At 37.5% G+C, this 72,089-nt stretch overlaps 2 protein-coding genes across 2 annotated transcripts; both read right to left on the bottom strand.

Moving 5' to 3' along the window:
* Positions 1-27,254: 27,254 nt before the first annotated feature.
* On the bottom strand, positions 27,255-27,830 carry LOC149186367 (uncharacterized). Its single transcript, XM_089409317.1, has one exon. The coding sequence runs from the start codon at positions 27,828-27,830 to the stop codon at positions 27,255-27,257; it is 576 nt and encodes a 191-aa protein (XP_089265443.1).
* An 8,157-nt stretch (positions 27,831-35,987) lies between these two features.
* LOC149186366 (putative copper-transporting ATPase HMA5) lies at positions 35,988-62,439 on the bottom strand. Its single transcript, XM_089409316.1, is given in 9 exon segments — positions 35,988-36,404; positions 36,899-37,381; positions 38,020-38,142; positions 38,296-38,550; positions 38,975-39,364; positions 39,366-39,894; positions 39,896-40,329; positions 51,902-52,082; positions 62,006-62,439. Coding segments are annotated over 9 exon segments (3,246 nt in total).
* Between the last annotated feature and the right edge of the window lie 9,650 nt (positions 62,440-72,089).

The following is a 72,089-nucleotide window of genomic DNA, read 5'->3' as shown; positions in this document are numbered from 1 at the left end:
TCGACTGATGCATATGGGTAAATGCATATGATGTGCTTGTACCTTGGTAAGAGTTGACAGGCGAAGGATAGGGAGGGGGTAGGTGTAAGCAGAACTTGTCTCACCCTGGGGTTGACCATAAATCATAGGAGATTGAGAATATGGTGATGGATTAGGGTGGGAAAGGGATCCAATGATACCATCACTAGCATGGGATGCCTCTAGTGTAGAAGCAGCACTAGGTCGAGGCAGATTGTGTAGGACAATATAAACATAACTTGATTGGGCGTAGATCAGATCATATTTCAAGGCTATTTGGAGATATTCTTACTCAGTCCAAAGGCAGTGAGAGGTGATGTCTTTACCGATGGGGACCAATAAGGTTCTCAAAAACCAATCTATATACACACAGTCTTCAAACTTAGGGGCTTTACAAATGCTCCTCCTTCTGCGCCATTCTTGTACATGGTCAAAAAGGTGGGTGGTAGGAGTTTGACAAAAAATTTCAATAGTTTGGTATCAGTATCATGTTGAAGAGGTAATTAGAAATGTGAAAGAAAGGTGTTCGAAAGAGTCACAAAAGTGGAATGGGAGGCATGTAGTTGATCAACATACCACTTGGCAACAACTCTAGTTAGGGTGTGTTAGAAAGTATGAAGATGAATGAAGTCCTCGATAATGGAATTTGATGAACACCACATGTGAAAAGAGCGTACATGATTGGTGGGGTCTTCTCTAGGATTTCCTTCAAACTTGGGAATGTCTGAGGGAAGTTTGGTGGGCATGGGAGGCCAAATATGGTTATAGAGAAGAGGATCATTGATGGGTTGGCTTAAATTGGGAAGGCTCAAAGCATCCATATCGGGAAGCAATGGAGGATTAGTGGCCATACATGAATAGGTTCCGTATATGGGGTTACCTTGGTTACTACCTGGTTTTTTGTTACCCACATTAATGCTTGACATGGTGGCGATTTGGGTTGAGAAGATGCAGAATCAAAGGAATAACTAGAAGAATAAAAGGAACTAGAGTTTGTATGCAAACTTAATGGAGAACTGGGTATATGGACCCTTACTCGTCGAGCAAGGGTGATAGGATGTACTAAAGGAAACTGTGGGTGAAGGACACGAAGTCTCTGCGAAAAATGTTTATGGGGTGCAATGGTGTTAAGACAAATATGACTCAAGAGGATAAAGGGAAATGATAGGAGAAAAGAGTAGCAAACAACAAGTAAATACCTAGTGCGTGTAGAAATTGCAAGAAATTTGCTACTGCTAATGAAATCGAACTGAAATCAAGAGATATAAATTTCTTCTACTATTCTATGGAAAGGAAAACACATGATAGAAACACATGTAGTAACATGCAATGATCACAACACAAGGAACACAATGATTTTACAGGGGAACCCAACTGGGAAAAACCCCTTCACTACTTTGCATTAATTCAGATGAGAAAGAGAAACAATTACAGTGACTTTCTTCAACTCTGAAGCACACCCTTCATTGTAAAAAAATTCCTCCTACTTCCTTACCTACTCTAGCCAACAATTAGCCAATTCAAGCCACAACCACCTCCTATTCCTTGCGCAATTGTCGAGGAATTAAGCTCCTAAACAATAGGGAAATTCCGTATTTCCTTACGCAAATCCAAGGGGAATTAACCACCTACTCAGTGCAAAAGCACTGTACACTCAACAATATACAATTATAAATGAAAATGTGCCTTTTCCACCCACTAAACTAGGAAATTCGAATTCTATGCATGACCAGGTCTATTTTTAGTTGATTGACTAGTTAACTGAGAGATCAATGGGTTAACAACAGTCATAACTACTCAACTGATCTTCAACTGACTCAAATAATGACTAGAGCTTATTTAATTGAGTTCAAATAAAAATAACTCAACTAGATTGCTAGATCTTAGAAATCAACTCATTTTAGTCTACAAACTCAAATTTACTAACTTAACTAGTAGACAAGGCCATGTCACTCTAGCTAACTGCAATCCAAGTCATCTTGTTGATGTGGAAAATCGAATTTTCTCCATTTGACTAAGGCATTAGTCAAATTAAGTCTTTTCTTGCTACAATTTCAACACTCCCTCTTAGCAAGAGAAGGATTATGCATAATCCCAATCGTTTTTGAGTGGAATGTAATGTAACACAACTAACAATCCCTCTCACTATTGTCGTTGCTATTGAAACAACTGCAACAAATAAGCATCCAAAATACTAAATCAATTGTCTCTGATCTACAATTTTCCCCTAAGTCTTTGATTACTATTATTATTTGCACTGTCTATTGGGAAAATTGCACTGTTGTTGATTTTTCATTGTGCCTTCTACACTGTTATCAATACTGCTATGTGCTCCTCAGCATCTGATTGCAACTAGTATGTAACTGTCGCTCAATATATGATTGCATTAAATGACATTGATCCTTCTTCTAATAAATATGATGGGCCCTTTTAGCAAGGGTAATGATCCATGACAATATTATACTATAATTTCTATTGTTATCCTATGGACCCTCCCTGAATCTATGCAACTCTGGGACTAAGGCTCTACATCGCCCCACCTCACTCTTGGAGGTATAATTGCATGCATGGCGAAATATACCTATATCTTGTAGATATTTTTCACTCTAACTCCAATTTTTTCACTTGTTCAATAGAAACATGCTTCAAAAAATATTTTCCCTTACTGAACACCACATCATAACCTCTGTCCTCCAATACAACTACAAAAATCAAAATTTTCTTTAGCCCAGGCACATACATTACATTTTTCAAGTGAAGATGGGAGCTTGGCTCCTTCTTAAATGCGATTTTACCAATTCCTTCAATACTATACCTCCCATCATCTCCAAATTCTATGTGCAATTTCAGATCCTTCTTGTCTAGGCTACTGAAGAATTCCTTGTTTCATGTCATATGATATGAGGCACTTGAATCTAGGCACCACTCACTCCCTCTTACCATGCATGACATGAAAGTAAAGAGGGTGAAATATAACTCGAATTGAGATGCCAGAGCATCTCCTCTTGCTCCTACTGTCAGCTCCTTGTTGGATTTCTCGTGCGAACACTTGGTTGCATAGTGTCTGTATTCATGGTAGTGAAAACATTTTATTTTGCTGAGGTCCCTCTTCTTGCCAATTTTCTAGATGGACTCTGCCTCACTTGGGCCTTCTTTCTCTTTATAATTCTTTCCTTTACATCCTAGAGCACAATCTTCTTCTTCATCTACAATGGATGTGACACCATCTCTAGTGTTTCTTTTGATGTCCTCCTACACAAAATTAGATGAAAGTCTCTCCCAATATGGTAGCTTGTCTCTTCCATTAACTAAATCTTGATAGTTGTGTCAAGATTTCAGAAGGCCAAGGAGTGCTAAGCTCACAAGTTCAGATGATGGCACATTTTCTCCTACTCCTCCAAGTTCATCTCGAACCTGAGTGAATCTAGATAGGTATTGAGGAACAATTTCATTTTTCTACATTTGACTGCTCCTGGGTTTATCTCTTAATGCCAATTTCATGGCATCACTGTTTCTCTGGAAGAGATATGTGAGAGTTTTCCACATTGCAAAAGAAGTCTCCTTTCCATGCAAGTTCGAAACCACATGATATCTAACACCCTCCAGAATAATCCTCTTGGTTCTTGTTGTGTATTTCTTCCACTGAGTAAGTGTTTGTGCATCTAATGTTGTTGGTTTTAGAATATTAGTTTGTGTATATTCCCATAATCCATTATTAGTCAAGACAACTTCCATCCTGTCTTTCCAAGCACAAAAATGCAAGGTTCCCTCCAATGCATACTCCAACCTCAATTTGTTGAAATACATTTCTCCTGCATTGAAGAGAATCTGCACCAAAAACTCTACAATTCAAAATTTCTCTAGAGAAGATTTGGAACAAGGTTTCTATGTAGTCTTTTGTGGCTCAGATACCATGAAGAAATTGCAAGAAATTTGCTACTGCTAATGAAATCGAACTGAAATCAGGAGACACAAATTTCTTTTACTATTTTGCAGAAAGGAAAACACATGATAGAAACACGTGCAATAACATGCAACCATCAAAACACAAGGAACACAATTATTTTACAGGGGAACCCAACTAGGAAAAACCCCTCCACTGCTTTGTATTAATTTAGATGAGAAAGAGAAACAATTATAATGTTTTTCTTCAACTCTGAAGCACACCCTGCAGTATAAAACTATTCTCTTGCTTCCTAACCTGCTTTGGCCAACACTTAGCCAATTCAAGCCACATCCAACCTCCTACTTCCTTGTGCAATCCTAGATTAATTAAGCTCCTAAATAATAGAGAAAATCCCTCTTTCCTTGTGCAAATACAAGGGGAATTGATCACCTGTTCAGTGCAAAAGCATTGTTCACTCAATAATATATAATTATAAATATAAATATGCATTTTCCATCCACTCAACTAGGAAATTTAAATTCCATGCATGACTTGGTCTATTTTTAACTTAATGACTAGTTAACTAAGAGATCAGTGAGTTAACAATAGTCATACCTATTCAACTGACCTTCAACTGACTCAACTAATGACTAGAGCTCAATTAATTGAGTTTAACTAACAATAACTCAACTAGATTGTTAGATCTTAGCAATAAACTCATGCACAACTCTAATTTTAGCCTACAAACTCGAATTTACTGACTGAACTAGTAGCTAAATACAATCCAAGTCATCCTGCTGACGTGGAAAATTGAATTTTCTCCATTTGACTAAGGAACTAGTCAAATGAAGCCTTTTCTTTCTATAATTTCAAGTGTAAACTAACTATAATGATATGCTACTTTAATTCAAGCAAACATGTCCTATCAAAGAAAAAAAATGACCTCTAGTGTAAAGGTGATATAAATCCTCAAATAAGTCCTAGTCAAATTGTTTCAGATGGCCTTCCAAGGAACTTTTTACTTGATGGAATGTGATCCCTGCAAGTAGAGATATCTAGAGAAAGGTGGGGTAGAGGACCAGCTTCTTGCCCACAACCAATCATATAGGGTTTTTTCCTAAGATTGGCCACTAAGGTTACCTTCGTCCCACGAGGGCGGTTGAGTCTTGCACTTCTTGGTGATCAACCATGACACAAGATTCCCTACCACGAGTTGGGTAGCCTCGAGGTGAACTGCTCGCATCATGACCTAGCCTATCCCCCTCTAAATCGGATTTCTAAAGCACTTTGGTTTTGGACCGTGGGATGGTGAAGGATTTTAAGCTCTTTAAAATGTCAATTGTCTATGTCTCAATTTAAGCGATCAGTGGGTGTTATTGGAAGCCTATCCCACTGATCCTACACCTAACTACAAAGATTGTTTTGGCCCTGGTGCCCAAGTGGGCTTAATCTATGTGAGTTAAGTTATTATTATGGTGGAGTGTTTCAAGTCTTGGCTTGGCGGTGATAACCAAGATCATGTTCACTTAGGGTGTGTGTGTGTGAAAAATGTGTCAAGTGGATGAGTTAATTAAGCATGTTTTGATGATGTCAATGCTGTTAAAAATAAAGTGCATAAACTATAAATAGTACTAAAAATGAACAATAAAATAAACAACAAACTCAAGCACACAAACCCCCACCCAAGAAGGCAATAAAGCAGCAAAAAAAATAATGGCAAAAAAGAAACTCAAAGACACAAAAATGGCCAAAAGATCTATTGTCTAAGAAACTAGGATCTAAAGGCAAAAGTCTGCTGAAAGTGGTGTTGAAAACCAACAAAAACCAGAGGTGAAAATGTTAGAAAATGATAGGCAATAAGTTGCAAAAACAAGGACACACAAGGGGATCATAAGGAAGGAAGACAACACAAGATTCTAAATGGAATAAAGTGTTGTAAAAACCTGTCTAAAATGACTGCTAAACAATGGGAAAGTACTGAAAAACAGTGGCTGAAAATGTTGCACACTAGACTCCTCAACTCAACAATTCTCTTCCTAAATGATAGAGGTGTACTCTAAACCATAGGGACATTTTTTCTTCCTCAATGAGAAACTACTAAGTGGATCTAGGCCTAGAGATGACTCAGGAAAGAACATAAACCCTTCCCAGGACACACACAACAGTCTCAAAAAAACCAGAAAAACTGCAAAAAAAAAAAAAAAAAACAAAACAAAACAACTGAGAAAATAAATAAATAATAATAATAATAATTATCGAAAAGTGTAGAACACAATTTCTGACCTGGACAGTGCATCCAAGCGCATATTTTGGGTTGAAAAGTGCGTTAGGAGCGTAAAAAATGGGCCAAAAAGTGTGCTTTGTTCCCAGTTATACCGATCAAGAGATCTGACCCAGATTATGTCATCTCCTTCTTGGCTGGTATCTGTGACATGCGAAAAGATGTGAAACCCCAACAGAAATAGAGAAATTTCCAGAAAATAAAAGAGAGATAAAAATAGAATTTGAGAAGAATAAAAATTTAGGAAAAACACTGAAAATAGTTGAAACAATAATCAACAAGGTTCTGAATCACTAAACCACTGGATTTTCCATTTGATAGTGTAAATTTTTTCTGCAAGTGAGCGAAAATCACTTCACTTAAGTTATAGGTGACTTATAACCCTAACAACAAAAGATGATTGTGTCTATGCTTCAGATCCACAACAAAATGTTAGATAAAACCTTGAAACAAAATAAAACATGCAAATAGAAACATATAACAACAAAAAATAGAAGTACAACAACCCAATGGAGGACTCAAATGAATAATTTTATTAATGAATACACCCGGTGAGGAGAAACTAAAGAATTAGGCCTGTAGATCCCCCTCTGTGGGATGGATCCTTCTTGACCTTATGCTTAAGTAATGTGCTTCTCTCTCTCAATATGTGGTATCCAAAAATAAAACAAGAAAGGCTTAAACTCAAGTGGGAGCTTAAATGCTATGAGATGATAATATGACAATGAAAATGGTCATGTTGAAGAATGGAGAGAAAACCCTCTATTTATAACGAAATATTGGAATAGATTGAGAATTAGAAAATAATAAAATATTATTGACTAAATCAAAATCTAGCCGTTGTGGATATTTTATTATATTTTTGGAGAGGGAAAAGATATTCAAAATGGTCAAATATATTTATTTAGAAAGTGGTTAAAGTAATTAACATTTAAACATGATTTGATAACCATTTTGTGAGAATTAATAAAAATATAAATTTGAAATAATTATTAAATAATGATTTAATAGTATCGAGGGTCAGCTCAATTAGTAATCTGAGATATGTGTAATTGTTGAAACATGAGAGACTCAAATTCAAATCCCCCTGTTTGCGACCTAATTTACTGAGAGGAGGACATGTCGTAGACCCCTAGAGGTTTACTAGTAGTTACATGTGTAGAAATTTGTTGTAGATTCAAGCTGCTTATGTAATATGCTAAAACAAAATACTTGAATCTACTCTACTCATTAGCAAAAACAATTAATCGATTGAGAAGTAACAACATAAACATGAGACAAGATTCAATCACATATGCTCAAATATTTATTTAAGGGGAAAGTAGCTGCTAAAAACCCCTTCATATCTCTATTGCATTAGTTAGAAAATAGAGAAGAAATACAATGCTTGTTCAAGATTGAACAATCTCTACACTAGTATAATCTATCTCATTTCCTCATAAGCTGACCCTGGCCAATACTTTGCCAATTTTGCTTCCTGCCAAGCTCTTATTTCCTTGTGTTGTTTCCTTGGGAATTAACCCCCTATTAATTATGTAAATTCTCAATTAGTATTGTGCAATTGCTATAGGTCCTTCTTTGACTATATGCACCACTTGTACAACTCGAAAAATTATACAACTGATAGTACACTTCCCTTGAACTCCAATATCAACTGGGTAACTGGAATTTCATGCATGCATGAGTTAATTATGGCTGATTTATCAGTTAACAAGTTGAACATTGACATTGCACCCCACTGCTAGACCTCCTACTAGTTCCTCTAACAGTTGGAACTAGTTTAACTGACTTTAACTCAGTGTAACTGAATTAAATTATTACAACTCAAATTAAACTCAACCTAAACTCCTAAAATTTAGGAACCATTCTACATGACTCAAGTTAGGCCCTCAACTCGAATTCACTGAGCCAACTAAGTGAAACTAACTTAGTTAACTCATTCTTGTTGCCTTGTGATGTGGAATTGCAATTTTCTCTTAATTGAATTCAAGGGAAAATTAAATTAGGATTTTCTTGTTGCCATTTTTAACACTCCCTATATAAAACAAAGGGATTATCAAATACCCCAATCCTGTCTCTATGGAACTCGAATTTTCCTCTTGACAATGCCTTTGTCAAAATGTTTGCATCCTGTTCCTTTGTAGGAATGTATTGCAACAACATGATTCACCTCTGCACACAATCTCATAGATGGTGATACCGAATGTCGATATGCTTGGATCGATCATGAAAAACTAGATTTTAGGAAAGCTTGACACGACTCTAAAATTCATAGTAAATCATGGTGGGATCCATCATCTGACCAAATAACCCAACAAGAATCTTCCTCATCTAGGTAACTTCACAAGTTGATTGACTAGTAGTTATGTACTCTGCTTTTGCTGAACTAAGTGCAATTGATCTCTACTTCTTGTTGTACCAAGAAACTGATGCTGACCCAATGTTGAAGACTCCTCTTGAATTTCTCTTCCGATATGATGGACTACTTGCCCAATCTACATTTGTGAAGCCTTGAAGCTTTACTCCCTCTGTTCATTTGTTCCTAAGACCATGCTGAGTAGTGCCTCTGAGGTATCTCAACACATGTTTGGTTGCCTTCTAATACAGTTTGGTTGGCTTAACAATTGCTTGACTAAGCTGGTTAACTGCATAACACATGTCTGGTCATGCGTTCACCAAATACATAAGTCTATCCACAAGCTGCCTGTGAATATTGGCCTCCACCTCCTCACTTGAGGTGGTATCCTATTTCCTCCAAATTCCTGCTAGAGGAGTGTCCATGGGTTTGCTACTCTCCATGTGGAACTTCTTTAGTATCTTTTTGGCATACTTTCCCTAAGAGACAAACAGTTCCCCATCTCCTTTTCATACTTCCAAAGCGAGGAAATAATGCATGAGTCCCATGTCCTTCATCTCGGATTCTCTTGCAAGATCCTCTTTGCAATATTTTATCAACTTCTCATCACCGAGTTAAAATATCAACATATAAGACTATAATCAACAATTTACCTTAAAAAACAATATGGTAAAGGTTTGCATTTGCTTCACTTTTGGTGAAGCCCAACTTGGTGAAATAGTTGTTGAACCAATTGTACCAAGCATGGGGTGCTTGTTTCAATCCATATAATGCTCACTTGAGTCTGCACACATGCGACTCTCTATTGAAGGTCTCAAATCCTTCTGGTTGTTCAATGTACACCTCCTCCTCAATCACTCCATTGAGGAATGTTGTACTCACATCCATTTGATGGATCTTCCATCCCATTTGTGCTGCAAGTGTTAGAATTGATATGATAGAATATTACCTTGCTATAGGGGAAAAATGTCTCCTCGTAATCAATACCCTCCACCTGAGAGAATCCCTTGGCCACAAATTTTTCCTTGTGTTTCTTGATGCTCTCGTCCATTGCTTGTTTCACCTTGTAGATCCACCTTCCATCATCTCCCATCTTGATCTGCATCTAGAGGTCCTTCTCCTCCAAGTCATTGAAAAATTATTTGTTTCCCCTCATATGGAATGAGGCTCCATTATCCAGATACCACATACTAACCATCACCGATGTCACCCTACATGCAATGAGTGTGAAATCCAACTCAAATTGTGAACCTAGATCTTCACTTGTTGCTCCTCCCAAGGGCTTCTTGTCGGCCTTCTTGTGCAGAAAATTCGTGGCATAATGTCCCAGCTCATGACAATGAAAATATTTGATCTTTGACAAGTCTTTCTTCTTGCTTGCCTAACCAAAATATCCTTTGGATTGAGATTTATTCCCTTTCCCTTTATTTGCCTTTCCATCCAAGGCATGGTTCTCCTCATCTTCAACCTTGGATGAATTTCCATCTCTGTTGCTCTGTCTGATCTTTTCCTGCATGAGATCATACCATAACAACTCCCAATTTGGTAGTTTGCCTCTACCATTCATAGAATCCTGATAACTGTGCCATCTCTTGGGAAGACCCAACAGAGCTAGAGCTACCATATCTTCTTCTAGAACAGTAATACCAACCCCGCCAAGTTCATCACGACATTGTGTGAAGTTTCTCAGGTATTGCATAATTGATTCAGCCTTTTGCATTTTGGTGCTACGAAGTTTGTTCTTCAGTGCTAGTTTCCTATGGTAGTCGGTCAGTGTTTTCCACATCAGGAATGGAGTTTCTTTCCTGTAGAGATTCAAGATAATATGATCTCGAACTCCCTCCAATATGATCCTCCTCGCTTTAGCTACATCCTTATTCCATTGAGTGAGATCCTGGGCATTAGCTATTGAGGGCTTAACTACATTTGTCTTGATGTAATCTAGTAGCCCGTTATCATCTAATACCACCACCATACAGATCTTCCATGCCACAAAATTTGTGGTTCCTTCCAGAGCATACTCGAGCCTGAGTCCATTGGAATTTATCTTCTCAATGTTGGAGAAAACCTGCAACACTGATCTTGTAATTTAAACCTCTTGGACGAAATCCGAATTCTCTTGTCTTGTGTGATTCTAGCTCTGATACCATGTAGAAATTCCTTGTAGATTCAAACTGCTTATGTAATATGCCAAAAGAAAAGACTTGAATCTACTCTACCCATCAATGGAAAAAATTAATAGATCGAGAAATCACAACATAAAGATGAGACAAGATTCAATCACATATGCTTAGATATTTATCTAAGGGGAAAGAAATTGCTCAAAACCCCTTCCTATCAGTATTGCATTAGTCAAAAAATAAAGAAGAAATACAATGCTTGTTCAAGCCTGAATAATCTTTGCACTAGTATAATCTATCTCACTGCCTCACAAGCTGACTCTGGCCAATACTTAACCAACTATGTTGCCTACCAAGCTCTTATTTTCTTGCATTGTTTCCTTAGGAATTAGCCCACTATTATTTAGGGAAATTCCCAATTAGAATTGGGCAATTCCTGTAGGCCCTTCTCTAACTACATGGACCACATGTACAACTCGAAAAATTATACAACTGATAGTACACTTCCCTTGAAATCCAATCTCAACTGGGTAACTCGAATTTCATGCATGCATAAGTTAATTATGGTTAATTTATTAGTTAACTGGTTAAACACTAAAGTTGCACCCCACTGCTAGACCTCCTACTAATTCTTCCAACATTTGGAACTAGCTTAACTGGTTTTAACTCAATTTAATTGAATTAAATTATTACAACTCAAATTAAACTCAACTTAGGCTCCTAAACTTAGGAACAACTCTACATGGCTCAAGTTAAGTCTTCAGCTCGAATTAACTAAGCCAACTAAGTGAAACTAACTTAGTTAACTCATTATTGTTTTCTTATGATGTGGAATTACAATTTTCTCCTAATTTAATTCATAGGAAAATTAAATTATGATTTTCTTGTTGCCATTTTCAACAACGTGTCAGGTTGGTTGTTGGGTTCCTCTGGGTCACACACACACACAATATATATATATATATATATATATATATATATATATATATAACAATTATATTGAAAAGACCTGGATGCGGGTGTCAATGCTGCTAATTAATGCGATTAGATGGCTGGCCGGCGGACAGGAAAGCCATATGGCTACCAGCTTCGTCCCCCGCGCCAACCTCAAGGGAATTCATAACACATTGCAGAAGGCAATAAATGATCCCGTAAGCCGAGATACATTCATCTCCCTCATACCCATGGCTCCTGCAGATCGACAGGCAATTCCTCCGTTGCTTCAAGGCGTTTGCCCTCTGCAAACTGTTGAACCTTGCATGCGCACCATGACCGGCAGTCGATGTTGGATACTTCCTTGCCTGGATCTTGGCAATGGCTTTCATTTCTCTCACTCCAGACACTGCATCTTAGACCAGGCCCAGACCTCTCCTGCTCACTCTTCGCATCGAAATTCTTCCAATTCCTCTGCTGCCAACATAACTCATAATTCTGCTATGGCTCGCATTAGGCATCGAATGCGTAGTAGGCGCAACGGAACCCGTGGAGGCTTCATTCGCACGCCGGCTTCGACCAGCTCAGCCACCGATTCCCCTGACTCCTCCACAGATACGCTCAATCCTCTCAGCCGCTACCCAAATACCAGAAGTGGCAGGGGTCGTGCTAGAAATCAAGCCGTTGAAGGGAGAGACGTAGCAGTCTGCACTGCGGATTTCCCTCTTCCGCCTTACCCTGCTCCTCACAACACCCAGTTCCGTTTCAGAAGCACCTTAAATCACCCTATAATCACTGCGACTGTAACAATTTCCTTTGCGGAAGAATCTGAGCCGCAAGCTCCTCCGACTGGACTCAAGGGCAAGCAGAGCATGGAGGCTTCAGGTAACCGAGGAATCAGCATTCCTGGCAATAGGCCACAAAACGAAGGCAGAGCGACTCTGCATGGCAAGGATATAGCTGGCGGTCCTTCAACTGAGAGCGGCAAGCATAGTGGCACGAAGGCTTCGGGAAGCAAACCGAACGACACTTCTGAAACGCAGATGGGCACAGGTGGCACTGAGGAGGCTCCACCAACTCAGGGACGTGGCGTGTCTGACGCGGATGATGACTGGTATCAATTTGCGTGTAGAATCGAGGAGGAACCAGCCCTGGAGGATCCTCCGAATTGACGTGTGGCAACCTGTTAGTGTTGTTTTCTGCCAGGTGGATATGTCTAAATCTGGGCAGTGTTTTTAGGACTCCTGTTTTTTGATTCTAGACATGCTTGTTTTCTCTCTCAGTCTTTTTGGAAAAACAATGTTTACCCAGGAGTGGTTTTCTTTCTGGTTCAATGGGCTGGTTTCCCCTATGTTGGGGTAGTCTTTATGGTTCAATGGACTGGTTTCCCCTATGTTGGGGCAGTCCAAAACAAACAGATTTTTGGTGATGATTGATGTTCAACAACTTTGAAGTCAAGCCTCTCTGTAACCTCTTTTTGTACCATATCAATAGAACAATATTACTTAGAAAAAAAACAATTATCTCAAAAGGAAAATATGGAATAAATAAGGAATAATAAATAAATAATGATTTATTTAATTATTCCAAGGTGATTAAGTCAAAAGTGATAAGAAATAATTATCAAATAATGATTTAATAATTATTTCTAGAGAATATTAAATAAATAATGATTTATTTAATTATTCTCATGGGATTTTTTGGATTTTAATGAGAAATAATTTAGAAAAATGGTTTACTAAATTATTTCCTATGGTGAAAGTGGGTTTTACCATGGTAAAATTAATCCTACATGGTGTATTTCGATCCACCTAGTAAGAAATGGCTAGGTGAACATTTTTTGGGTGATAACAACTTTGTCCCACCATAAAGAATCATGTCCTTTCAACTTTGTAACAACGAACTTAACATGTTTGTCTTCTTGTATCTATGTATATTCAAAATGCTTATTCAAAGCATTTGTCTAGTCCACCAATTCGTCTAGATCCAAACTTCCACTATATGTAGGTACTTCTGCCTTTGACCTGAAACTTAGACCAAAAATTGACTTCGAAATCTGAATTCTGAGAGTTCTACAACTATCTCCTATTCCTCCTCTAGAAGTTCTTCGTCACTTATATCACCTGTATGATCAAGATGTCTGATAGCTTCCATGACTTCCAACCTTTGCCGGAGAGTTCTCATTTCTTCCCTCAACTCTACATTCACAATTGGTTGATCTATTCCTCGACCTCTACCTCTTCCAACTCTAAATTCCATATTTGATAAAATAAATCAAATGCAGTGACCCTTACCAATGTTTAAATCCCACCTTTCCAAGAGCTTGTCGCGCTTTGATACCACTTGATGCAGAGTCGACCCTTCACTTTTCCTCTAAAATTTTGAAACTATAAACCAATTCACTCTTCAACCTTCAAATTGCCACTTGCATCACTTTTGCCTTGTTGTAAGTGACTTTTTCCAATACAACACTCAAACTTTTGCTCTCGGCTCTATGCAACAAGGGATTTTTTTCACATCATAATCGAGATGCTTAATGGTTATGGAATTGCATAAATACCCATTAACTTTACATCCATATGCCTCCTCTTTTCATTAGTCGTGTATCGACCTTCCAATGATTTGATCCACTACTTATTTTGATGTCAGGTTGTTTCTCTCTTATTATGGTAAAAGACTTAGGTTCCCACGAAGCCAAGCCCCAGTCACGATTTCCATGAAATTCTTGCGATGGATCAATCAAATACTTTATATCTTCGCAAATTTTCTCACTGTGTCCTTTGTGATGTCATATCGATCTTAACCTTCAAGTTTCCAAAGGCTCATTTCAATTTGAAGACAGGGATTATGATCATTACTTTGGTTCTAGGCAAAAGAAGAAACCCCAAAATCATCAATAATTACGATACCTTGAGGAACTATTAAAATTGCAACTTCCCTTGTAGGATATTCGATCACTACAAAGCCCCATTGAATCACCTCTATTCAACACAATAAAAGATAAACCACTATATTCCTTGTGTTGTTTCTTGGCTTTGAAATGTGAAAGATTTATACTGGAAATTGTGATACCACTACAAAGTTGATCTGTGTATTTCTAGGTCAACATGATCCCTGCAACACTTCTTATACCATTTATGGGAAAAAAAGGAATTACAGTTAAAACAAATGGTTGCAATGGGATGATTCATTATTTCCACACAAGATTTTCCAAATCACACCTCGCTCCCCTCTCCTATGCAGGTGTATTTTATTTATTAAAACATGGCCACAAAATGGTTACAAACAGAGTTTCTTTTAGATCCAAAAATGTAGGATCTAATTGAGGAAAATAGAATATGAATCCTAATTAACATGACACACAATAGGTAGCTCCCGACCTCTGAATAACTACAAGCTACATTTGACCAATAACCATTTATTAAAACACACTTCACCATCCACTCAACAAACTTAGATTTTCTAGAAATTACATGGAAAATAAAAATGTTGCATGATGCTCTTGCATCAATGGATCTATATGTTAGTTCTTAAGAATGTGTGTGTGTAAATCACACTTCTCCCTCATCTTCAACATCTCACTACTCAAATGTTTTAACAACCATCTTAACTCTAATCTATCATGCGCCCAAAGCTTTTCTCTTGCAAATCATTCCTTGGTTTTTTTTTGGGTAAATGTGGTACACATCAATTTATAATAAACATCAAAACCTTTACTTTATGATACATCTCATCTTGATTAAAAAACACACATGCATAAAAACTAACTAAATTATAACTTTATTATTATTATTATTATTATTATTAAAAGAATTAATATATAAGCATCTCTAATTTCTATCCGCAAATGCAGGCTGACCCATCACTGTTATTCAAGAAAAACCACGCCACCTAGAATAATCCGCTCATGGTTCGTAAGGGGGTAGGCTTTCACTCCTGCTAGATGCCTCTGGGTCTTGGGTCGTTAACCTGTTTCTTTACATCTAAGGAAGACAAACTCTTAGCCAAGTAGAAGCAGCTTTAGGGCAGACTCCAAGCCCAACTCACTTCATATATTAGTTGATCATATGATATGTTTTTTAGTTAATCAATTGAATTAAAAGGAATAAAAATGACCTAATTATTTTGAAGATAAATATCAAACATTGCTTGGTGTATACTACTATGAATATTGTAGAATATTCCATGAAAATTAAATCCTTACCATCTACTTAATAATTATTAATAATTAACATAAAAATTTAAAATTTTTATTCTAAAATAGACACCCTATCAACATAATTATGAAAAAACTTTAAAATGCTTGAGAAATAAATTATATTTTTAGGAGTTGTCTTTAGTGGACTTTTTAGACTTTTCTGGTTTTGGAATCCGGAAAAAATTGAGGTGAAATTTTGATTTGTGTTATTTAAACTGGTTTTTTCACTATATATATGGAATTAGCACCGTGAAAAACCTCTAAATTCCTGTTGGATTTTAGAGAAATTAGACGGGAAAAATCCACATGAAAAGCTTTAGGAAAAACCCATTGGAAAAGCTTCCAAAAAGTCTCACTAAAGACAACTCGAAATTTTTATACATATAAAAATTTGGATCAACACAAATGTGGAAGACTTCTATTTCTTTATCGACGAATGACAAGTGTCTTTGCAGGGAACATCATATTTATGGAAGTGTCTACCGAGGTGGAGTAATTGCGGGAACGACCAAAAGTCGCTGGAATCCACGCAAAAAAATTTCAACAAATCTTGCAAAGCATGGTTTGAATGATGTTTTTGATTGTAGAAATAGATTAAGCACCATCAAAAACCTCTGAGGCACCTAAAACTTTGAAGTTTGATTGCTATAACCTGGATTTACAAAAATCCATGCGAGAATTTATGAAAATCTTGACGAAATTTCCATAATTTTCAGGGCAAAAAATAACCGTTTCTTTACGATACGGCCATATTTCTTTGATATCTTCTCAAAAAAGCTAAGTTATAATGAGCTTAACTATTTACGTTTAAATTGTTAACTTATATCCTATAATTATACCGAAAAGCGTTTTCTTAGTGAAATTAGATAGACAAACACTATTTCCCCCAATCCGAGAGCTTTAATTTCACCCATCAAACCAGTGATAATTTGACACGTTTGGCAAAGGTTTAGAGAATTTTAAGCGAGTTTCGATGATTGATTAATAAATCCATCGTCGTGGCCGAGATTTATGAACCCATCATCCCACGGATTCAGACCCCGACCTGGCCGCGGTGCGGTGAAAACCTGCGTAGACCTGCCAATAATTTATTAGATTTTTGGCGAAAGGTATTTGTAGATATGAAAGTGGATAATACATTTTTAAAAAATGGACCATGGAAAATTTGAAGGGCTAATATTTTGAGGTGGGTTAATTTTTCATGTATTTTCTAAAATTAAAAAATGTGTTAATTTCTATTTTTTTAAAATGATTTGCCAAAATTTTATAATACAAAATGATTTTACCTCAAAAATCAATAAAATTTTATTAATTCTATATAAATAAAAATTTGAATATTTTTAAAAATTATCGCCGCACATTAAAAAATAGTAACATTAGGTAATAGTGGCCAATGTCAGTAACTACCACCTATCCTCTCCGCCCTCCTCCGTCACATATCTCACCGGCTCGTGGCCGGAAAGCAGATCCACCAACACCACGCCAAAGGCAAAAACGTCCGTTTATGTGAGAGGCCGCCTCCAGCGACATAGTCCGGCGCCATATATCCGTGCGCACCAGTGATCTTCATGATCCTGGATCGTTTATGCAAGCTCGCCAGTTGGATCTCTGAGTTCAAATCCTGTTCAAGAACGTCGCCGGAATCAGATTCTTCGGCAAGATAACAAGCCCCCAAATGGCAGATCTGGGCTCCGTTATAAGAATGTTGTTGGACTTTATGTAATTGTCGATGTAATCCAATTTGCTGTTGTTGTGCATGTATTCCAGCTCTTGCGGCGATCTGCATTTCCAAATCCAGGTGCTTGGCACTGTGAATCCGGGCACCTTGCTGCCGCGCAGGTAGTCGTCGAGATTCGATCCCTGGACGTATTCGTAGACCAGATATAATAAGTGATCCCCCTCCCAGCAGCCTCATAGGAGCTTCACTGTGGTGGGCGTTGCAGATTTCTCTAAGTCTGCACTGAAACCACTGATTTTTCTCTGCTAGCTTTTCACACTAGCAACCACTGTTTTCCCCCTGGAGAACACACTTCCAGACCGACGATTTCCCCAGCCTACCGGAGGTGAATTGGGTGGTGGCATCTGCGAATTCCTTGTATCTGTAAATATTGGGGTTTTCCGGGAGGGAATCCCTGAGACTGGCGAGCGAATTGGCACTGCTAGTGGAGACCTTGGAGAAGAGGCTGGAGATGCCGCTTATGTCTGTGCTCCTGCAGGGGGTTTTATTTATCTCATCCGAGGACCGAGGAAATCTTCTGTTTGATGATCTCTGGGACCTGACCGGCATTATGCACCATGTGGGGTTTGAGATTTTTGCAAATACTTTCATCTTTCAGAATTCCTATAATTTCGAATTCGAGAAGCCTTCTGAAATCACCTGCTCCCGCAATCTGCAAATACAAGGACCTCCACCTCCACTCTATCTTCATACACGGCGCAGAAACATGGAACTTTTATGCCGCTGATGAATATGAAGAAAACGCCTGATCAGGGACGTTGGTCGCCAAGAAAAGCTCGCATCGTATCTCAAAGATGGAATAGTGAAAAATGGAATTATATTGTTATTGTGGTTATTGTTAACGAGCGACATTGCTCGTAAACAAGCGACATTGTTATTGTTAACGAGCGACATTGCTATTATGAATGGAAACAATCATAAGAATCAATCAATCAATCAACAGGGCTACTAGAAATCCTTCCCACATCTTCGTGAATTTCAAGGACGAGAAATGATTCAGGCTCACCTCCTGCTTCCCGGCCTCTCCGGTTGTACCGCGTGCCGACGCTGTGACGACCATGGTGGACAGGGTGAAACTAGCGAATGATTGTCATGAAATGGACTGCTAAGAAGATGCCACGTAGGGAAAAACACGCGGTCAACAACAAGAGTTTTCCAGGAGCAGGGGTTCAAGAGTTTTCCAGGAGCAGGGAATTTTTTTATGACGTTTTTATTTTTAGACTGGCCATCATATGACTTTTAAATTTATTTGTACAAGTTTCATCTAATTTTAAATTGTATTCATAATTGTTTAAATTTTTCATTTTTTGTTGTACAATTCTGCTCAAGTCTCATTGCTACACTTTGTTTTGAGACTTGCTGATCAAATTTTTCTGCAAATTTTCTTTTGTTTAAAATGGAAATACTGATAAAATAAATGGGAAATATATATAGAAACAACAAAAATTAATATTATGAAGTGAAAAAATATATATTCATAATTACTTTCACATGAAAATAATGAATGTTAATATTGTTGCAATAAATTTGACAAAAATAATTCACTCACAGCTATCCTGTTTTCCATTTGAGTCACTACCAATTTACAGTGACAGAGGTTCATGTTAGCTTCTGGACACTAGGAAATCAATAAACCCTGACCACACGTGTACATGATACTGATAAATTTGCATGCAAAATAAAAATAATGGTGTGTTTTTTTAATCATGGAAAGAATGAGTGGACATTGAGAAGGCCGACAACACCGAATGTAAAGATTGTGGACGGTAAATCCACAATTTCCAGTAGTGGATGTTCAGCGAAATCTCAGAAGCAAACAAATCCATTTATGGTTGTTTACAGGCTTATAAGTGTGCAAATCAAACTGCATTGAAACCATTTTTATCTTATATACAGATTCGGCTCTATAAGGACAGTTTGGCTGAGTAACATGAAAACACTGTTAAAAACTTAAATATGTATTTTAACTTTTGCAAATTCTCGAAATGCTTCATCGGTGAATTTTGAAGAATTTTTTTCATTACTTGATCAATAATTTGTCCAAAATTTTAAAATTGCACCTGTAATTCCTTCAATTTTTTGCTATTTCCGCAATGATTGCACTCTCGAAGTTTAGGGTTTTTTTAAGTGAACGACATGCTTGAAATTACAATTTTAACCATGTATAAATCAGAACATGCAAGTATTTAGTACATAGTGTACACCTAAATTATGGACATACTATAAATGCCGAGATTACAAAGACAGATAATCTGACTTGAAAATTTCAAGGCTTCACTTGGAGAGATTTTAACCTATTCTGGAGGGCACTGGGTGTGGCTGTCTAATCAATGATACACTAACAAAACTGAGAGAAAGAAAGCTACGTGCAAGGAAATTTGACCGAATCTGTTTGGTGCAAGGAAATTTGACCGAATCTCCACTAAACCTTAAACTTTTCTTTGAGGCCCACTCAATTTTTTTTTGTCCATGAATGCGCTGAGAATTGGACCTGGGCTAGTTAAGATTGCAAAGTTGTGACACCCAGTCCAAGAAGATGAGAAAGTTGACTAAATGGGCACTTTAAATGAGCATGACAACATATTAACAGTACTTTATACTTCGCTACACTACAGATTCCTCACTGCACAAGCATTAGTATTATTACTGTGGACAAATACAGGTAATGTCATGTTGTGGCGGAACTAGTAGTAAGTGTGGAATACCTACCTGCGTTATGCATTCATTCAAAATCTCGCATGCCTCGTTACCCTTCCTCTCGACCTTTTTCTTTTGTCCTCACCTCTCCCCTCACATTCGATCCGTTATTTTAACATTGCTTCTTCGAGTGTAAATTTTGCATCCATTTTTATAAATATCGCATTATTTCCCATTTCCCAGCGGGCCTTAACTGTTCTTTCTTTTCAATTTGACTCAAATCGTTTTATCTTGCTTGCAGATTGACGAAAATGTGCGCAGAGAGAAATCATCAACCATTGTTCTCTGAAACATCCAAACATTGTTCGCTTCAAAGAGGCAAGAAATTCAGTTTGGGGTTGTGCATATTTTGTGTTAAAACATTTGATGCAATTGAAGGAATGCCGATTTCTGCAATTTGGAGTATGTTGAGATTGCGTTTGTGTTTGCAGGTCATATTAACGCCGACCCATTTGGCAATTGTGATGGAATATGCAGCAGGGCTGAGTTCTTTGAACGGATATGTAATGCCGGCGGCTTTAGTGAAGACGAGGTGCTTGCAAATATTTTCTTTGGCCAACAAAGACTTTGAGAGTTGACTGGGCGAAAGGGACGTTGTTTGTTTTCAGAGAGGCTAACATCCGCTCAACTCCAGAGGATCGTTGTCGGTGTTCACAAACTCCCCTCAACCTCACAGGATGTGATTAAATTTGAATAAAGTTATTTAACAATACCACTGAAAGAGCAACGCTGTGTCTATTGGAATTAAAGCAAAGCACATCCAAAAAAATAAAATGTGGCACCACACAATTATATCATCCCATCCATGAATCACTTCAAGAAATTAGCAGCTATAACAGTGTAATTGTTATTTGTACAGAGAGAGGGAGGGATTTCAAAAACCTGGCAACCCAAAATTTAAGTTGGGCACTGCTTTTCCGCCCTGGGGAATCGGCGATGTATATAAACTGATGACAGAAGCTGAAAACTCAACAGAAATCGCACCAGACACACGACCAGAGTTGATGTTGGTTTTCACTGTGTAGCATCTCTGGTGCAAAAGTATAGTTGACAACTCGGCCCTCGCAGTCGCCGCTCGAGCATACATTCCCAGAATTGTATTTTTTAATGAAAATCCAATCACCGATTCACCTTGTAACTTGTTACTTAAGTTTCCATATATTTCCATATCTTGGACACGTCTGGTACAGTGGTAAGTTTACAGTGGTAAATGCTCAAACGCTAAATCTGAATGCGAATTGAATGCCATCCGATCACTGTCCTTTATCAGTGAACGCTAAACTTGGTAAGCTTACAGTGGACCAGTGGTAAATGCTCAAGCGCTAAATCTGAATGCGAATTGAATGCCATCCGATCACTGTCCTTTATCAGTGAACGCTAAACTTGGTAAGCTTACAGTGGACCAGTGGTAAATGCTCAAGCGCTAAATTTGAATGCGAATTGAATGCCATCCGATCACTGTCCTTTATCAGTAAACACTAAACTTGCAAGTTGCATGTTCGCAGTTGCCCCGGCCGGAGATTATAACTTACATTGTAACTTACAGCCTACAGGTATGACATAAGGTTAAATATATATATAAAAGAAATTTATATAAAAAAAAATTTTAAACTTTTAATTTTTAAACCTGCCCGTCAATATGACGTTTTTGGAAATTAATGGCAAGTTGCCCATAACGTGGAAATTTAAAACTCAAACGTATTTTACGGGTAAAAAAGAGAAATACGGGCATACGAGCGTCAAATTTAACCCCTGTCCAGGAGGCGTGCATGATCACATAACGATTAGATAAGGGTTTAGTTTTAACCTTAGTTACCAAATGGATTCGGATTCGAATTTGATATGGTAGGTAAAAATTCGACTCTATAAAATTTAATAAGGAAAAAATTCCACATTATACATTTTATAATTATTTAAATATATTAGTTTTTTTTAACAATTATTATATTCAAAATTTTAATGAAAAGATGAAAGTTGTATAAGTTAATTTTGTTTCAAAATAGAAGTTACTGTTTTTTATGTTTTATATAAGAGTTATTGATTTGCAACCAATTTGCTATTTTATAATTTTTGTAAAGTAGGAATTATCTTTCTTTTAATTGCAATTTGTCATTTTATAAAAAAATTTAATATGGAAATTACTCTTTTTTTTTCTATATAAATTATAGTCTTTTATTATTATTATTTTTTTTTCCAATAAGAATTACCAATTTGCTAAAATAGAAATTACCCTTTTTTTATTTTTTCTATAAAATTAGTCTTTTGTTTTTAAGAAATACAAACTTGCTAATTCTTATAAGAAAATTTATAAAAGCTAATTGATCTTATCATTTGCCTTTCTCTACATTATTTCAATTTTACACCAGGGTTGCCTCGTTCCAAATTCGTTTTTCCCTTCTGTGTATTATTTCCACCAGGTTCGTTTTTCCCTTCTCTGTGTTATTTCCACCAGGGTTGGGCAGGTCCAAACTTGTATTCTTCCAATGCATCAACTAAGCAAAGTTGGGGTTAAAAATTTACCTTGCTAAGGTGATTCCTATTCAACAATTGAAGATTAAGTTCAATGACCTATTTCCACGGAAGTTGAGCGGTTCCAAACTTGTGTTGTTCCAATGCATCAACCAATCAAAATTAGAATTAAAAATTTACCTCTCGAATAGATAATAGATGTTGTTCCAATACATCAACCAATCAAAATTAGAATTGAAAATTTACCTCTCGAATAGATAATAGATGCAAGTGTGATTCTTATTTAGCAGTTGAAAAGTAAATTCCTTAATTAGTAAATTCCTAACTTATTAAGATAAGCGTAAGTTTTATTTTTTTAATAAAATAAGTAAAAAAAACAAATCAATACTTTTTCAATTTAGATATCTACCACACCATTCTGAATTTATAAAATGTATTTAAACAATATTTGAAAATTAGGTAATGTGAAAAATTCTTATGTATTTAGTCAAACATATATATTTGTATATATCAAATTTCTATTGACTGTATACATTGGCCTGCTTATTGCCACTGTTCAGTGTAATGAAGCACATTATGTATTCATATTAGGACGTGAAACAAATTCAAATTAAGAGACGAAGCAGAGTAAATGTTGGAGACAACGAACTGGAATGGGTGCCTTTGACAAAAATATAACACCGAATCAAATTAGAATTTCCGAATTAATGACCGTACCGAACCGAACTGAACGCATTTTTTTCGCCGCTACGGACGAACTTGGTAACTATGGTTTTAACCTCCCATTAAAGATATTGAACGTGGCATGTATCAGAGAAAAATGTAATCTCATGTTGCGACTGATGTGTGTTTACACAATCTACTCTAATCTACTCTGTTGGACTTTTGGTTTTAATATCATGGTTGGTTTGATTTAAATTTTTTATTTTTATTTTTTGTTTAGAGTAGTTTAATTGGTCGTGGAAATGAAGTCTAGTTGAATAGCAAGTTTTTCAAATTTTTTGTTATTTTTATTTGGGTAAGAAGTCAGACATGCTAAAGATGTAATACTACCAAACTTACAAAAATACCATATAAAAATATCAATTACCAATTGTTTGTTATAAAATTTATAATTAATTATTATGAAATTTATAATTTATAATAATAATTTTAGTTAGTTATAAAATATATAAATATATGATATTTTTTATGAAATTTATAATTTATAATAATAATTTTAGTTTATTATAAAATATATGATTATTTGTTATGAAATTTATAGTTTATAATAATAATTTTTTAATAAAACTCATTTTTTTATATTTATTTTTAAAAATAAAATAATTTTTTTTGGTTAAATTTGAAAAAATAAATTGATGATGTTGTAAAAATTTAAATTATATAAAAGAAATTATAAAAAAAATATTTTTTTTGTAAATTAATTTTTATTTTTATTTAAAAATATATAATATATAAATTTTAGAAATAAATTATTTTTATGAGTAACTTAATTTGTAATCATTTTGTGATGATTTTTTTTTTTAATGTAAATTGTGAGATTTAAGGTTAAATCTTTATTGAGTTTTGAAAAAACTAAATCGATAAATGAGTCTAGATCTTATTGGGGGATGCCTTTTGAAAGAAGAACTTGTTCAGATAACTTTAATGTAGTGGATTTCAGGGAATGCAAAAAGAGATCGAAGTTGTATATAATGTCAAGCAAGTGGAGCGCTGGCAAAAGACCCACAGATTCAGCATCCTATTGAACCAAGAATTCAGACGAGCCAGAGGCGACAACGCGGGCGTGAAACGAGAAAGGGCAAGGAAGGTATCAATCTCTCTGGAACATTGGCCGAAAAGAGAAAGGGTAAGGAGGCTATCAATCTCTCTGGAACATTGGCCGAAAAGAGAATGGGCAAGGAGGCTATCAATCTCTTTGGAACATTGGACGAAAAGAGAAAGGGCAAGGAGGCTATCAATCTCTCTGGAACATTGGCCAAAATGAGAAAGGGCAAGGAGAATATCAATCTCTCTGGAACATTGGCCGAAAATAGAAAGGGCAAGGAGAATATCAATCTCTCTGGAACATTGGCCGAAAATAGAAAGGGCAAGGAGGATATCAATCTCTCTGGAACATTGGCCGAAAAGAGAAAGGGTAAGGAGGCTATCAATCTCTCTGGAACATTGGCCGAAAAGAGAATGGGCAAGGAGAATATCAATCTCTCTGGAACATTGGCCGAAATTAGAAAGGGCAAGGAGGATATCAATCTCTCTGGAACATTGGCCGAAAATAGAAAGGGCAAGGAGGATATCAATCTCTCTGGAACATTGGCCGAAAAGAGAAAGGGCAAGGAGGATATCAATCTCTCTGGAACATTGGCCGAAAAGAGAAAGGGCAAGGAGGCTATCAATCTCTCTGGAACATTGGCCGAAAAGAGAAAGGGCAAGGAGGCTATCAATCTCTCTGGAACATTGGCCGAAAAGAGAAAGGGCAAGGAGGATATCAATCTCTCTGGAACATTGGCCGAAAAGAGAAAGGGCAAGGAGGCTATCAATCTCTCTGGAACATTGGCCGAAAAGAGAAAGGGCAAGGAGGCTATCAATCTCTCTGGAACATTGGCCGAAAAGAGAAAGGGCAAGGAGGATATCAATCTCTCTGGAACATTGGCCGAAAAGAGAAAGGGCAAGGAGGATATCAATCTCTCTGGAACATTGGCCGAAAAGAGAAAGGGCAAGGAGGATATCAATCTCTCTGGAACATTGGCCGAAAAGAGAAAGGGCAAGGAGGCTATCAATCTCTCTGGAACACTGGACGAAAAGAGAAAGGGCAAGGAGGCTATCAATCTCTCTGGAACACTGGACGAAAAGAGAAAGGGCAAGGAGGCTATCAATCTCTCTGGAACACTGGACGAAAAGAGAAAGGGCAAGGAGGATATCAATCTCTCTGGAACACTGGACGAAAAGAGAAAGGGCAAGGAGGATATCAATCTCTCTGGAACATTGGCCGAAAAGACAAAGGGCAAGGAGGATATCAATCTCTCTGGAACATTGGCCGAAAAGAGAAAGGGCAAGGAGGCTATCAATCTCTCTGGAACATTGGCCGAAAAGGGCAAGGAAGCTCTCAATCTCTCTGGAACATTGGCTGAAAAGAGAAAGGGCAAGGAAGCGGTCAAGCGGCGAGAATACGCGGGGTCATATGGTGCGGTCGAGGCGGAGCTCGTGACAGGATATCCAGCAGGGCCATATCCGCTACCACCACTGTGTTCATACCAAGTGGGCTATCCAAACCCTCCGCCTGGCTACAGCTACCATCCAAACCCTCCGCCTGGCTACAGCTACCATCCAAACCCTCCGCCTGGCTACAGCTACCATCCAAACCCTCCGCCTGGCTACAGCTACCCTCCAAACCCTCCGCCTGGCTACAGCTACCCTCCAAACCCTCCGCCTGGCTACAGCTACCATCCAAACCCTCCGCCTGGCTACAGCTACCATCCAAACCCTCCGCCTGGCTACAGCCACCATCCAAACCCTCCGCCTGGCTACAGCCACCATCCAAACCCTCCGCCTAGCCCCAGCTACTGCCAATCCTTGCTGGATTTTGGGAGCTCTGTTCTTGAGAAGGTTAGCATAGATTTCCTATCGAATGGCATAGTTTCGTGTTTCAGCGATGGAGGGCCCGATTTCCCAGCGAATGGCATAGCTTCGTGTTTCAGCAATGGAGGGCCCGATTTCCCAGCGAATGGCATAGCTTCGTGTTTCAGCGATGGAGGGCCCGATTTCCTAGCGAATGGCATAGCTTCGTGTTTCAGCGATGGAGGGCCCTTTTGACAGAAAGTTACGATGCAGGGACTTGCGATAAACAAGGTTCAGAGTGTTGTCTTTTTGTTTTTGGTTCCTTCTTCGTCCGTAATTTTGACCTTTTAATTTTAAATCCAATTGGAATTTTGACTTTAAATTCAATTGGAAGCATATAGAAAGTTGAAATAACACCCATAAATGGATTGCGATATTAGCCAGTGATCAGTACATAAATTTAAATTTAGTATTTTATGGATAAAAAAAAACGTTTCGATTTTGCCAGGCCTTTGTCTGTAATAGAACCCGTATAAAGAAATAGAACCAGTATAAAGAACTGCACTCATGGTAACTCTCAATTCACTTATTTTTCTTTCCATGTGTTGGTTTTTTGGTTAAGTCGCAGTGCATTTAATTAATCTTTTCTTATTCTTCTTTTTCTTTTTTTTTCTTTTCTTTTCTTTTTTCTTTTTTTTTTTTCTCTCTTTTTTTTTTCATTCAAAAGAAAAAGCAGCATGGTATTTGTATTATATATATAAAAACATTCTGAAATATACAGTGTTATGGCGGACTATTGTCCCGGATATGGCATCCATATTCTGATAATGATTTTCATCTCATTTTCTTTCTTTTTACATATACAAATTTTTTTTTGAGTGACATATAATTCTTTTCATTATAGGCAAAATATTAGACTTTCAAAAACTGTATAGGTACCTGTAGATCTGAGATGTTTTCCAGAAGAAAAAGGAGCTTGAAGCATACCAGAAAATTGTTGACCTTATATGCTGGGCATAGAGAAAGGTTGAATGACATATGTGCAAGATTCCTTAGAGATGCTCAGGTGCCACTTACCAAATAGAGATTGCATTCCTTTCTTAGAAAGATTATCCGCTTGCTCATTTTGTTTACGTCTTATATGTGAGATAGGAAATATATCAGGCTTCCGTAGTGATGCAATCCTATTCAGCCATCCTATCAGGCTGTCATTTTTTATGTCATGTATGCCTTTCACATGTTCTATGATTAATTTAGAGTCGCCATATACCTTGATAGGTCCGATGTCCATGAATGTACAGAAAAGAAGCAGTCCATGTAGAGCCATGGCCTCTGCTTTGTTATTTGTCCCATTGCCACCATTCCAATACATGAAGTATTGGAGATCACTTGATATACCAATGTAAACACCGCAAGCGCATATGCCATCCTTTGCTGCACCGTCAAAGTGGGCCCTTGGGAAGAAAAGTTGCTGAGAGTCAGAGGCAGTCATTTGGAGATTTTTCTGTTGAGGAATATTTTGGAGTATGGAGAAATAATAAGGAATAACCTTATCCATAATACGCCCAAAACTCTCCATGCTGTTTTGAAAGATTCTTTTGTTTCTCCATTTCCATATAAACCAGAATACAATTAATGGAATGGGTCGCCAGATATCCTTTTGATGAGCCCAACATTCATATGCCTCTGATATGGAAGGGTGTGAAATAGCAAGGAAGCCAAAATAAGATGCCAATTGCATCCACAATCTCTGAGATTGTGGGCAGTTTAAAAAAATGTGTAGATTGTCTTCTGTGTTGGCAAGGCAGATTATGCATATCGCTGGCCCCTGCCAGCTCCTTTTCTGCAAATTTGTCCATGTAAGATTTTTATCATGATATACTAGCCACGAAAACATAATGATTTTTAGCGGGCAGCTTACCTTCCATAGTGAGTATGGAAAGATTTTCCAGGGGACCTCCCTTCGCTGTTCAATCAAGGAGTGATAAATGTCTTTAACTACTACAATGGAATTGCCTTTTTTTACTAGCCAATCAATGCAGTCTCTGTCCTCTGTTTTATAAAAACCTGCACTTTTCATATTCTAGGCAATTCTGTTCCATTGGGCAGCCAATTCTCCTTCTAGGCCTAGTTTTCTATCCGATTTCCATTGTGGAATGGCATCCTTCCATCCTTTTATATAACCTGTGCCCAGAAGAAAAGACCTTTTTGATGGAGAAACGAGAGAAGCCGTGGAGCGGTTATAGGTTCCATATCTACGCCTTTGATAGCATCAACACCTATAAGGATGTTGTTTCCAGATTGTAATTTCCATACAAGGTTCTTATAGAAAAAAGGAAGAATTTTTTGTAAACTTCTCCAAATCGCCGAACCTTTAGAGGGCCATTTAAAACTATTCCTGTACCAATAGTAAATATCTTTATTTCCAAGGTATTTCATTTTAATAGTTTGACTCCATATGCTATGCCCAAAAGCCGCCCGCCACAAAGATTTGCACAGTAAAGCCATGCCAAAGAGATGCAAATTCATGATGCCCCAGCCCCCTATTTTTTTTGGAAGGGAGATATTTTCCAATTTAGTAAGATGATATTTTCTCTTTTCCTTGCATCCTCCCCAAATAAAGGTAGCCATTAAACGGTCCAGTTTATTTATTATAGTTGATGGAATGTAAAACAGATGCGCCCAGTATACACATATTTGAGCAATTAATGACTGAGTTAATATCATTCTGCCTGCAAGTGATAACATTTAAACTCCCACCCCGCTATTCTCTTATCAAATCTGTTAATGATCCATGACTAGTCAGAAGTATTGTAGCCCGTGGGTTTAAGATGGTACCCCAAATATTTTAGCCCCTCTTTTAAGGATACTGCCTAAATGTTAAATAGCTGTGAGATATATTCCATCTTTTCCGTATTAACCTTACCATAATGAAATGTGGATTTACCTTTGTTGACGTATAGTCCTGTTGCCCTTTGAAAAGAATTTATTATCTCATACATTTAATGCCATGTATCTCTACAAAGCAAAGCGAACAGAAGAACGTCATCCACAAAGAGGTTGTGTGTAAGGAAGTTACCTCTGGAGATGGAAAGAGGGCCAATATTCCCCGCTGCAACCGCTTTTTTGATGTGAAGACTAAGGGTATCCATGACCAAGATGAATAAAATTGGAGACAGTGAACACCCCTGACGGAGACCTCTTTCAGCCGGGAAAAAAGATGTAGGGTATCCATTAATGAGGATCACGTAGTTGACTCCTTCAACACATGCCATGATCCATTTTGTGCACAGGTCATTTAGCCCGATCTTGATAAGTAAACATCTCAGATAGCTCCAGTCAAGGCAGTCGTAGGCTTTTTTTAGATCAATTTTTAGAATGGCAGCACCAACATTTTTTGTTTGCATTGAATGTAAAGCTTCTTGTGCTATGGCCACAACTTCTAAAATGTTTCTGCCACTTAGAAACCCATGATGTTCTTTGGTGATATGAACAGAAAAATTACCTCGAATTCTCTCTGCAATAATTTTAGAAATAATTTTATAAACGACATTGCATAAGGAAATCAACCTGTAGTCTACAAAAGAAAAGGAGTCATTTCTTTTTGGAATCAGTGCTATATAGGTGGATGAGATATTTTGATGAATTCTCCCTTGTATTCTAGTTTCTTCCACCATCCCAAAGATGTCTCTTTTCATGAAATCAAAGAAGTGGATGAAAATGTCAATGGTCCAGCCATCTGGGCCGGGTCATTTGCCCTTTTTAAATGATTTCATTACAGAGAGTAACTCTTCCTCTGTTACAGCAGCAAATAGTCTTTCATTATCTTCATCCTCGAACATATTTGGAAAAGGATCTATGCCCCATAAGATATCATTTATCTCTCTATTAGTCTCCCGTTTGTATGCTTTTTTAAAATGATTGATAGCCTCATTGGAACTGTCTTCTTGGGAGTATAAAAGTTTGCCTTCTTCATTTTTGATTTGCCAAGTAGAATTTGAAGCTCGTCTTTTGCTAGCAAAGCGATGAAAGAAACTGGTATTTTTATCACCCTCCTTCAGTGAAGTGGCTCTGCTTTTGAGCCGCCAAGAGATTTCTTCAATCCTTAAAATTTTCTTTTTTTTTTCAAGTTCCCAAATCCATGGAATGGAATGGGCAGTGATACCATTAGCGATATCAGCTAGTTCTTTTTCAATTTTCTTTAGTTCTATACAATTTGATTGTTTTTTTTGAATTTGCTATTCTTCCACCTTGGATTTGAGATTGCTCATTTTACCAATCAGGTTCTCCGATGGAGAGACCTCTATTGTAGAACTGTTTTCAATCCAAAATTCGCGAACCATGTTGTTAAATGCTTCCTCTTCTAGCCAATACCTGTTGAACTTGAAAGGATAACTTTTCCGTGCTTCTGGATTCATCCATTGTAAAGTAACTGGCCGATGGTGCAGTATAAAAACAGGGAGAGTGCGAGAGCTCGAGATACCATGTTTCTCCAGCAGTTTTTCGTGCATAATTTCGTGCATGATGAATCTATCCAGTCTTTTTGCAATATATTTCGTGCATGATGAATCTATCCAGTCTTTTTGCAATATATGCTTCTCCCGTATGACCATTGTCCCAAGTGGGGGACAAAGATTTCGGGCAGATGTCAACATAGTTATATTGCAACATTACTTCTTTAATTTTCTCTCAAATAGAATTAGCTATTTTTCCCTTTCCCCACACTTCATTTGGTCCCAATGTACAATTTAGATCTCCCGCGATGAAGAGCGCTTCATTCTCTAATATACCAGAGGCAAAAAAAATTGGTTCCAATAGGAAGCTCTGTCCTTGTAGGGTGCATAGACATTCAATATATGAAACCTCTCAGCACATCCTCTATATTTAATAGTGATCAAGATTCCCCCAAGGCATCTGAAAGTTTTAGCAGAGATCCACCTCGGATCCCATAGCACCGCTAGTCCTCCAGAGAGTCCCGAGGCCTTCATTGCCGTTATATACCATGATGGAAACATTCTTCTGAAGAATGAGAGAGTGCCTGAGTGTTGTGCATTGTTTCCTGAATTAAAATCAACCTGCATGATTGGTTCGCCATGGGATGGAAATGGTGGTTGGTCGCTATCGCGGCGCACCTCCACTCAGATCGCCGACTTCCAAAGTTTTTACACGTCTTTACACATCTCTGTTCAACTACTTTACGCCCATAAATTCACCCTGTTACTTTAAGCTTGCTGGAAGGGTAGCTCCATTTTCAACAGCAGGTTGCTATGGGAGGCATGAAAATTCCATTTAATTAATCTATACCATTAACGTGATTGTTATTTCTGTTTTTTAGCAGGGAGGTACATAAACATTGGTGCGACTTTAGGTAAAGATCTGCTCACAAGTGTTTGCATTGAACATCTGTTGATTTCAATGTTAAGATATATATATTTTTTAATATTTAAACATTAGTGGCTTTTAAAATCTAATTCTATATTATATTATTTGTTAGGATGAGATTTTAATATATTAAAAATTATAATTGTAGTTGTAGTGGTATTTTGTTTGATTTTTTGGGTTAATATTTTTTTGTCTTTATTTCTTTGAGAATGCATATCACAATTTGGTCCTTTTTTAAAATTCTTTTATTTATTTAACTTATTTATAGATAAGGAATTTTGTGAAAATATATATTTATTTTAAATCTACAAGGTTTTATATTAAAATATGGTAGGCACTGCTTATAATTTTATAAATATGTAGTGTAAATATATTTTGCAGTGGAAGTTAACCACCACCACCATCATCATCATCATTTATAAATTATATTAAAGAAAGTGAAAGATTGAATATCTATAGAAATTGAAATTATTAAATATTAAATATTAATAGGATTGAATTCCAAAAAAAATATAAATCATCAAATATTAAATATTTATTAAAATTGATGCTTTATTTTATATGGTTGGAGAAAACAAAAATATGTGTGCATGTTAGCTAGGCTATGTTGTCAGTGCTCTCTATGTTTTTTTTTCAAAAAAAAAAAAAACTATCTTTTAATATTTATAAATATATTAATTTTTTTTTTATACATTTAATTAATTTAATATTTAAATTGTATTTAAACACACACATATAGATATTATATTTTTATTTAATATTTACAATTTATTCAAACATTTTATATCTTATTGTTTAGGATTTATTTAAATATATTGAATAAGATATTATAGACCATCTAAAATATAATTTTTATTTTATTTATAATTTAGATTTGAACATACATATTTAAGGGAACACGATCATATTTCTAAATTTTAGCCCAAAAAAAACATAAAAGACATACAAGTTCGTTTCAAACTCTACAAGACTTTAAAACAATTATTCAAATTTCCCAATGATAATTTAGATTTATTGGTGGGCCCTCGGATTTATAAAATTCCATGCTCTTGTGGATATTGTTATATTGGCCAAATTGGTAGATTCCTTAAGCTGGAAAAATTCCATGCTTTTGTAGATATTTTTATATTGGCCAAATTGGTAGATCCGTTTAAGCCCGGTTGAAAAAAACACAATGGAAAACCCTCCCCCTCATTAATTTCTCAACTTAATTTCCTCTTCTCCTCTTTTAAAGAATTTATTCCATGACATTTTACAAAATTCTTAAGAAATTCAACTCCTCTGCATATACCTTGTGCTTGCAAGGATCACCATTGTTATGAGACATTTACCTTGTGCATGCAAGGATCACCATTGTTATGAGACATTTATATTTGTGTAACTTTCTTCTTACATTTAACTTCCTTTTACATTTAGATTTGTGTAACTTTCTTCTTACATTTATATTTGTGTAACTTTCTTCTTACATTTAACTTCCTTTTACATTTTTTTAGTAATTTTTTAGAATAATATATAAAACCTCAAATTTTGATTGTATTTTATTGTTTAGATATTTGGTTTGGTTATTTCTTTTCACATTCCCTACTCCCCTGATCGATGGTTCCTTTACACCTCTCCCTGCTAATTATGACTTTGGTTCCTTTACACCTCTCCCTGCTAATTATGACTTTGAGACATTTTCCACTTATTGAGCAGCGGGTAATATAGTTTCCGCGGCATCTCCAACGTTTTATGGTCGTTCATACTAGGAGCAACTAGTTTATGCACGAATTAGGTGAGGATCGTTGGCAGAAGGCATGAATCAGAACCTGAATAAATTTTGAAGAAAAGCATTATAGCAGTTTTATGGATCTCCAACGTTTTGTAGTCGTTCATACTAGGAGCAACTAGTTTATGCACGAATTAGGTGAGGATCGTTGGCAAAAGGCATGAATCAGAACATGAATACATTTGGAAGAAAAGCATTATAGCCGTTTTATGGATTTACACGCTGACTCATATGCTAGCCTTCCTCTGTTATGTTAGTACTCTGGACACCACATATCTCTACAATGGTATGATATTGTCCACTTTGGGCCTAAGCCCTCATGGATTTGCTTTTGGACTTACCCCAAAAGGCCTCATACCAATGGAGATATTTGTCCATCCTTATATACCCATGATCCTCCCCACTTCTAGTCAATGTGGGACTTTGGTCGTATACCCAACAATCCTCCCCTCGAACAAAGGACCATCGAGCCTCCCCTCAAACGATTATCCATCCGTCCACTCTCTACCAACCAGGATTCTCCGCTCCAATGCGTTGGAAGCACACGCCTTACATGGAAGCACCACCTACCTCGAGAGCTTGCTCTTCCCAGGTCAACTCCTCTTCACCGTGTTGGGACCAGGACACGTCCATGAAGAATCCGGAGCACACCGCCTGTCTAACCGAGCTCATCCACGGATCCCATCGTGATATTACCGGCCCCCACCACCTTCGTTCGGCATTCCGAGAATTCATCCACTTGGCTAACTTCGGGGCATGGCTCTGATACCACTTGTTAGTACTCTGGACAACACATATCTCCACAATGGTATGATATTGTCCACTTTGGACCTAAGCCCTCATGGATTTGCTTTTGGACTTACCCCAAAAGGCTTCATACCAATGGAGATATTTGTCCATCCTTATATACTCATGATCCTCCCCACTTCTAGTTAATGTGGGACTTTGGTAGTATACCCAACATGTTAACGCTCGACTCGTTTTGCTTTGTAGCATTATCTTTGGAAAATGTCCTTAATTCAGTGAAGAGAATTTGTGAAAAACGGGACAGGCGGAAAATTAAATTTCAAGGGAATCGACAACGTAGCAGAGATCAATGCTCTATCTCAATAATTTTGGGGCTTCAATTCCAGGTACATCCTAACCCCGCTTTCAGAAGCCCTATACACCCTATATCTCTCATTTCTGCTATCTCATTCATATTCGTTAATTTCTTGAGAGCGGAAATGGGTTGGTTTCTGTTGCAATCTAGGCTTCATGCATAACCAAACTGGATTGTCGTTGTTAATTTCTCTATCAAAAGCCCTACGTTTTTCTCTGGAAAGCCCTAATCCTTTCATCTCACAAGCTTTGGAATGAGAGTTGTGTTCCGTTTTGAACTCGGCTGTGAATTGTTATTATTTCCTATGAGACCACTTCTCTGCTCCCGGAAGCCCGAGTAGCCGTACTCCTATTATTTCAGTCATCTCATTCGTTTCTGTTAATCTCCTTACCTTTGGAATGAGGGTTCGATTGTTCTCTAATCGATGCTTGAACGAATGATGGAGCGGAATAGGACTGATTTCCATAAATGAGTACTTACTAGTTACTACTCAAACTTCACTCCGTCCATGTACGGCTTAGGGAAAGGACAAGTAAACAAACGCGTTGTCCGGCGAGGCCACAATTTCCATTTGATGTCAAATTTTTGGCTAGAGCCAAAATTACAAAATTATGTTATTGAAATGTTGGAATCTTTTAAGAGTTGAAGTTGATTTAGCACTATCAAGAACCCAGGGCACCCAAATTATGAAACGACTTAGATTTCTAAAAATTTCGACCAAATTCTAACTAGAATTTCTATTATTTCCAAAACAAAATTGTGTCCTTGTTAAATTGCTCTGTCTCACTCTAAATAGTGAGAAGTGAGACGTAGCAGACTAAGATAAGAAAACTAAAATCAATAATACAAAATTTCTCTGTCATCGCTTAATTTATTGTGGACAGACAATGAAGGGCTGAGGGTAACTCTTCTCTTAAAATACCTTTGATAGCTATTGACTTTTACTATATCTCTATTACTCTCATAATGTGTGAAATTGAACTATTTATACAGTAAATTGGTTAAATCTTTTCCATACTAATAATTTGCATAAAATACTTAAAATTCATTCAATTTATATTTTATATTTACTTATTAAAAGAAACATAACAGAAACTCTGTAAATTCGCTTATTATCATTTCTGTATCGAAGAATCCTCATCTATTGAGTCCATAGATCTACCCTGCAGAAAGAACCGCCATACCACATCATATGCACATAATCTGTACCTCAGAGTTTACATTAAACGCCGTGTTTTTCAAACTTATGCAACCCCTGAGCAGAATTTTTTTGGATGTGAGATTTAAGACTTCACAAGCAGAATTTCTCATTGAATGCTAAATGACTAATGCATTTATTAATTATTCAAGAAATTCCGACTTATGAAACTGTGCAAACATCATCAGGTAATCTGCATTTCTGACTAATGTAGCATCGCCCAAAAGTAGATCAGTAAATTATTTTTCTTGATCTTAAGCTTGTAAAGCGAATTCACTTTTCAATTTTATTGAATTTTGACTGCTTGCATTGGAAGCAAGTCCAGCTTCCTCGGTCTCTTGTAATATCTTAATAACAGTGAGCAACATACAACACTTAAAGAAGAAGCTGCCATGGCAACCCCAGAGGTCCATGGAGGAATAGAGAATCTAGTAAATGGAAACAATAATCCACCTGCTAGGGGGATAACCATTACATTATAACCTAATGCCCACAAGTAGTTCAGTCTGATTCGGTTGAATGTGCTCCTTGAAAGGTCAATGGCAGTGATGACATCTTCCAAATTGCTTCTCATCAGTACTATGTCAGCAGCTTCAACTGCTATGTCTGTACCAGCCCCAAGTGCCATGGCCACATCGGCGGCCGCAAGAGCTGGGGAGTCATTGTTACCGTCACCTACCATGGCCACCGTCATCCCAGACATCTGCAGAGCCAGAAGCACAGCGAAACAACTTCTCTTAGTACGAAATTGAACAGTTCTTTACAGTAAAAATAAATGTTTATTTGTTTTTCTTTTCTCGAACTAGATTAGGGTCAGTCCCAATGTTGGATAGAAGAATGATCTGGAAAACTAGAGGGATGCTATCACCAGGATTGTGCGAAATTCGGTTGAGTTTGAATGCCCTTGGGATAGTTTAATTCCCCAAAATGATTCCCATCTTAACCGCTCCCATGAAATTTGAACGAATAGCCTGCTGGAGACTAAACTCCACAGAGAGAACTTGACCTACACATAATGGGTTGAGAGATGAAAAAAGTATCCAACCTATTGCAGTCATACAGTATACAGAAAAATGGACCCAATCAGAATAAAAGAAATAGACCCAATCAGAGTAAAAAATATTTTAGGGAGGAGCAAATGACTTGGGTGATCATCAAAAGGGAAACTGAAATGCTGCTAGCGGGGATCTAAAATACCTGTAATTCTTTCACTTTTTCTGCTTTTACTTTGGGCAATGTTTCAGCAATGACAGTCTCAATTCCAACCTCCTTGGCAATGGCTTTTGCAGTACTCCAGTTGTCTCCTGTGACCATAATACTTTCAATATTCATCAATTTCAAAATGGACACCACCTCCTTTGCCTCTGGCCTAACTGAATCTGATATTGTGATAATTGCAACCAACTCTCTGTCAATAGACACAAAAACCGCCGTTCGAGCCATCCCTTCAGCCTCATTCAAAATGTCATAGGCATCTTCAGAAACAGAGATTCCAGAATCTAACATCAGCTTAATGTTACCCACAAGAATATTCTTGTTGTGAACTCTAGCCCTAATACCATGGCCAGTTACGCACACAAAATCCTGCACTTCAGGCAGCCTTCTTGTTCCTGAATTTCCTTCACCCAGTGTTTTGGCATACTCAACCAAAGCCTTGGCCACAGGATGCTCACTCTTTGCCTGAAGCACAACCCAATGTTAAATATCGCTAATGAAAAATAAATCCCTTGCCCCTCAACTTACAAAAAAAAAAGGGATGCAACTCAATGGTAAATATCAAACAATAATGTGTTTGCAATAGATAACGGTAAGTATCAAGCAATGGACGGTAGGTTTGGACAACTTTAGTGTTAATTTTGATAGTTCTAACCAGGAAGGTAGGTTTGGAAGAAGTTTTAACAGTATTTGAAGCATTGTCAAATTCCACTTGTAGATGGTTACATAGGGTTGTATTAATGTGTACTTTAACTTTATTATCATTCTTTTTATATTTTTATGATCTGCGTCGTAGGTCAATTTGGATTCTAATGTTGTAGGTCAAATTTGGCTTCTTACTCTCAATCTTTTGTCTAAAATTTGAATCAAAAGTTTGGCACAGACTAAATCTCACACAAGTCAATCAAAGCAATAACTTTAATCACATAAATCACTCAGAGATCAACCAATTCCGATATAAACAAGATAATCAAATACTAAAATGCAGTAAGATAATCAAATAGTAAAATGCAGGACTCACCTCTGCTGCAGCAACAATTTTGTAGAAGTCACGAGGGACCAAAATGCAGTAAGATAATCAAATAGTAAAATGCAGGACTCACCTCTGCTGCAGCAACAATTTTGTAGAAGTCACGAGGGACCTTGTTCTGTAGAAATTTAGAGTCAACAACAATAGGTTTTCCAACCGTGAGTGTCGCCGTCTTATCAAATATAATGCAGTTCACCTGTGGATAACAAAAACTCCATTCATGGATGAACTTTTTCTTTAGAAGGGCCAAACGTAACAGGACAGGAAAAAATTACTTCACTCACACCTTTCAATTTCACACAACAGAACATAACAGGAGAAACCAGCCACCCTTTAATATGTCACTTACTTTATGTGCTCTCTCCAGTGCCTTTCCCCCTTTCATTAGAACACCTTGCATGGCACCTACTCCAGTAGCCACCAAGACTGCAATGGGTGTTGCAAGGCTCACAGCACAGGGACAAGCTATAACTAAGACAGATATCCCAAACTGAAGAGCAAGCTCAAACTCATCCATGGAAGAAGGGATCCAAGATTTGGGGTATAAGCCAATCATACCTGCTGCAAACCATTCTAGCCAGGTAGAAAAGGAGAGCACAATAACCTACAAAACAGGGAACAAAGGTAATTTATTTCAGAAACAGAATTCTATATGAGCTGTGTTCAACCTACCAATACTTTTTCGTTTTGGGTGGAATCACAAAACTACCAAAATTTTATATTGAATGCTTGTAAAATAATTTTTTAACTTAAATTTCTATACTATGATTATAAATGACAAATTTTATTTCATGGTTATCAGTGAAAAATGTTATAAATGAAAGATGTTTATCCAACTAATTATACAATTATAAAATTACCCTCTAAATTAACCAACAAATAACATCTTGAGAATAAAAGGAATAGTTGTGTTGGAACCATGAAGACATCCAATTATCTCAACCAAACCGCATTAAATAATATAGTTGTGATAATTTTTGCTAAATCTAACCAAGCAGGAAACTACTAAAGAGCATTTTGCTCAATACCATTGGGACTAAGAAATTTGCAATTTTGTCAAACTTCTGCAACGGTGGGTTTACCATTTGGATTGTTTCAACAGGCCGAACTTGTGTAGCTTTTATATGAAGTACTCCATTTTCATTTACTGTTCCACCAATGACTTGATCACCTATTCGCTTAGTAACAGGCCTGGCTTTACCTCTTATCATACTTTCATTGACATGACTTCGTCCCCAAACAACCAAACCATCTACAGGGACTTTCTCACCTGGTAAAATCTTAATAACATCATTGCGTTGGATAAGCTGACTGCTAATTGTGCGTTCAGATAAAACATTCCCATGGCTGTCAAGAGTCAATAAAGTAGCCGTAGCTGGTGACAAATTCATCAACTTGGCAATAGCTTCAGAGGTTTTTTCCTTTGGCCCGTACTTCCAAATATTTTACCAGAAGAATAAAGGAGATACGAATGGCACTAGTCCCAAAATAATCAGTGCCCTTGAATATGTTATCAGTTGCAGCCCTGACGATTGTGTAGACTGAATAGAAATAAGCTACATTTGTTCCCAAGGCAATTAAAACATCCGTGTTGACTGAGCCATGGCGTAAAGAATTATATGCATCGGTATAAAAGCGCCGACCAATGATAAATTGCACAGGAGTTGATAAGATGAACCTTAGAAGTTCTCCTACTGTTAGCATATTCACCAACTTGAATTTCCTGGCTGCCGGAGTAAAGATAAAAATCATGTTCAGGAAAAATACTGGTACAGTGAAAGCCAAACTCCATAGAAAAGACTTATAGTACTGCTTAATCTCTTCACTTCTTTCAGGCCCTGCTAGTCCTCCATGCTGATATAAAATTGCCTTGCAGCGTCCAGGACATGAGGCCTCAATCACATCGATGAATCTTCTGGGTCCAGTCAAATCTGGATTAAATGACAGTTACTTTTTCTAGTTGTGCATCTACTTCTGCATCTTCTACTCCTGGCAATGCTTGGAGTGAATTCCGAATCACTCTAATTTCCCCCTCAGAAGGGATTCTCTCCAGTTTGAAATGAACCTTATTCTTATCTTCGTTGGTACTAATCAACGTAGCTTCGTAACCAGTGTCATCACCTGCATTAAGCAATTCCTTGTAATTAATTCGGTTAGGATCAAATCTGATTTCTGCTTCTTCAGTGGCGGGAGACACTGAAGCTTTATTAACTCCTTGAACCCTTTTCAAGGCAGATTCCACCGTGGTAGAGCAAGAATTACATGCCATTCCTTTTATGCGAAGCCGAAATACAGTTCTTGCAGATGTACCATCCACATCTTCTTCTGTTATGATGGCTTCCGAAACAGCGGCTTCAATTATTTCTTCCGCATTTGATTCCTCCTGTAGACATTTTACCAAAATGAGAAGAGGAAATCACATAGTTGGAAAAAACCATAATCAAATTCGCTTAAATGGCATGTATAATTTAACGTTGGAAATTTATTTTTCAAGGAGAAACGGATGGTAAGAGGGGAGGGGTATTTGTATGGCCTCGAGCTCATAGGTTGTCGGTGATGTTGGTATTGGAGTTTGGAAATATCATAAATAAGAAAGAAATTGCAGATAAGAGATAAAAAATAAAAATTAAATTCATACAAGTAGAAACAAAATTTTATGTGGTAAAATCTTGATAATATGTCGAGGAAATTTTTATAGGAGAATCTGTTACATAACTTTCTCGTTATGTAATTGTGTGATTGGTAATCACTTAAGTCACATTTGTAACAACTTTTAATTGTTTTCATTCTTAACAATCTCCACTTTAACAACAATTTTTCTAATCCCTTTCTTTTTGCCCATTTATTATTTTTTTGCAAACCACATTTGTAACAATTTTTTAATTGTTTTCATTCTTAACAATTTCCACCTTAACAACAATTTTCCTAATCCTTTCCTCATGCCCATTCATCATCTTTTTTGCAAACCAAGAGAAGCCAAACCATTAGCGAAATTTTGAGGTAAAAAATGGGTCTTGTTACCCCTCAAACTGGCAGGGGGCCTAAAAGGGACTCCTAATGGGGCAACTATTAGATCAAGGATGACAATGGAGATTTAGCCCACTGTCACTTCAACTAAGACTCCCTACTCTTACGGATTTTCACCGATGGGAAGAGACCCAGTATGATAAGGATCACCAAGATGAATAGATCAAAGATAGGATGAAGGGTGATCTTAGAAGCCTATTCACAATAGAGGCTCAATATTGTGGTTTGTTTGTCTTGGAAGCCAAGATGGAAGGCTATTTAGGAAGGGCATGGGGAGAATTTAAAGGGTTAGGTTTTGAGTATGTGTTTTATAAAAGAGATCCCTGAGCCCTAGAATTCTTGTGGAAACTTGGGTTCCAGACGATCTTTGAGGAATTAACTTTGATAGTGCCTGGGACCACACGTGACCAAGTGGACCTGAGCTTAGATCAAGGGGATAGGATTTAGTAACCAATGATATACTTGACCTAATTAAGGAGGGGGAAGGGATCAAAGAATGAAATTTCAATGAAAGGCAATGCAAGGATCTTAGTGAGGTTTCTAGTCTAAGGGAAACCAAGGGCAAGAACTGGTCTTCGAGCTAGGGCTTGCGATATCTCAAGATCCCACCGTTGGAATTTCATGAAATTTGGAGGGCTTCTTGAGGGCATACCAACGTAGCTGTGGAAAAACAATTGAAGTATTTGGATGTCTAGATTGTGAGATAATTGATGCCCTAAGTGACCTATGTAGGCTAGGCCTAGAAAAATAGGGGAGGGTGAAAGAAATAATCTTTAAAGTGATTACCAGAGGAGGACCAGTGCTTTGTCCTTTGGGAGATTGGAGTCATGGAATATTCAGAGTTTGGATTCATTTCCACTTGTCAAGGAGGCCTAAAAAACAACTTCATTGGGTATTAGGGCTTAATGGAAGTAGCTTCAAGGTCATTTATACTTCGTTTATCAACATTTGGTGACTTGTCAAGACAAGGATGTCTCTAGGAACATTCATTCATTCAAACATGGCCCAATCATGTTCCAACACTATTTAAAGATTTAATTTCCACAATTTCGTTCCAAGAAAAACAACAAATTAACCCTAGAATAACGAAAATCCCAATATCATGAATGCAACAACATAAATGATCAAAATAGCATTAACATGGTACTTACATGTTAGAAGAATATATCCAATCACCAAGATATGCCAATCATAGAAGGTCCAAGACAAAAAAGAATAACCAAACATCGAAATTCATCCATTCATCCAAAAAGTCTCATCCTCAAAAGATAACGAAAATCTTAGAAGAAGATATGATCCAATCCAAGTGATGATACAAAATGAATTCATGTCTCACCTATTTACGCACTCATTAGGAGTTTGAATTACCTAATTTGAGCTTACATTAGCCCATCAAGTAAAATAATGTGCAAATAACTATCTTTTGGGTGACAAACCCATCAAACTAGCTCATAAACAACATAATAAGTCTCCCAAGAGATCAAATAATCAAGAATGCATATCGTTGGGCTCTCTATGAGGCCTAATGAAGTCCATAAGTGCCAAAATTATGAATTTGATTTCCCAAAGAAATGGACAAGAGGTTGGCCCCTTGTTCCCCACATAATAAAACTGTGGTGCTCCCAATGGTTGTGAGGGCAAACAAGTGACCTCATGGGTCTCCAAGTAAGTTGAAGATGCCTGTAGATCATCTGTAAAGGCTCAAATGATGGTGTAAGTGATGCAACATCAGCATACAAGTCCCGGGTCATCTGCCAAGTGCATGGTACAACTGTGGGGATGACTAGGCAAAGGTGAACCAGGTGCATCTTCCTTGTTGAAAAGGTGAATCTCGAGTAATCTCTGAACATCTCTGGGGATCCATGGAGTGTTGTCTAATGTTGTGAAGGCCCATGGTTCTCAACACACACCCTACATGTGCCAATGTAGCCCTTTGGAGGGTTAGGATCCCATATAGGGAGACCAAACCCAAGATGGATACCACTTGCAATCTTGCATAAGATTCAATTCGTCACTTAGCCTTTCGTTACAACAAGTACTCAAGAAAATCAAGTAAAAGAGCTTACAAACCATGGACAACATGCAGGGACTTCATAATGGCATGCCTTTCTATAATGGGCTTTGACATGTGCTAATATCTCCAAGTTCCAAATGGGGTTAACCAAGTATCCCATTAAGTGGTTTTTGCTTCTAAAGGGGATAATATGTCCAAGGTACATCCTCTAAAAGGTGGTTGCATGTGATAAAAAGATGAATGGAGTAGGGAATGGAAAGGCGTAACCCTGGGCCACACGCTGGGGTGCAAGGGTAGCTAGTAAAAGGGATGCACACACTTTAGTTTATAATGTATAGGAGGGAGAAATTGTGGTACATGAGGTGCCCTGACCTTGATTTTTTCACCCTTCTTTATATGTCTTTTTCATTTTATGATTTTTCTTTAATTAACTGCTCGGGGCTCAAAGGGTAAGAGCATGATGTGTGAGATGTAGCAGTGGATACCTCTTTTAAGGTAGGGTGGTTCATTAGCCACTAAGGGTTGGGACAATCATGGGTTCTTAAACGATAAAGGAGGCCGATCTAGGGCCCGTAGGAATCAGTGTGATGGCCATGATGATGGGGTATAAATTATGTATTGGCTTTTGCCAATGTGCTAAATGTGTTTGTCCCGTCCATATTTTGCATTTTGTGGTACATTTTTCCGTTGAATGTGGCCAATTATGCTTTTACTTTTTTTTTTAGCTGCATCAACCTTCAGGGCATCATTCCAAGCCCGACCCAAGGTGTGGGCAAGGGGAAGGGGAAAGCTAACACTATGTGGACCTAGTGGAGGAATTTGGACCTAGGTGGGAGAAATGATGAATGAGGTTATAATGAGTGGAAATGGGGTAATATATGTGGATGAGGGAGCGGGACCATGCAATCAAAATCAGGGTTTCCCATGAAGTACCATCCCTAAATCCAAAGGGTCAGTAAAAGAGATCCCATGGGACTAGAATCCAAGGTTAACATCCAAAAGGGGTCTAAGGGACAAGAGCATAGACCTAGCTCATTCTTTTCGCCGAATCCCCCCATTAATCCATGCCCAGAAGTGTCCATGATAAGCAAACCACAATATTGAATTACCAAATGACAAGGTGTACCTTCAAACATACGATCATGGGAGATGGGTGAGGGACCACATGGTTGGCGTAGGTGGTGAAGAAGAGGCACAATGAGCTAGTTGGTGGTGGCAAGGGATTGTCGGATGATGACCATCTTGGAGAAAAATTCTCTTAGGGATAATCACCCACAAAATGGTGGGTAATCTCTGGCTCCAATTGGGACGTGACCGCTCGAAGAAGTGGACGAAGCTACTTGAACGGGAGGTCACGAAAACTCCAACAATCTCTTGGTTATCGTAGACCTGTTACCTGCACATATCAATGACTAAACCAACGGGGAAACGTGTTTTTCACAGTGTCTTATGATCACCCATGCTTGGCATTACGCTATAAAATCAACAGAGAAATAAAACATGCAAATTTCAATTTAAATGTAGCTAATCTACCATGACAAATATCATATGATGTTAGTTCTAATGAGATAATGATCATGCAATGCATCCTATCCTAACATGCATGTAATAAGGCTAATACTAAGTGTAATCATAAAGCCAGTGCAATCAACATATATTCACATCAATATACATATGCCTGCCCGTATGATTACTCATGTAGCAACTCTCAAATCAAATGTGTACAGTCACATGACAGATGAAACGGGTGGGAGGCGGGAAAACATGATCTCCACTCGAGGTAAAGGGAAGTCGTAGGAGAAAAAAAATAGGTCAATCTAGAAGTCATGTGCTTTCCTTCTAAGTACACAATGGTGGAATAAATGATCACTCTTAAGAACTCCTTATCACAATCATTGTTTAGAATATTATGCTTTGTAGATGCCACAAGGTTATGATAAGAGGGGAACGAAGGCTAAGGGAAAGAAGGAGTGCAACAAATAGGTTGCTCAAGGTGATGGTCACATTGGATATGGGAGGTCATTGAGTGATCAAAACCCTGAGGGTGTGTCCAATGAGGTAAAGTATAATCAATTATGGGCTTTTCCTTGACACTATACTTGGAAGGAGGAAAGGGCTCATGGTCACTTGAGATCATATGACAAGGGGTGAGAGAATCACTTGATGAAGACTCAAGATGATGAACAATAGAAAAGGGCAAAGGGGAAAGTGAAGTCTCAATGGGACCCTTTCCTGAAAATCCAACTCTTGAGGCTCAAGTGATCTGAATATACTCCTGGAATCACAAGGAAGGTAGGTATGGCAAGGGCCTTATCAATCCTATCATTGTTGGTATCAGAGATGGGGTCTTCCTAGAAAGGAGAATCAATCATCTCCAATTGCTCCTTTTCATGCAAGGGAAAGTGATAATTCTCCTTCCTAAGGGTATCGATGGATATGTCCTCAAATAATGCTTGGGAGAAAGGGAGGACCACTCTCAACCTCATCCTCCTTGTTGGTGTCATAAATGGGAGCACAATCAAATTGAGGGCCAATAATTTCCCATTTCTCTTTTTCAATATGGAAATAATCTCCAATGTCATCTTCTAAGGGGCTAATGGGATCACCTTCCTCAAGGTTCTCAAAAGGAGAATCATCGAGAGTACTATCCTTGAGAAAGGTAAGGTTAGTCTCAACTTCACTTTCCATAGACTCATTCTTCCCAACACATGTGTCCTCAAAATCATCCTTTTCATCATGTGGACCCAAGGAGGACTCATCTTCCTGCTCATTACTTAGATTCTCAATGTCTTGATGATGCTCAATGAAGGCTTCCTCTTGGATGCTTAATGCAGGGTGTACTTGAAAATGTCTAAGAAAGCCATCAACGAACTCTTCAATAGATGAGATACTCCTAGGTTCATGACCATGCAACCATGAGTTATGACCACCAAGAGATCCCATGAACAATAACATTAATACATCTTGATGACCAACCTTCTCTCTTGAAGCATGTGCATTAAATCTTTCTACGTGGCCTATTGCGGAGAGTGGATCACCATCAAACACGAACACCCCACGTACCATCCTTCCCGCGACATGATTAGGATGCCCAAGGATGCTAGCAATGTCCAAAGCGAGAAATTTATCAAAGAAAGACAACATATTTGAGGTATACATGAAAAATATGTAGGAGTCGCCAGGGTGAATTTAAAGATGCCTAGAAAAATGCTTGCTTCACCCTACAAGCATTGACCTTAAATTTCAATGAAGAACTAGGGCTTCGTTCTTCCAATGGAGTCACCAATAATGTTATGTCAATATGTCGTATGGGGAACAAAACACATGTTTCGTGTCCCCGACAATGACGCCAAAATGTTACCGCTCAAACTAACAGGTGGCCTAAAAGGGACTCTTTAAGGGGCAACTACTTGATCAAGGACAACAATGGAGACTCAGCTCACTGTCACCTCAGCTAAGACTCCCTACTCTTTACGGACTTTCACCGATGGGAGGAGACCTAGTATGATAAGGATCTCAAAGATGAATAGATCAAAGATAGGATGAATGGTGATCCTAGAAGCGTATTCACAAGAGAGGCTCAAGATTGTGGCTTGTTTGTCTTAGAAGACCAGATGGAAGGCTCTCTAGGAAGGGCTTGGGGATAATTTCAAGGGTTAGGTTTTGAGTATGTGTCTTATAAAGGAGATCCCTAAGCCCTAGAATTCTTGTGGAAACTTGGGTTGTAGATGATCTTGAAGAATTAACCTTGATAGTGCCTGGGACCACACATGACCAAGTGGACCCGAGGTTAGGTCAAGGGGATAGAATTTAGCAACCAATGATATACTTGACCTAATTAGGGAGGGGAAAGGGACCAAGGAATGAATTTTCAATGAAATACAATGCAAGGATCCTAGTGAGGTTTCTAGCCTAAGGGAAACCAATGGCAAGAATTGGTCTTCAACCTAGGGCTTGTGATATATCAAGATCCCATCATCGGAATCTCATGAAATTTGGAGGGCTTCTTGACGATACACCAGCACAATTGTAGACAAAAAACTGAAGTATTTGAATGGATGGATTGTGAGATAATTGATGCCCTAGGTGACCTATGTAGGCTAGGCCTAAAAAAAGAGGGGAAGGTGAAAGAAATAAGCTTTAAAGTGATCACTAGAGGAGGAACATTGCTTTGTCCTTTGGGAGAAATGGAGTCATGGAGTATTTAGAGTTTGGATTGATTTCCACTTGTCAAGGGGGCCTACAAGACAACTTTGTTGGGCATTAGGGCTTAATGGAAGTAGCTTCAAGGTAATTTATACTTCGTTCAAAAATATTTGGTGACTTGTCAAGACAAGGATGTCTCTAGGAACATTCATTCATTCAAACATGGCCCAATCATGATCTAACACTATATAGAGAGAAAATATCCACAACTTCGTTCCAAGAAAAGCAGCAAATTAACCCTAGAATAACAAAAATCCTAATATTATGAATGCAACAACATTAACATAGTACTTACATGTAAGAATAATATATCCAATCACCAAGACATGCCAACCATAGAAGCTCCGAGGCAAAGAAGAATAACCAAACATTGAAATTCATCCATTCATCCAAAAAGTCTCATCCTCAAAAGATAGCGAAAATCTCACAAGAAGATATGATCCAATCCAAGTGATGATACAAAATGAATTCATGTCTCTCCTATTTATACACTCATTAGGAGTTCAAATTACCTAATCTGAGCCTACATTAGCCCATCAACTAAAATAATGTGCAAATAACTATCTATTGGTGACAAGCCCACCAAACTAGCTCATAAACAACATAATAAGCCTCCCAAGAGGTCGAATAATCAAGAATGCATGTTGTTGGGCTCTGTAAGAGGCTTAATGAAGTCTATAAGTGCCAAAATGATGAATTGGAATTCCCAAAGAAATAGACAAGGGGTTGGCCCCTTGTTCTCCACATAATAAACCTGTGGTACTCCTAATGGCTGTGAGGGAACACAAGTGACCTCATGGGTTTCCAAGTAAGCCGAAGATGCTTGTAGACCATCTGTAAGGGCTCAGATGATGGTGTAAGTGATGCCATATCAACATACAAGTATTGGGTCATCTGCCAAGTACATGGTACAACTGTGGGGTTGGCTGGGCAAAAGTGAACCATGTGCATCTTCCTCGTCCAATAGGTGAATCTTGAGCAATCTATGAACATCTTCGGAGATCCATGGAGTGTTGTCTAATGTTGTGGAGGCTCATGATTCTCAACACACACCCTACATGTGCCAATGTAGCCATTTGGAGGGTTAGGACCCCATATAGGGAGACCAAACCCAAGATGGAAACCACCTGCAATCCTGCATAAGATCAAATGTGTCGCCTACCCTTCCAGTAGAGCAAGTCATCAAGGAAATCGAGTAAAAGAGCTTACAAACCATGGACAACAGGTGGGGACTTCATAATGGCATGCCCTTGCATAATGGGCTTTGGCATGTGCTGATGTCTCCAAGTTCCAAATGGGGTTAACCAAGTATTCCATTAGGTGGTTTTTGCTTCTAAAGGGGATAATATGTCCAAGATACATCCTTTAAAAGGTGCTGGCATGTGATAAAAAGATGAATGGAGTAGGGAATGGAAAGGGGTAGCTTCGAGCCACATGTTGGGGTACAAGGGTAGCTAGTAAAAGGGAAACACACACTTGGGTATATAATGTATAAGATGGAACAATCGTGGTACATGAGGTGCCCTGACTTTGATTTTTCCACCCTTCTTTATATGCCTTTTTCCTTTTATGATTTTTTTTTAAAATTAATTGTTCAGGGCTCAAGGGGTAAGAGCATGATGTGTGAAATGTAGCAATGGATACCACTTTTAAGGTAGGGCAACTTGTTGCCCACTAGGGGTTGGGACAATCATGGGTTCCTAAACGATAAATGAGGCTCATCTAGGGCTTGTAGGAACCAGGGTGATGGCATGATTATGAGGTAGATATTATGTATTGACTTTTTCCCACGTGCTAAATGTGTTTGTCCAGGCCATCTTTTGCATTTTGTGATACATTTTCTTGTTGAATGTGGCCAATTATGCTTTTACTTTTTGTTTTAGCTGCATCAACCTCCAAGGCATCATTCTAGGCCCGACCCAAGGCGTGGGCAAAGGGAAGGGGAAACCTAACCCTATGTGGACCCAAGTGGGAGAAATGATGAATGGGGTTATAATGAGTGGAAAGGGGGTAATATACATGGATGAGGGAGCGGGACCACGCAACCAAAATTCGGGTTTCCCATGAAGTACCATCCTTAAATCCAAAGGGTTAATAAAAGATATCGCATGGGACTAGAATCCAAGTTTAACATCCAAAAAGGGTCTAGGGGACAAGAGCACAGACTTAGCTCATTCTTTCCGCTGAATCCCCCCATTAATCCATGCCCAGAAGCGTCCATGATAAGCAAACTACAATACTGAATTACCAAATGACAAGGCATAAATTTAGGTTTAGGTGGCCCACCTTCAAACATATGATCATGGAAGATGGGTGAGGGACCACATGGCTAGCTCAGGTGGTGGAGAAGTGATACAATGACCTAGTTGGTGGCTGCTGGCTGTCAGTTGAGGACCATCTTAGAGAAAAATTCGCCTAGGGATAATCACCCACAAAATGTTGGGTAACAAGCCTCAAAACAAAAATGTACAAGCAAAATCAACTTTATAAGAACTATTAGGATTTAGGATGATGATATCAACCATGGAGATTCACCATTTTTGGAGTAAAAAGATAAAAATATCAAAAAAATAAAAAAAATAAAAAAAATAAAAACCTATTTTTTCAACTTATCTCCCTATGATTTTATTCAAATTTCTAGCAAGAGCACTCTTTAGATGTGAAATTTAATTTTCCATCCAAGGAGTACCTATGTTGCATACTTTAGATGGACCTTGCTACACGAAAAATGAGAAATACATGAAAAAACATGATTGCAATCACATTTTTCATGTATTTTTCATTTTTCGTGTAGTAGGGACCATCGAAAGTATGCAACATGGATACTTCTTGGATGATAAATTAGATTTTTCATTCAACGAGTGCTCCCGCTTGAAATTTGAGTGAAATATTAGGGGGATAAGTTGAAAATACGAGTTGAAAACATAATTTTTTCTTTTTCCCTCTAAAATTTCATGATGTAATCTAATCTTATTTTAGTATTTCCAGTATTATTTTATAATATTCCTTATAAGGCCCATTTTAGACTTCAAAATTTCTCTAATGACCACCGTAGCTTCTCTATTGAATACTATTTTTATGAACATGTTTGCACAATTCTCCTATGTGTAAACCTTCTTAAGAGCTACTTTGTCGCCATCGATTACATGTCTTACAAAATGGTATCTTACATCAATATGTTTAGTGTTGTTGTGATAAGTCAGATTAGTAGCCAAATGAATAACGCTGTAATTGTCATAGAATACATTCACTTTTTCATGCATCCTTCCAAGCTCATCAAGTAGACCTTTCAACCAGATTGCCTTTTTATAGGCATCTTAAGCAACTATATACTCTGCTTTAGTAGAGGACAAAGCAATTGTTTCCTAAAGCTTTGGCATCCAACTAATCACTTCACCTGCAATAGTAAAGACATTTTGTAGTAGATCTCCTCTTGTTCAAGTCACCCGTATAATCAACATCAACATATCCATAGATTGAATCTTGACAACCATTAAAGATGATACAATGATCACTTGTGCCTCTCAAATACCAAAGCAGCCATTTCACTACTCACCAATGTTCTTCTCTTGGATTTTCCATGAACCAACTGACAACTCCAATTGCATGTGAAATTTTAGGTTTTATAGACGTCATTGCATACATTAAGTTTCCTACTGCATTTGCATATGGCACACGAGACATATACTTATTTTCTTCATCAGTTCTATTACTCAAACCAAAATAAAGCTTAAAATAGGAAGCTAAAGGAACATTAACAAGATTCACATTGTTTATATCGAACTTTGCAAGTATTTTCTCCACATAATTTTGTTGTGATAACCAAAGCTTTCCATTTTTCTTGTCTCTGTGTATCTCCATGCCCAAGATCTGTTTTGCAACTCGAAGATCCTTTATATCAAACGTCCTAGAAAGATGAGCCTTAACCTGTTGATCCCGTCCATGCTTTTGCTTGCAATAAGCATATGGTCAACATACAAAACTAAGATAATGAATATACCATTGAAATCTTTAAAATACACACAATGATCATATTCACTTTTAGTGAAGTTTTGGCTCACCATGAAGGAGTCAAACTTCTTGTACTATTTCTTTGGAGATTGCCTCAGGCCATATAATGATTTCCTAAGCTTGCAAACTAATCTCGTGCTGCGACCTTGTACAAAACCTTCAGGTTGTTTCATATAGATCTCCTCATCCAAATCTCCATGAAGAAAAGTTGTTTTAATATCTAACTGTTCTAACTCAAGGTCAAGTAATGCAGGTAGTGCTAACATGGTACAAATAAAAACAAGTTTTAAGATTGGTGAAAAAATCTCATAAAAGTAAATACCTTCTACCTGAGAGTACCCTTTTGCTATCAACCTTGCCTTACATCGATCAATACTTCCGTCAACATTTCTCTTCAATTTGAAGACTCATTTACATCTGACAACACTTCTCCCTTAAGGGAGTTCTACAAGATCCCAAGATTTGTTCTTGGCTAAAGAATCCATTTCCTCGTCCATAGCCTCCTATTTTTTGCTATTTGCATCATCTATTGCTTCCTGATAACAAAAAGGTTCCCCATCCTCAGTAATCGAAGCTACAGATAAAGGAAAATATTCATACCTCTTGGTTGTTCTTCTTTCCCTTATAGACCTCCTTGGAGTGTCCGGTTGCTGAACTGGTTATTGAACTTCTATACTTTCCTTTACATCTTCTTCACCTTGTTCTTCAGAAGTTTCTTCTTCCGACTTTCCGAAAAAAGTTGAGTATCTAACTGAATTTGTTGATTTGGCGATCCCTGTTCCTGTTCAACTTTTTCAACATCTGATTTTTGAAGAGAAGATTCATAAAACGTTACATCTCTACTTATGACTATATTATGCAAAGAAGGATCCCACGACCTGTATCTTTTCACAACATCGTCATACACAATAAAGACATAACATTTTGTTTTTGGGTCTAACTTAGAACATTGATTCTTTGGAACAAGAGCATAATCATTACAACAAAATATTCTTAAATATGAATAATCACAAGACTGACCCAACCAAACTTATTCAGGAATTTTATAATTAATAGCAAAGGTGATTTGTTTACCAAATAACAAATAGTGGATACTACTTCTTCCCACAACTCCTTCTACAGATTAACATTGATGATCATGCTTTTGGCTCTTTCTAGAAGAGTTGTGTTCATACGTTCGACAATGCCATTTTGCTGAGGAGCATAGACAACAGTTTTGTCTCTAACAATCCCTTCATCCTTGCAATAGTGTTCAAATTATAAGGAAGTAAATTCACCACCATTTTTGGTTCTTAAATATTTTTTATCACATGTTTTCTTTTCCACCATAGATTTAAAATATTTAAAAGCATTAAATACATCAACATTTCTTTTTAACATATAGACCCAAACTTTCTTGGAGTAGTCATCAATAAATGTTTCAAAGTAGGATGCACCTTCGTAAGACACTGTAAGAGATGATCCCCAAAGATCAGAATGAATATAATCCAAAATTCTTTTACTATTTTGACTACCAACATTAAATTTTTGTCTACATTGTTTTCCAAATACATAATGTTTGCAAAAATCTAAACTCAACGATTTCAAATTAGGAAGTAATTGGCGATTAATTGGTACCTGAAGGCTCTTCTCGCTCATGTGACCCAACCATCGATGCCATAGATGAGTTTATTCTCCTGACTCCTCAGATACAACGATGCCTCATTGACCTCAGTGAAGGTTTTCGATCTTTTTTGCCTTCATAACAACTAGAGCGCCCTTTGAAACTCTCAACACTCCACCTTGACCTATAAACTTGTAACCTTCCGAGTCTAATACTCCCAAAGAAATCAAATTCTTTTTCAACTCAGGTACATGTCTAACATCAGTCAATGTTCTAATCGTATCATCATACATTTTAATTTTGACATTTCCCACCCCAATAGTTTGACAAGATACATTATTACCTGTAAACACAAAACTTCCATTCACAACATGATATGAAGTGAACTAGTTTCTGTGCAGACTCATGTGATAAGAAGTGCTAAAATTTAACAACCAATCTTCAAAATGCGGAGAAACATTGCAATTAGACAAAGTTTCATCTATCATACATGATTCAACAGACAAAACTTCATTAATCATACCTAACTCGACTTGATATGCTTCCTTCTCATTAGAAATTTTTTGAAGTCTAAAATGGGCCTCAAAACAAAAATGTACAACCAAAATAAATTTTATAATATCCAATAGGATTCAAGATGATGATGTCCACCACGGGGGATGATTCACCATTTTTGGAGTTAAAAAGTAAAAAGATTACAAAAAAAAAAACCTACTTTTTTCATCTTATATTTTCAAGTTCTCTCCTTACGGTTTTACTCAAATTTCAAGCAGGAGCACTCCATGGATGCCAAATTTCGTTCCTCATCCAAGGAGTACCCATGTTGCATACTTTTGATGGACTCCACTACACGAAAAATAAGAAATACATGAAAAATGTGATTCATGTATTTCTCATGAGGGTCCATCGAAATTATTCAACATGGGTACTCCTTGGATGAGGAATGAAATTCTGCATCCAACAAGTGCTCCTGCTTGAAATTTGAGTAAAACCGCAGGGAGATAAATTGAAAGTACAAGTTGAAAAAGTAGTTTTTTCTTTTTTTCCCTCTAAAATTTAATGATGTAATCTAATCTTATTTTATTATTTCCACTATTATTTTACAATATTCCTTAGGAGGCCCATTTTAAACCTCAAAATTTCTCTAATGTGAGTTTTCATCGAAATCTTTTATTTTCCAACAGTTTTGTTGCAAACCCAACATTTACATTTACTTCTTGCCTCTTGACTTTGATATGGAAGAACTTCTTGATTTTTCTCCTCTCTCCCTGCACCAGCCTCTATATACCATAGCTTACGGCATGGAAGTTTGAATGTTAGGCTTCCTCTGTATTTCTTCAGATAACAAAGCTTCTACGACAGAATTAAATTCTAGAGATTCAATTGTGCTCAAATTGATAGAAGTTACAAAGTGATCCCAAGACTCGAGCAAGGAGCATAAAAAAGTAATGACTTTATATTCTTCTTCAAATTTGACCTCCTTATCAGTGAACTAGCAAATAAGGGTATTAAATACAGTTAGGCGTTCTGCAATTTTACTGCCCTTCTTCAGTCAGAGGCTATATAACTATCTCTTCAAATAAATTATGTTGGTTCAAAACTTGGTCATGTACAGAGTTTCCTATTTACCCCACAAACTCATTGTTGAGGTTTCTTCAATAGTGTTGAAGAGACCATCATTCGCTAGGCACAACCTAATGGTATTGAGAGCTCGAGCATCTAAGTCCTCCCACTCCAAATCTGTCATGCCAATAGGTCTCTTTCTAATCCCATCTAATGCTTTGTGCAACCCTTGTTGCACCAACAAATCCTATACCTTTAGTTTCTATAATGAAAATTGTTTTTACCAGTGAATTTCTCCACTTCAAACTTGGTATTTGTCATTTTTTCCATTTTCCTCCTATATGGGTTCCTTAAATAATTTTATTTTTAATGACTGGATTCTTTCAAAAAATAGTATGCTATGAGTTTTCCTTCAACTAGGGTTTTCCTTAATTTCCTTCTTCTGGTTTATGTAGAAATTTGTTAGAGATGCAACTGCTCAAAAAATTTAATCTAAAATCAAGAGACACAATTCTACTCTATTGATCTGCGAAATGAAATTCACAATTTAGAACAACATGCATAGACATGCAATAAGAAAAACCACAAATATACAGTGATTTCTAGGGTAACTTAACTAGGAAAATCCTCTCAAGCATGTTTGCATTAATCATTGAATTGAGAAACTATTACAATTGCTAATTCCAACTATGAACTCAACCTGCGAAAGAATAATTGTTCTCCTGCTCAATGAACAAGCTCTAGCCAACACTTAGCCAAATATTTGCTCACCAAGGCCCCTATTTCCTTGCACAAATCCCAAGGAAATTAGCCCCTATTCTTTAGAAATTTCATCCAAATTGATTGTGTAATTCCCAAGGATTGATCACTGATTGCATGCAACACCTATACACTCAACACTAATTTACAACTGATGTTACACTGCCTTGGAATCTCCACCATAGTTGAACAATTCGAATTCCTTGCATGCATGAACTATTTTTGGTTGATTGATCAGTTCACCGGATGATCTCTGAGTTAAACTATTGTCCCACTGCACAACTGACCTCCAACTAGTTCTATTAATTGTTAGAACTAGTTTAACTGAGTATAACTAGAATAAGTGAACAAAATTGCGATAAATTAGCAATCACACATGCATAACTGAACTCCAAGCCCTCTAACCCAAATTTATTGAGCTAACTGATTGACAAGAGCCATGCCACCTCAGTTAACTACCTCTAAGTTGTTTGTTGATGCAGAAATTTTGAATTTTCTCAATTTGACCAAGGCTAAGAAAAATTGAGCCCTTCTTGCTACACTTCTCAACAATTTCTTTAAGTAGGGGTACTCTTTTTTTAATATTAGATAAAAACAAATTTCTGCATCCCTTTTTCAGAATACCCAACAGAAATTGTTTTCTGTCTTTCAACAGAAACAAAACCCCACTTCCTTTTGACATAATGGAAACTAGTAAAAAAAACTTGTTTACACAAAAAAAAATTCTTCAACAACCTTCAAAAACCCTACTTATTTTTTTCGTTCATAGGAAAAACCTATTCTTCAATTATTATTTCCAGAAATAAAACTTTGCAAGGTTTTCTGAAAAATTTACCCGACATTCACAGTGAGCTGCTTTCGGCTCCTTGGCTCCTCTGCGACCCTGCTTGACAGTTATTCTGAGGCTTTGTTTGCTTTGTACATTCTCCACGAGTTTATTATGACAACTCTCTTTATGTGTAGCTTCCCTAAACTACTTGGTTATGCGTGACTTCCCAAACTTCTTGGATAAGTGTGGCTTTTCTTTCACATAAATTCCAAAGAAAAAAATTGCAGCTTTTCTTCCACTAGATCAACGCATGATGTACTTACCTCAATTTATCGTTGTTTCTTGCCTTCTCACTGACTACAAATTCCTTCACTTGGTCAACAAACGTGCGACATATACCCTTGGCAGATAAACAAAAATTGGTGGTGGCCTTTCTTTTGCAGGATCTGAAAATGGCTAGTCTTATCTTGTCATCACACAAACTTTCCTTTCCTTCAACAACGTTCTGGTGGACTTAACTCACACCACAACACTGGATGCATCGTTCACCACAACCTAAACTAATCTTTTTGTTCTTGGTCACACCAAGAAATATATTTCCATTATTCCAACTCCGTTCAACCGCATATTAGTGAATGCATATCACGACCCTCACAATCAACTAAGCTTTGATACCATTTGTTTTTATTTGAGCTCGTAAATGGTCAGATGCTCAAAAATCAAAGTGTCAAAATCTTGATAACTTAGTTTCATATTGAAGAGCTCGACATTCTAATTCCAATGGTGTAAACGACACTCAAATCCAAGCTCGTATACAGAAGTTATAGCAAGTAAAAGTTCAGGTTTGACTTGCTTGCATGGCAAGATTGGATGATGTGGAAAGGTCCTTAAGCGAATGAGGAGGCGCCAAGTGGAAAATCGCCATTGGCCCCCACATGTTGCAAATCGCAATCATAGGTAGGTCAGCATTAAAAATCGGCTTCCGAGCAGGGAAGGGTTGCAATGCGATATCGCAATCGAAAATCACAACACGGTTCATTGTACCGCATGATGATTGTCGTCGGTTCTCCACCGATGGCGAAATGTAATAGGTTCCTCAGATGCGATGTGACTATAGACTGCAGTTTAATGGTTCGTCGGGTCCGCTGTATCGCAATCGCACATTTCCTACCTTATTGACAGACCATAAGCCCGTGGGACTTCGCCGATTGTGATTTGCGATAAGATAGTCGGTGCTGACAGATTATGGTCCGTCGTGTGGAAAATTTCTCGCTCAGTTAGCAAATTTTTGGAGTGAAATTATGGGTTCCTGTCGAATGTGGAGCGAATAATGAGAAAACAAGGGGAAGTCATAACTTCTTCAGTTTTCCACCAAATTGATTGCAAAAAGAGTCTAAATAGCCATTTTTGAACATTTTGGACTTATTGGAGTAGGTTTCAGAAACATTTGAGCATTATAAACACATATTTTTACACTTCTGAGCATAATAGAGAGACCCAAGCCACTGCAAGTTGGACCAAGGAGATGTAGACAAGGAGGGGTGAACTCTTTTATCATGTGCTGTTGTAATGTGCTTTTGATGATGTTCTGTAAGTGTTTATGTTATTTTTCAATTTCTAGTTTATGTTAAATTACATAAAATTAACATAAAAGCTCTTCATTTCACTTGCAAAAATTGATGAATCCTTAAGCACAATGAAAGCATTTTGTTTATAATCTGAGGAAGATCTTAACACTGCAAACTAATATTCTAAATCAGATCAATTTGGTATCAGAGCACTAGGTTTGCTTTGTGAAAGAAGGATTTAATTGTTTGTAAGTTTATGTCATGCTTACAAGGTTAAAACTCAAAAGAGGTGAAAGAAAGCTGGTTGGAAGCCCTGAAGTTGGGTTAAGGGGAAGAAGCGCAAGGTTGCCACAATCTCCAACACCAATTCAGCCTCAAATTGCAATTGAGACTCCAAAGATCATGTCTCATGAAGGAGAACCTACAAACATGACAAAAGATGAGAAGACCTTCAGAAATACTTTCTTTGATATGATAGAGATGGTGAAGGTCCTCTATGAAGAGAGGAATAGCAGGTTGCAAGGAGAAAGTTCCAAACCTCCCAAAGGAGAAGGGTCTTCAGGAGGAGGTAATGGAAAAGGAAGTAATGGGAATGGAGTCAAACCTCCACCCTCTCCACCATATTCTTCATCTCCTTCTTCACAAACATCTTCACACTCTTCCACTAATACAACCCTTACTCATACTCATCATCATTATTCAAAAATAACTGGTAAATCACCTTTTCTAAAACTTGATATTAAAGTCGAGTTGCCCATGTATAATCATGGTGAAGTGAATGCAGAGAAGCTTGATAATTGGATTCGTCAGTTGGAGGTCTATTGGATGATTCAAAACCTTCAAGAGGATGACATAAATATTTAGTTAGATTCCTTGAGAATGGAAGGGTGCAACACTAATATGGTGGGAATCAAAGACCCAAGAGGAGATTAAAAAACACGGTAAGATCTCAATTTCTTGGAATGATTTCATTGCTGCAATTAAAAGACAATTCTACCCTCTAGCTTATATGAAGAAAACCATCATGAGTTGGAATAACTTTAAACAACTTAAAAGTAAAAATGTGCAAGATTACATCCAAGAATTCAGAAGAAGGTCTCTGATTTTAGGTGTAGATTTGCAGTCACATGACACTTTTCTGAAGTACATAGGGGGTTTACACAGTTACCTTAGGCATATTATCTTAATGTTTAATCCCAATAATCTAGATGATGTGTGTGTGCAAGCCACTCATCTTGAGGCAAGAGGGAAAAACACCCCTTAAGAAGGTAGTAAAAAACCATTTAAGAGTAAGGGAAAAGAAAAGGCTTCCAAAGGGAAGGAAAAGAAAAATGCATCTATACAAAAAGGAGAGAAAATTACATGCAAACACTATTCCAAAGAGGGCCATGATGAAGCACTCTATTGGCAGCTTCATCCTGAAATGAGACCAAAAAGAAACAACAAGGGAAAACAGAAGACAATTGCAACCACTCAACAGGATTTGGGATCCGATTCGGGTGATGAAACTAAAATCACAACCATGGGGTTAAAAGGAAAAGAATCCATTGCTAGCACTAGTTCTTTAGACTCGCAAAATGAAACTCCAAATGAAAAGAGGAGAATATAACTGTTTCACATAAGGGTGATCTCAAAACATAACAAGATTGATACGTTGTTCGATAGCGGCTCTCAAGCCAATCTTATCTCTGAAAACATTGTCAAGAGTTTAAATCTGGAAACTGTTCCACATCATAAACTGTATCCACTTGGATGGGTATGTGACAATGCACAATTACAAGTTACGAGAAAGTGTAAAATGAAATTTGCTATTACTACAAAATTCATAGATGAAGTGGAGCTTGACGTTGTGGCGTTAGATATCTGTAGCATCATTTTGGGCAGCCCATAGCTTTATGACAGAAAAGTTGTCTTCCATCGACATGAAATAAATATCATTTATTCAAAAATGGAGTAGAATATATTGTGAGAGCTCATAGCAAGAAAACAAATCTTTCACTTGTTAATGCAGGGCAGATGAATAGACTGGTGAATTCGAGCAAGAATTTTGTGCTTCTCATGATCAAACCCATGAATGATGTTGATAATGAATTTTTTAAAGGTTGTGTTTCACATTTGATATTTGAATTGGTTGACGTAGTTAAACAATATGATGAAATGTTTAAGGAACCAAAAGGATTACCTCCCAAGAAAGGAATCCAACACGAAATTCAGTTGCAGCAAGATTTTCCTCTTCCTAACATTGGCATGTACAAGATGTCAGTGATGGAAAGCGCAAAAATTAAAACGCAAATCCAAGGATTGTTGAATAAAGGGATCATCAGACCATCTTCCTTGCCTTGTGGTTCTCCTATTGTCTTGGTGCCAAAGAAGGATGGAACATGGTGCATGTGTGTGGACTTTTGTGCATTAAACAAAATTACGGTAAAAAATCGTTACCCATTGCCTAGAATAGATGATTTACTGAATCAATTGAAAGATGCAAAGTATTTTACAAAGTTTGACTTAAGAAGTGGCTACCATCAAATTAAAATAGTCGAAGGAGACATTTGGAAGACAACATTGAAAACAAAACAGGGTTTGTTTGAATGGCTATTTGTGTCGTTTGGTTTATGTAATGCCCCTGCTACATTCATGCATGTGATGAATGATGTGTTGAGGCCATTTCTTGATGAATTTTTCATAGTCTACTTAGATGACATCTTAATTTTCAGTGAATCCCGTGTTGAACATGTCACACATGTAAGAAAAGTACTTGATGTCTTGAAAAAATAACAGTTGTATATGAAGATGTGAAAGTGCGAGTTTGGAAATAATTCTTTAGTTTACTTTGGTCATATTATTGGAGGAGGTTACTTGAAAATAGATCCCTCCAAGTTTGAGGTCATTGTAAACTGGCCAAGGCCCAAGATAGTTATAGAGGTAAGAAGTTTTCTGGGAGAAACACAATATTAGAGGAAATTCATTGTTAATTTTTCTCTTATAGCCGCTCCTTTGCATGCGTTGACAAGAGTGAAAAAGATTTTTCAGTGGGGAGGCAAACAACAAAAGGCCTTTTATGCGTTGAAGGAAAAGATCAGTGCAACTCCCGTACTCACACTTCCAGACTTGAGACAGTCATTTGCGATTCATACAAATGCTAGTGACTACGTTATGGGCGCAGTCCTCATGCAACATGGTAAGCCTGTCTATTTTCATTCAAAAACTTTTAATGGTGTAGTGATTAACTATCCTACATATGACAATGAATTATATGCATTGGTGCAAAGTGTGAATAAATGGAAACACTACCTTGGGTAAGGAAATGGTCATTCACACTGATCATCAACCATTGCAATACTTGCAATCTCAATCAAAGTTGCAGCAATAAAGGCACTTCCAATGGGTGGGTTTCCTTCAACAATCCCACTTGGTAATCAGGTATCTACAGTAAAGTTGCTGATATGGTTTCTAGGCCGATTTTTAGTGAAACTACTTTACTCAAGCATAATTTTGTTTTACATGAAAGTTATATTGAACAATATGCATTAGATAATTACTTTCGATATGTTTATGCAAGCTTGAGTCAAGGTAACCAAGTAGAGGAAATGGATTATCATTTGCATGATAACGTTGTATCATCTTGGCAAGCTTTGTATTCTATAAGGAGAAAGAGTTAACATCATAAGAGAGGCACATACTTCTTATCGCTGGTCATTTCGGTGTATGTAATATGGTGGCACATCTAGAAAGGTATTGTTATTGGCCTCGTATTCTTGAAAGTGTGTCTCATTTTATTAAATGATGTTCATTATGTGAAATCACTAAGCCTAGCAATAGGAAGTTAGGATTTTACACACCATCTCTGATTCCTTCACGACCGCGGGAGAATGTTTCTATGGATTTTGTAGGAGGTCTTCCATTGTCAAAAAGAGGTCATGATTATTTGTGTGTAGTTGTGGATAGGTTCAACAAAATGTGTATTTTGATGCCAAGTAAAAAGAAAATTACAGCTGAACAAACTGCTCAGTTATTCTTTCAGAATGTTTGGGTGCATTTTGGATTGCCCACATCCATTGTTAGTGATCGAGATTCTCGCTTTGTGGGGAATTTTTGGTCAAAATTGTGGGGATTCATGGACACCAAATTGAAAAAGAGCACAAACTTTCATCCACAAACAGATGGTCAAACAGAGGTAGTGAACAAAACATTGATACATCTGTTGACACCTAATCCGAAACGGATGGGTGAACTGGACAGTCATCTAGAAGATGAACTGATCCATCATATGTATGTATATAAATAATGTGTTAGCTAATGAATAAAATCAATGAGTTTTGTCTCTCGTTCAATGTGGAGTTACCCTGGCCTGACATGGTATCAGAGCCCAGGTCCCAGTCCCTAAAATTAGCTGTAACTCCTGCCTCTGCGCCCTCTGGCCTGAATACGCTGCCTCTGTCATGCGTTTCATTCTCTGCCAGTTTCTGCCTCTGTACTGCGTGTCAGTAGGTCTCTGCGCATCCGTTTTTACTCTCTGTCGTAGGCGTTGTGAAAGAGCACCCCATATTCTCATTGGCGTTGTGCGTTTTCTCTGATTTCTTGCCTGCCTGCGTTTTTTCTGATTTGCCTCTCCAATAAGATGCTGAAGCCTTGAGACAAGCAAAGGCTTTCACATGAGACGTATTGGGGATGTGTGGCCCACGACAAAGATCTACGAGAGGTCCACATCGGTACACTGTTATTGTTTTATCCTCAGGCAGTTCCGTTATAATTTCAACCTTGAAAGGATTATCAGCGAACATTTCAAGAGCCTGCTGCCTTGATACTTCTATCCGTTCAAATGGTTGTTTTTCCATAGCAGCTTTTGTAGCCTGAGCATGAATCTTTTTGAACTCGTCATCGTTCAAGGTAACATCGTCATAGAAGGCGTCGTAATAAAATCCCTCTCCTCGAGTTGTACAGGGTCCAATACATAGTTTGCAGCCATACTCCATTTCAAGAGACTCCCCAAGGATGTGAGCACTAGAATGCCAAAATGTATCACGTCCTCACCAATACTCTTACCACCTCTCTCTTGTTTTTCTCTTCTGCGGAAGCCTTGATTATTGTGAGTGACCAGACGGATAGCTGTGCTCTGAATTTCCCTATTTTCACTATTTGTGCCTGATAAAGTGACTTGTAGCTTCATAAATCCACGTGGTATCCCTCAGTTTTTAAAGAGGCCTTAAGTTCTCTGCGTTTTTTATTGAAGACTGATATGGTTCATTCAGTGCGCGCAGTTTTGAATGGTGTTTGGTGCATGATTTTATGAAGACTGACATACATGGTATCTGGTGACTGCGTTTTTTTTTTGAAGGGAGTAGTATATTTCTGCTCTCGGCATCGGTTGACTGCGTTTAATGGTGACTGCGTTTTCTTTATTGAAGACTGACATACATGGTATCTGTTGACTGTGTTTTTTTTTGAAGGGAGTAGTATATGGTTGACTGCGTTTAATGGTGACTGCGTTTTTTATTGAAGACTGATATGGTTCATTCAGTGCGCAGTTTTGAATGGTGTTTGGTGCATGGTTCTGCGGTGAAAGTTGTGTGTTGGAGACTGTGTATGTTATTCCCCTTGTGCGTTGAAATTTTGCAGGGCTATGTTTAATATTGGCAAACTCAATGTTGCAATGAAGTTGAGCATTTATAAAAACCTGTCCAAACAGTGTTCTTTGAATGCGCTGTCCAAAAGACTTTATGTTTGAGTTTTGAATGCACTGTTCATACATTAGTTCACTATTTCAAAGTTTCTCCAGTAGTGCTCTATGAAATGTTTTAGAGCCTTTGATGTATGAAGGAAAATGGAACACCATTGAATCTGTTCTCAAGTAAAAGACAGTTTTTAATAACTGATGCATTGGTACATAGAGAGGTTCCATAAGGCTGTGGCATAAAGTGCATAAGGCTGTGACATAAGAATTTTTTTTCCAGCAGAAGTCTTTTATCAACAGAAGTTTTTTTTAGCAGAGATATTTTTTTTTACAGAATGCATTCAATCATTTCTATGGTTGGAATAGTTCTCACTGGCAAGGAGAACTATTCTGAATGGTTTCGGATGGTAAAACACACCCTTATCTATAATGAGCTGTGGAAAGGAGTGTGTGTCGGAGAAGAAGACAAAGACCCTGTGCAGCCCACATCAGACAAAGAACTCGCCATTTGGGAAAACAAGAACAGCAAAGCCTTTGCATTGATCGCAGCATCTGTAAATGAGGAAGTAAGTCGTCATATTTCATCCTATTCCACTACCTTTGAAGCTTTACAAAAGTTGAAAGAACTCTATGATACACATTCTGCACTTGAAGTTGTTCAGCGCATGATTAAACTCTTCACTCTTGAATTGAAAAATAATGATCCTCTTACTCTTGCATCTGAAATAAAGTCTATAGTGCATGATATTAAATCCACTAAGGTTGAGCTGGATATCTCTCTTATTGCCTTTCTCAAAGCACTCTATCCTACCTACTCTAACTATCTTGAGTCTTTACAAGCAAATGGAAATCTTAAAGATATAACCTTTGACACTCTTGTGAAAAAGTTTGCTGAAAGAGAGAAAGCCTTTGGAAAGAAAACAGTCCCTGAATCCTCTGAAGAGACTGTTTGCCTTGCTCATAAAGAAAAGCATCCTGCTCAAGATTCTACAAGAGGAAGAGGTCGACGAAGAGGAAGAGGAAGATACTTCAGAGGCAGGGGGGCAGACATCCTCAAGCAGAAAAGGCAGATCTGCATTGCATTCGCTGCAAACGAAATGGATCACATGATGCTTCCTGAATCCGCTCACTATATTGAGGCACAATGTAACATTAGAGTAAATGAAGATTTGTTTAATGCTTCACTTGCTTCTTCGAAAAATGACTGGTTGCTTGATTCAGGAGCAACCTGTCATATGACTCATAGGAAAGATTTCTTTGAAGATTTCACTGACAATGTTGATGGAGCAGTATACTTTGTAGATCAGTCAAAAATCAAGCCATCGGGGCTTGGCACAATCAGGCTTAAACTGCCTGGTCTTCCAGACTTTCTTCTGGATCATGTTCTATATCTCCCACAGCTCAAGAGAAACTTGCTGTCCCTGGTCCACATCCGCCAGCAAGGTCACTCCATTCACATGTTTGATGGCAAGCTTGAGGTAAGAAAGGCATCTGACCACTCACTTGTCATGAGGGGTATAGAAGAAGAAAGACTTCTTAAACTGCAAGGAACCTCTGCTCATGCACAACATTTCTCATATATTTCTCATCATGAAGAAGGTGCACTTCCATCAAGTTTATTATGGCATGCTAGATTTGGACATTTAAACTATGATAGTCTCCGCTTATTGAAGAAAAATGGTGTTGCTGGTTTGCCTACAATTCCTAGAAAACATAAACAATGTGATGCTTGCATTCTAGGAAAGCACAGCAAACAGTGTTTTCATGATTCACATTCAAGAGCACATAGGAAGCTTGAACTTATTCATTCAGATTTATGTGGTCCAATGCCTGTTTCTTCTGCAAATGGAAATAAATATATCATGACATTTATTGATGATTACACTAGAATGTGTTGGGTTTACTTATTGAAGAACAAATCTGATGCTTTTCAAACATTCAAGAATTTTCATAAATGGATTGAAAATGATGCACAATCTCATATTGGGTCTATTCGCACTGATAATGGAAAAGAATATACATCAAATGAATTTGAACACTATCTTCGCCAACATGGGATTAAACATCAAACAACTGTGCCTTATAATCCTCAACAGAATGGTGTAGCTGAAAGAATGAACAGAACAATTTTGAATATGGTACGATCCATGCTTTTCTTCAAAAATGTAAAGACAATGTTTTGGGCTGATGCTGTTCTATGTGCTGCATATATAAAGAATAGATGTCCATCTAGTGCTATAAGAAACAAGACTCCTTATGAATTGTGGTATGGACATGTTCCTTCGGTAAAACATCTCAGGATTTTTGGTTCCACCTGTTATGCTTTAATACCAAAGGTACATAGAAACAAACTTGGTGTTAGAAGTCGTAAGTGTATCTTCCTGGGGTATTCAAACACATCTAAAGCATACCGCCTTTATGATGAAGTAAATAAAAAGTTTGTTTTATCTAGAGATGTCATTTTTCTTGAATCATCCAAATCTGACAGTGTTGTTGAGCGGCAACTTGATCGCTTGGATAGATTCACAAAACCGAAATCATTCCAAGAGTTTGATAATCAGATTCCACATCTTGAAGGGGGGATTCCTATACTAGATCAACATGTGGAATCCTCTTCTGAAGAACAATCTCCCCTGCATGACACTCCAACAACGGATGATGCTTTAAGTGATGTAATTGATAGAATTGGGAGACTCAATCTTGATTCAGACCCAACTCAATCAACAGAACAGCCTGGACCATCTCAGAAAGGTCCCCCAAAATGGCTGACAAAGACACTTGAAAGTGTTCATCCTGATGAAATTGGAAAAACAAGAACCAGAAATACAAACAGACAAGATGGAGGTGATGTAGATAACTCTAATTCACCTGTTGATATGGATATTACTTATGATTGTGAATTGAACTTGTCTACAGATTTTGAACCAACTTCCTTCAAAGAAGCTGCTTCTCATGATGAATGGAAAGAAGCGATGCAGAAGGAGTATGATGCCCTCATAAAGAATGGCACTTGGAAGCTGGTTGATCCTCCATTTGGAATCAAACCAATTGGCTGCAAGTGGGTCTACAAGAACAAGTACAAAGCTGATGGCTCACTTGACAAGCACAAAGCTAGGCTTGTGGCAAAAGGTTTTGCACAGAAGGAAGGGGTCGATTATGAGGAAACTTTTGCTCCCACAGCAAAATGGGCCACCATCCGGACACTCTTTGCACTAGCTGCTCAGAACGGTTGGAAAGTCCATCAAATGGATGTAAAAACTGCATTCTTGAATGGAGATCTAAAAGAGAATGTTTTTATGTCCCAGCCTGAAGGATTTGCTGTGAAAGGACATGAACACAAAGTATGCAAACTTGTGAAGTCCTTGTATGGCCTCAAACAAGCACCACGAGCCTGGTATGAAAAACTAACTGAGCATCTTCTGAAACTCAACTTCAAACATTTTGATCTTGATGATGCAACTTTATTTGTCAAGAAAGTTGGCAAAACAGTTGTATATCTTGTGGTATATGTAGATGATCTTTTAATGACAGGGAACAATGAAAGCTATATTGCATCCATAAAGAAAGAATTAGGAAATTTTTTTGAAATGACTGATTTGGGCTATGTTCATTACTATCTTGGCATTGAAGTAACCCAACATCCAAAGTCCATATTTCTTTCTCAAAAGAAATACATTGGAGATTTGTTAAACAGATTTGGCATGACAGAGTGCAATCCCCTTTCTACTCCAATGGAACAAAACTTGAAGCTCACATCTATTGAAGGAAAGGAATTTGAGGATGCAACAAAGTATAGACAGCTTGTAGGAAGTCTCATCTACCTCACTACTACCAGACCAGACATTTCATTTGCTGTTGGAATCCTCTCCAGGTTTATGCAAAAGCCTTGTGAGGGACATTGGTCTGCTGCAAAAAGAGTTCTAAGGTACTTGAAGGGAACTCAAGACCTTGGAATCAAGTATACACAGGTGGACGACTTCAACTTGATTGGATACTCTGATTCAGACTTCGATGGAGACAAAGAAACTGGGGTATCTACTTCAGGATATGCTATGAGTCTTGGATCAGGAGCTGTCTCCTGGAGATCACGCAAACAATCAGTACCAGCAGATTCCACAACAGAAGCAGAATATGTGGCCGCAGCTGAAGCAACGAAAGAAATTGTGTGGCTCAGGAAAATTCTTGAAGATTTGCAGGTAAAACAAATACAATCAACTCCACTCATGATTGATAACACATCTGCAATAAAGTTGGCCAAGAACCCAAAGTTCCATGATCGTACTAAGCACATCAATACTAAATATCATCTGATCCGACATCATGTTGAGGCCAAAACAATCCATCTCCGTCATTGTTCCACAAACGAGCAAATTGCAGACATCTTCACCAAAGCGCTTGGAAGAGAAAAGCTTGAAAGATTCAGAATGATGCTTGGACTCACCAACATCCCTTCAGATTAAGGGGGGGAATGTTGACACCTAATCCGAAACGGATGGGTGAACTGGACAGTCATCTAGAAGATGAACTGATCCATCATATGTATGTATATAAATAATGTGTTAGCTAATGAATAAAATCAATGAGTTTTGTCTCTCGTTCAATGTGGAGTTACCCTGGCCTGACAACATCTTCTGTGTGGGTATTGAAGCAACCATCCTAAGTTGTGGGATGAATAGTTGCAATATATTCAACATGCTTACAATCGAGCCAAGCACTCTTTTACTCAAACTTCGCCATTTGAGGAATGCATGGGATACTTGCCTAAATATCCTTTGTATTTTATGTTTGGCAAAAATGTTTCTATTGAAGGTCATAGCGACATAGAAAAATAAAGAAAGTTCATTGAACAAATACAATTAGTACACCAAAAGGTTCAAGAACAGCTTGAGAAAAGCCAAGGAAATTACAAAGCAAGGCATGACAAGCATCGTCAAGATCACAAGTTCCAAGTTGGTGATGAATTTTGGCTTCACATTAACAAAGAGAGGCTCCAAGGAGAAGGTAAAAAGCTCAAACCAATTAGATATGGTCCATTCAGAATTTTGGAAAAGATTGGTAATAATGCCTTCAGGTTGGATTTGCTTTTATATATGCAAATTTACGTTGTTCTTAATGTTGAAAATTTAAGGTTGTATGAGTCTCCTTTGATTGAAGATCAATGAGAGAATATTCAAATTCCATCTATTGAAGACTTTTCTTCAGAATTCCTTGATGCACCTCAACAAGACACTATACTTGACAGAAGAACAAGGACATAAAAAAGGGGAAGTATCGATTATCTTCGAGTGGGGGCTCAAGGGTACAATTCCTTCAAAAGTCAAATGGATAGAGGTTGGAAAGGTGAGGGAACTGTATTGTCACCTACTGAACAATTAAAAGTGATCATTTTTGGGTCCAAAAGGCTTCCAATGGGGAGGAGTGATCAGGTGCTCAAAATTAGGCTCAAAAATCAAAGTGTCAGAATATTGATAAACTTAGCTTCAGATCGAAGATATCATCATTCTAATTCTAATGGTGTGAACAACACTCAAATCCAAGCTTGTATGAAGAAGTTATAGCAAGTAAAAGTTCAGGTTTGACTTGCTCGCATGACAGAATTGGATGATGTGGCAAGGTCATTCAGAAAATGAGGAGGTGCCAAGTGGCAAGCCGCCATTGGCCCTCGCATATCACAAATCGCAATTGCAGGCATGTCGGCATTAAAATCGGCCTCCGAGTAGGGAAGGGTACGATGCGATATCGCAATTGCAAATCGCAACACAGTGTAGAGTCTTGATTTTATGATTGTTGCCAGTTATCCGGTGATGGCGAAATGCAATAGGTTCCTCGGATGCGATGTGACAATAGGCTACAGTTTAATGGTCCGTCGGATCTGCCGTATCGCAATTACACATTTCCCACCTTGTTCACAAACCATAAGCCCGCAGGACTCCGCTGATTGCGATTTGCGATAAGACAGTCGGTGTTGGCAAATTATGGCCCGCCGTGCGGCAAAATTCTCGCTCGGTTAGTGGATTTTTGGAGCGAAGTTGTGGGTTCCTGTCAGATGTGGAGCAATTTGTGGAGAAAATAATGGGAAAACAAGGGGAAGTCATAACTTCTTCAGTTTTCCACCAAATTGGTTGCAAAAAGAGGCTAGATTGCCATTTTTGAACATTGTGCACTGATTGGAGCAGGTTTCAGAAGCATATGAGCATTGTAAACACATATTTTTACACTTTTGAGCATAACAGAGAGGCCTAAGCCCTTGGAAGTTGGACCAAGGAGACACAACCCAGGAGGGGTGAACTCCTTTATAATGTGCTTGTTATAATATGTTTTTGATGATGTTCTGTACATGTTTATGTTGCTGTTAAGTTTTTGGTTTATGTTAAATTGCATAAAATTAACATAAAATATCTTCATTTCACTTGCAAAAATTGATGAATCCTTAAGCACAATGAAAGAATTTTGTTTATAATCTGAGGAAGATTTTAGCAATGCAAACTAATATTCTAAATCAGATCAGTAAATATCATAAACAAGAAAGAAAATGCACATAAGAAACATAAACTAAATTCACACAAATAGACACAAAATTTTACATGGTAAAACTCTGACATTATGTTAATGAAACCTCCACGGGGCAAGAGATTCAAATTCTTATTATTCAAGGTAAAAAATGACTCTCCAACAATACATCAAGCCTCTCTAGCAATATTATTAAAATAGGAATACGTTGTTACATAACTTCCTATCATTATGCAATTGTTTGAATAATAAAGTCAGATTTACTGAGGTAATTACTTTTGTAACGATATTTTAATTGTTGTCATTCTTAATAGTCATATGACAAATAATCAAGCAGAGATACATGGTTTCTACCATGGGCTTTTGTTAGCCAAAGAACAAACAACATCGGGTGGACACACTTACTTTTATGGGAGATTCTCTCATAATCCTACATCATCTAGTCAAAAGCTCCCTCTCAAATGAGAAATCTATGGAAAACATTACGAAAAGAATCAGGAAAATTATGGAAGATATTCCATCCAAAACATATTTATATGTCCTATGAGACTTAATAGCGGAGGAAAAATTATCCTCATGAGGGGTATAAATTAAAGATAGGTGAATTAAATATTAATGGCCAAATCAGGGCCACTATAATTAATGGCCAAATGAAGTTTGTTAAAGAAATTCCTTAGTAAGTTTATACAATTTTTTTCCTAGTAGCATTATGTGTTGTAAATTTTGTGTTTTGTTGGGGCAATTTTGTAAGGTGTTCAATAGAGAAGTAGACAAGTATGTTAATTGTTAGGATCACGAAAGACTGAGTTAGGTGGTGGTGTCTAAAACGTTGTTGTGTTTTCAATGGCCATGAGGACAAACTAACATTGAATTTTTCAACTTTTAAATAGGCTACATTGGAGATTAATAGCATGGGAAAAACCATGGGTTGGCATATACCTGGAGCCTGAAAACCACTGATAACTGGACTTTGTCAAGTTTACCCAAACCATTCTAACAATCTCTCCCTAAACTTGACTCAGGGAGATTAACCTAGTCCCAATCATTCATTAACCATCTCACCTGATATCTAACATTCTCCCCCTCAAGCTAGGATACTAGTACACCAATACACCTGCCATCTTGGTACCTCTCCAAGTGGTCCATTCCAAAACTTGATGACTCCATGCACCAATACAATGCATGTATATATGATCAAAATCTTAAGACCTTACAACAATGTGTGGCCAAGGCCCAAGACAGTTACAAAGGTAAGAAGTTTTCTGGGAGCAACCCAATATTGGAGGAAATTCATTGTTAATTTTTCTCTTATAGACGCTCCTTTCCATGCGTTGACAAGCATGAAAAGTTTTTTCAGTGGGGAGGCAAACAACAAAAGGCCTTTTATGCGTTGAAGGAAAAGATCAGTACATCTCCCGTACTCGCACTTCCAGAGTTGAGACAGTCATTTGAGATTCAGACAAATGCTAGTGACTACGCCATGGGTGCAGTCCTCATGCAACATGGTAAGCCTATATGTTTTCATTTGGAAACTTTTAATGGTGCAATGATTAACTATCCTACATATGACAAGGAATTGTATGCATTGGTGCAAAGTGTGAAAAAATGGAAACACTACCTGATGGGTAAGAAAACGGTCATTCACACTGATCATCAACCATTGCAATACTTTCAATCTCAATCAAAGTTGCAGCAATCAAGGCACTTCCGATGGCTAGGTTTCCTTCAACAATTCCACTTCGTAATCAAGTATAAGAAAGGTATCTACAATAAAGTTGCTGATATGCTTTCTAGGTTGATTGTTAGTGCAACTACTTTACTCAAGCATAATTCTGTTGTACATGAAAGTTATATTGAGCAATATGTATTAGATAATGACTTTCAAGATGGTTATGCAAGCTTGAGTCAAGGTAACCAAGTAGAGGAATTGGATTATCATTTGCATGATAACTTGTATCATTTTGGAAAGCTTTGTATTACGTAGGGAGAAAGTGTTAACATCATAAGAGAGGCACATACTTCTCTTAAGGATGTTCATTATGTGCAATTAGTAAGCCTAGCAATAGGAAGTTAGGATTATACACACCACCGTCGGTTTCTTCACGACCATGGGAGAATGTTTCTATGGATTTTGTAGGAGGTGTTATATTGTCAAAAATAGGTCATGATTATCTTTATGTAGTTGTGGATAGGTTCAGCAAAATGTGTATTTTGATGCCATGTAAAAAGCAAATTATAGCTAAAAAAACTGCTCAGTTATTCTTTCAGAATGTTTGGGTGCATTTTGGATTGCCCACATCCATTGTTAGTGATCAAGATTCTTGCTTTGTGGGGAATTTTTGATCAAAATTGTGGGGATACATGGACATCAAATTGAAAAAAGGTACAACCCTTCATCCACAAACAAATGGTCAAACAGAGGTAGTGAACAAAACAATAATA

The sequence above is a fragment of the Pinus tabuliformis genome, chromosome 3_1 (assembly GCF_031772625.1).
Source record: "Pinus tabuliformis cultivar Carrire ecotype Pingquan chromosome 3_1, CPIR1, whole genome shotgun sequence".
Classification (NCBI taxonomy): Eukaryota; Viridiplantae; Streptophyta; class Pinopsida; order Pinales; family Pinaceae; genus Pinus; species Pinus tabuliformis.
Note: the sequence above shows the minus strand (reverse complement) of the source record. Positions and strands in the feature narration are given on the sequence as shown.

What these genes read in the sequence shown, in the direction of transcription:
- LOC149186367 (XM_089409317.1), bottom strand. Translation starts at nt 27,830, where the DNA reads ATGGAGAGTTTTGGGCGTATTATGGATAAGGTTATTCCTTATTATTTC.